Consider the following 72,089-nt stretch of genomic DNA (forward strand, 5'->3'; position numbering starts at 1 on the left):
CATAAATTACTAATTTCTATATATAGATTACACATAAAGGTTATATGACTATAGAATGCATAATTGAATATGTGAATATGTATTCATGATATATTAATATTAAAATATGTGATCATGATATAGAATGAATAATCTCACATTATTTTAAAGCATAAATTACAATGTAATTCTGTCAAATACTATGCAACTAATATAAAAAGAATAATACTTGTCATGTAGTACGTATGAATACATTATAACTCCATAAAATCATGAATGCAATCAAAATAATAAATCGATTTTGTTAAATTAGAAAAAAGAATAATAGATTCTGAGTGATAACAATAAAGAATGCAAAAAATTTATTTAAAAAAACCCCAGTACAATTTAATCAATGTCGTCTTTGCAATACCTACAATTATGACCCCTCCCTTCGCACCTACTACAACAAAATGTAGCTTCAGTAAGACGTTTGACTTTAGGAGAAAAAACTAGTGCATATTTGTAAATTATTCTAAATTGCCAATAGGACGTATCACCTTTCTATATAATAGAGCCAAATTTAAAACATGATAGAATTGGTGTATGTATATATGAATATGAAGCTTCCTTGTAGACAACACTACGCATTGGACCATAAGTTCAAGAACATGTACAGTGTAGGATATTGACAAGAAATTGTTTCGTCGTAATGATGTATTTCAATCTCATGTTGATTTATGGAATACTTTCTAAAAGGAAAAACCTAGATATATTTTTATTTTAAAAAATAAAATCTATAAATTTTCGTAGCAGAAGAAATCAAATTTATACTCTCTTTATATTTTCTAAACAAATATTTTTAAAGAACTCAATAAAATATCCTAGATTAAATCAAATGTTATAGGTTAATAAATAAATAAATCTAGGATTATCAAAACAAATTAAAATCAAATTAAAATTAACAAAATCGTAATTTCAAATTTCAAATTTGCTTCTTTAAACTAATAAAGAGATTTCTCTCAAGTTTTCAAGAAATTAATTAATGTTCATGTTTCTGACAATTTCATAATACGGTGTATAGGAAGGAATAAAATAAAGTTACGTGAAAAGCTAAATAATAAGCATGTGCTGTGCATGTAATATGCCATAAAACTAATTAGATTTCTGTCAAAAATCAAGAAGCCTGCCCAAAATTTGCCATTTCTTCCAATTCCCTTTCTTTGTATCCATCTTATTCCTTATTTTTAGAAAACATAAATTGAATTTGGATAACCAATCAAACAAACCCCAAATGTTCGATTTTGTGTCAAATAGGTAGGACAGTTTGATAAAAGTATATTAGGTCAAATATTGCTATACCAGTGGTGGTTTAATCGCTGCTTTTTGGTTTATTTTCATCACCTAACACTCGTTGCACAGTCAATAGTAATGACAAAAGAATTGGCTTAAAATGCTTCAAATTCATACATTATGTTTAACAGTTTTCATAAGCATGGTCCAAATTAGAATATACAGCAACTGAAAAATCATTGACCTTCAAGTGTAAGATAAATCAGATGGAAATTGGTGAGAAACGTAGATAAAAACCATCCTAGTAACCACAATTTTCAACAGAGTTTTGACATAAAACGGCAACCCATTGAAACCCTATCCTGTATCAATACTAGATATTGAATTTCAGTTTTGTATCTATCAACGAAGAAATAAAAGGCTAAGAGACTATCTTCGTTTCCTTGTACATGCCTGGCAGACATTCATTTAGCAAACATTAAAAGAAAGACAGCAATATTGTAGAGGAACAAAAGGCAATTTGGTCAGATTATGCATTCTATTTATTAGTACATCCGTACGAAAAGATTATTGGAGAATTACAGACTTCAACTGCACTGCAACTTCGGCTTGCTTGCATCATTTACTAATAGTACTCATTGGAAACCCAAATTTTGGGATAAATAAAATGGAGACCCTAAGATAATTTATAAAATTTGCATAAAATTAGCAGAAATAAGCATACAAGACTACGGAATGGTATAGCTTCAATGACATTCTCCAAGAAATCCGCATGGAAGGCAACCCCCCCACCAGATCAGCTTCATCAGTTGAGTCAATAGGAGCATATTCAACTTCACTCAAAAACATGTTCAACTTCCAGTTTTTCAAATTTATATTTCTCAGACAGACAGCCTTAATCATTAGTGTGTATGAGAGAGAGAGGGGAATCACTATGCAATATCTTTCTAATAAAATATACGTCCCCTTCCGATGGGAGCTTCTCTAAGCTAGCAGGATCAATAAATCAATACAAGTAATATTCCTCATCCTAGATTTCCAGGGAGATTTCTTTTTTCTTTTTCTACAAGCAGTCTATCATCAACAAACTAAAATAAGAGCAGAAGACTAGGCCATATTTATAGAACAGAATAAATCTATCTAGATATCAAACTAACGTGAGTCGTGAGGAATAAACACAACCAAGAAAAAGTATATGCTAAAACCTACACCACAGCAGACAGCACACTACATTTAAATTGTACTAGATCAGGACAGCCATATTAGGCACAAACTAGCTTGCAGTAGTCTACATAATAGTATCTAAAACCATACAATGAAATGTCTAATACACTCTCTTCCAGCCTTTCAAACGCTTCTTTGGGACCTCTAGTATTTGTGAGAAGCGCCTATCAATGGGCCACAAAACTAAAGGAACCTGTGTTTGAAGACTATGGCAAATCTTAGCAAGACAGCAATGGAGAAAAGACGGTACTGACTAATGTGTTTGAAGTCTCTTTTCTAGCTTCAAAGGGGATAGACGGTACTGACTACGCAATGATTCTACCTTGCATAAGGATGGTATCGACTACTCCCACTATAGCCTCCCCTTCCATACAAACCACCTGCTCCACCATAACTAGCACCAGGACCAGAGTCGTAACCTCCACCATAACCTGAACTTCCATAGCTCCCATATCCATCAACCCCTCGTCCATATCCTCCTAAGCCACTCGTGCCATATCCCCCACCAAACCCACCACTGTAAGGTCCAAAGCGACTAGAATAACCAAGGGATGAGTCACCTCGGTAGCCACCTAAGCTATTGCCTCCAAACCCTCCATAACCACCACCAAAATCACCACCACTACCATAACCATAGCCACTTCCAATCCTACCACCAATACCACCAGGATTCCTAAAGGGGCCAGGTCCAAAGCCTGCATCAAAGTCCCCATAAGAACCACCATATCCACCAAAGCCATCATTGAATGAACGAGCCCTAGAGTTGCTACCATAAGCAGGAGCAGGTAGTGGGTTTGAGGATTTCTTGGGTTCAGCTTTCTTGATCTCCACCTACAACAAAGTAACTTAGTCAACCTAAATCTTCTGCAATTTAACTATTTTGATAGCCCTTCCCTTAGGAAATCTATACCTGTAATAACCTCCACCTAAAATTAGTAGCAAAAAGAAGTAACTAATGGCATAATGCTTAAAAAATACATTCGCATAGAGTGAAGGTTGAAAATAGTCCGCTATTATTAAAACCGGAGAATAGAATGGTGCAAAATCTCTGGGAAACAGGATTCTGTTTACACTTTGCTCACTTGCAGTCCATTTATATATGCTCACCTGGGTACCAGACATATCTATCATATTTCCTTTGGACAAAATTTCATCTACAACTTCTTCCTCCTCAAAAACTATAAACCCAAAGCCCCGCGAGCGGTTCGTCTCATGATCACGAATAATCTGGTGTTCCACAATTTTCCCATACTTGGAAAAGAAATGTTTGAATTCATCTACAAGCAAGAAATACAATAGATAGATTAAACAGAAAACATATAAACTACAGCAATGAATAAGTTTTGAAAAGAAAGTGTAAAATCATCTAAAGGCAGGACGTGTTGTACTAAACAGATTATAACACATAACACAAAAACTAAAGCTAATGAGAAGAACATATAAACAGTGGCTGAAACATATATTGGTACCACAAACTTTTTATTAAAAATAAAAAGGCTGCGACATAAAACTCAAATAACCCTACCTTCAGTAACCGTTGATGGAATCCCACCAACAAATATTTTCTTTGTCTTAAAATCCTTTGATTGACCTTGTCCTTTAGGAATGGTCCTCTTAATTTCAACCTAATTTCATTCAAAGTAAGTCTCAGAAAAAAGAAAGCAAAACAAATAACCAAGAAAGAAGAGAGGGTATCAAAGAAAAAATATTAACCATCCAACAGAACTGAAAAGAAACTCATTAGAAACCTCATAAGACCATGAGAGACCAGAAAGTAACGCCATTGAACCAATTTAGCAGAATAAAATATTCTATTAGCCAGTAAAATCATAATAAATTGGATCACGCACTTGTTTCCCATTGATAACGTGTGTATCTTCGATAACCTTGTCAACCACAGAAGGATCAGCATAAGTGATAAACCCAAAACCTCTAGGTTGTCCTGTGTACCGATCTTTCATGATCACTGAGTCTGTAATCTCTCCGTAATTCCCAAAATGCTTGTTGAATTGAGCTGGATTTTCCAGAAACAAAATAGAAAGAATGTCAGCTGCAGTCGGATCTAAGCTAACATTGCACTTGATCAATTTACATATTTAGCAAAATCAAATATTCATTTAATTATCGATCCTCTTCCAAAGATCTAGTTGAAGTATAAACAACTAAACCACAAAATAAAAGTTCATAAACTATCTGTACAAAAAAAAATACCTATCAAGGAAAAAAAACCATTTTCTGCAGAATTAAACATAGGAACAAAAACTCACTGTAAGTTGTATCTTTCGCCAAGCCTCCAATGAAAATCTTCCTGGGAAAATAAAAGTAGCAAAAGATTGAGAACAAAAAAATCAAGATCTCAGGAAAATTGAGACAAAGAAGTCGTTAAGCAGGCCTAAAAGGGGGAAGAAGCAAATTGAGAAAGAAAAAGACACAAACCCGGGGCTAGCACCGTCACCGGTGTGAGGGTTTTCGCTCTTCGATTTGGATGCCATCAGAGATATGGGAAGTGGGTGAATTCCTGCGTTGCCGACGAAGATCGGTAAAAAGGGTAGAAACGAAGAAGAAAAATGGTTGATTTTAGGGTTTTGAGAAGATTTCCGAATCGGAACTTGCCACTGCCTGAGAGGATAACGATTTTAAATGTCTTTCAGAGAGAAATAGCCCAATTTTATATGTGGATCGGACCAATACTTGGGCTGGTCAATTTGGGCATCCTATCATTAAGCCCAAAACTTCGTAATACAATGAGAGCTTGCGAATAATCAGAACCAAACGATGAAAAGTTTAGACAGGAGACATACTTATTTCCACATTTTTAATGACTATTTTAATCTTCCCGTTAGTTATAAATAATAGTGGTCTTTTCGAAAATATTAAAAAGCGGTAAAATATATATATATAGAACAATTCTAAAAACGAAAAAAACCTAAAGGTCTATTGTGTAAAATACCAAAAATATCCCGTCAACTATGCCGTCAATAACACGCGTGTAATATATTTGCGATTGTTTAGGTTTAGTTATTGTTTGATACGCAATTGTTTAGATATGGCTACAATTTATACGCGTATAAATCAATTGTTTAGATATGACTACAATTGTTTAGATATGGTTCAATATATACGTGATCGTTTAGATATGACTATAATTTATACGCGATCGTTTAGATATGACTACAATTTATCTTTTCAATTTATCGTTTAATTTTGTTATACGGTCGTTTAGATTTGCAAACCCAAATCTAAATGATTTTTTTTTTAATTTGGTGCACGATTTTTGGTTTAGATTTATTTACACGATCATTTACATTTGGCTACTCCAATCCAAATAATTTTTTTTCAAGATTTTTTTATACACAATCTTTTATTTTCATTTGGTTACTTCAATCTAAATGATTTTTTTTAAGATTCTTTATACACAATCTTTTATTTTTTTTACACGATCGTTTACATTTAACTACTCCAAAGTAAATCATTTTTTTGTCAATGTCTTATACACAGTCATTTAGATTTGGTTACCCAAATGTAAACGCGTAAAAAAAGAAAGAAAAGAAGAAAAGCGATGGAAAGAAATTGAAGCGAAAAAAAATGAAGAGGAAAAGAAGAAAATTGATGGAGAGATTAAACGACATAGATAAAGAATTGAAAAATAAGAAACATGATGGAAAGAAATCACAAAAAAGAAAAAGAAAGACGAAATGGCAAAGAAGACGGAGAAGACGAAATAATAGGAGAAAGACGAATCGCGAGAAAGAAAAGAAATATGGAAGGGTAAACCTGAAATATTTAAAAAATGGCTAACATGATAGGTCTTGTTACACCAGGCATAATAGTTTACAGTTTTGTTAGATTTAAGTAAGTTTCCCTAAATAATATAATATTTTTGGAATGATATAATAATATATACCATAATTAATTTATAGCACATTTGCTATTAATCTTAAAACTTATTTATTATAATTATTTCATTTCATTTTTCTTATTGTATATCATTTATTAGATATGAAATTTAATTATGGTATATATTTTAGTCAAATTTGATAATAATATATTAAATATTTTCCACAAAAGTAACGTATTTGTCTTAATTGCACATTGAACAAAGGTTTTCTATCTACGATCATTTACTTCCAGTATCTTTCACCCTTTTACTGTCCACTTTTCATTGTCTTTCACCCGATTTTCGTATGATTTATATCTCATCGATCAATATTTATTTCTCCGATCATCTCCTATCCAGCATCTTTCACCATTTTTTCGTCCATTTATTCGATGAGTGCATATTTCGGTTTATTAATCCGTTCAAGTTTTTGATAAAAAAAATCTACTGTGAACTTTTCGACCATCTCCTTCAACTATTAGTTTTCTTTATTGAATTGTGAAATATAGTATATAGTATATAATGAACTTCTTTTCTCTTTCTTATTTAAATATTAGTGTGCGATTAATGATCTTTTTTTTTTTTTTAAATATAGTATATAATGAACTTCTTGTTCCTTTTTGAGTATATACAATTGCATTATTAAAATGATTTTATGTTGTTTTCATTATGTACACTTTCATATTTATAATAATACATAAGCATTGACACATACATTTCTTATATTTCTTTTATTTCTTATCATGTGTGGTCAATTTTGCAATATATTTTTATTATATACTAGTGCATATTTAAAATATTGCTATTATATGACTATTATATACTCATGCATATTTGCAATAACATGTAAACAGTGACTCATATATTTTTATTATTTTTTGTCAGGTATATCCAATATTGCAATATATTATATGATGGTTTTTCCAATGATTCTGACAACTACATTAGTTATAATGTTTTCAAAATATTAGTGAATGAACATGTCTTTTCAAGAATTGTACAATAGTCTTCTATCCAAGTTAGGTAGTTATATTGATATGGATAATGTTGATATATTCCTCCGACTAAGTCCTATCGAATGTCTTAAGAAGGACTTGCCTATTACCAATGATAATGATGTTAAATGGGTTTATCACATCATAAGATCTAATGTGGAGCAATACATTGCTCTCATTGTTCATTCTTTTGGTCGTTTTGCTATTACTTTGGGTTCTTCATCTTTAATTTCATTTCAATCAGACATCTATATAGACGAGGGTCCTTTTTTTTTAAAAAAAAATATTGATATATCTAAGACATTTTCCACTTTTGATATAAAAATCCATAACATATTTTCAATGAAGGCTTTATTGAAACAATCCCAAACCATTACCATTAGAGATAACTTTCAATACATTACAGTTAAATCAAACAAGGAAGTTTTGATTTTGTAGTGTGTATTTGAAGATTGTTTATGGTCAGTATGTGTTTCATATTGTTTCCATGGAGATAGATCTTTATGGGTTGCTACTAGGTTTGCTGGTGAATATACATGTTCTGTAGATGTTCATATAACAGATCACAGACAAGCTACTTTTTCTATTATCAATGACCTAATTAAAAAGACAATAAGTATAGTTGGTTCGGAGTTGAGCATTCCTAAAGATATAGTCCACTATATTCGTTCTGAGCACGATTTCAACATTAGTTACCAAAAAGTTTGGCGTGGACGCGAAGCGACATTAGATGAAGTTAAAGGATCTCCTGAGAATTCATATAAGATGTTACCAGCATTTGGTTACATGTTGAATGTCAACAACTTAGGTATATCTGTAATATACACCCCTATATATGAAATAATGAATACTACGTCCCGCATTTTTACATTATTCCTGGTATTAATATATCGATTTTTCATCTCCACAGGTTCTGTCTTAAATACAAAGTTGATACTGAAGGTAGATTTCTATACTTTCTTTATGGCATTATCTGGTTTAATTTCCAGTTGGCAACATTGTTGTCATGTTATTTTATATTAATGGAACAAATCTATAAAACAAGTACGATGGTACTCTTTTAACTGCTTTAACACCTGATGCTAATGATCAGATATTTCCTTTAGCTTTTTGTGTTGTTGATTCTGAGAATGATACACATGGACATGGTTTTGCAACCAATTGAAGAGAATAGTAGGTGGAAGGAATGATGCTATCATAGTATCTGACAAGCATAAAAGTATATGCAAAGTCATAAAGGTATTTTCCAATGTTTTACATTGCATGTGCATGGTTCATTTACTAAGGAACCTAAAGTTGAAGTTGTAATGTCCCAAATTAAGGTAATTTAATTTTAATTATCTTAAGTGTAATTTTGAAAAATTTGGGTGTAATTTTCTTTCAATTGTTGGAATATTTAATTTGTAGAGATTGAAATTTATTAGATATTTTGGAAAATATCTAATTGTTTAAAGTTGGAACTTTGATTAAAGTTGTTTGTTTTAAGAGATTTGTATTTGGGAGAAATTTGATTGATTATATATGATTATATAGTTAATCGAATTATAAAGATAAAATAATTATATTATGAAGATAATGTAATTATTTAAGGTTATATATTATTTTTGGAAAGAAAAAGGGTGGTTTGATTGGAGAGGGAGGGAAATTTAAGTTTAAAAGGAAAATGTTCACTAACGTTCATGTTATTTAAGTCGGGAGTGGTCTACCTTAGCTTGATGCAATAACCACAACATCAAGATATATGAACTTCATCAACGTAGAGAATACTACATCGAGGGAACATCTGTCTCCCGATGTTCTTTTCTTCGACGTTGGTTTATGCGTTGGGAGAATTCCGAATTCTTGTAGTGGATAGAGATTTATAAATTTGTTTCAATATTATACAGCAAATAAATCTCAGATTCGGTTAGGATCTAACACATTATCCAAGTTTAAAAAATACACTGTGTTCCAAAATCCAGTGGCCTTACAAATGTCTGATTCATTTTAATTTAAAATATAGTGTACGTGAAAATCATAATATACCACAGAATCAGGGGCTCAACGACAAAGTAGGAATAAAAAATGCGCACGTTAGAGAGTTTGCTACAAAACTTATTAATTCAGTTTTTTGCTATAATTTCAATCGGCTCCCCAAATTTTGCCATTGCATCCAATTACTCAAAATTCAACCCAACCCAACCTGAAATAAAAACTAACCAAATCCAACCCTTACAATTTGGATTGGATAGTTTAGGTTGTTCGGGTTGTTGGTTTATTTGATCACCTCTAATAAAGCAATGTAGGGAAAAATGAAATTCAAACTAAAATAATATGCATTTCAAATACAAACAATTATATTATAATCTATATTCTTTTAATATGGACCGCATGCACAAACTACTGTAACCCATATTAGTTTGCACCTCAAACACACACTATAATAACCATATATTGTAATAACCAAACACAACCCCTTAGTACTTAGTTTTGATTTCAATTCAGCCACTAAGTTTCAAAATGCTACAATTTTACATTTGAAATATGAAGTTTGCTTTAATTTTGTCTCTAAATTTCAAGTTTTACATAACTATCTTGGATTAGAAAAAGGAGATATAGTCATAAATAATTAAGAGGTCAAAATTAATCTACTACAAGTTACCTCAAACCACCCGTTTGAAAATCAAATAAAAAGACATAATATATAGGGCTTTTTAAAAAATATAACAAACTGGCAAAATTTTTACACGGTATAGAACAATTTTGAAAACGGAAAAAATCCCACAAGACCACAACAGAAAATACTAAAAATGCCCCAGTTAACATGTGATTAATTGGCCATACACATGTGTGTAATTCTTCTTCTAAACGATCATGATACTCGCTTGTGTAGAAAATGATACACGATCGTGTAAGTAATATCAACATGATTATGTAATTCCTTTCAACGATGGAAAAAATGCTTTAAATCTAAATGATCATGTTGACCACGCTAAATGATCGGGTTGACTATGGTACATGATCGTTTACATCCACACAATCGTGTAGTTCTTTTTAAACTATGAAAAAAAAAGCTTTTAAATCTAAATGATCGTGTTGACCATGCTAAACAGTCATGTTGACAAGGTATACGATCAAGTTGACAAGGTAAGTGGTCATTTAGATTATATCCACACGATCGTGTAGTTTTTTTAAATGATGGGAAAAAGACTTCAAATTTTGTTGACCATGCTAAACGATGGTATTAACTTGTTAAGTGGTCGTTTATATCATATCAAAGTGATATCTAAACGATCTTGACATTCTTAAAATTGAGTTGAAAGAAAGAAAAAAAAAAGACAAATAAAAATAGAAGAAAGAAAATCGGGAAGAGAGGCCGAAAAAATCTGAAAGGGAAGTCGAAAAAATATGAAAGATAGGATGAATAAATTGTAAAAAGAGAAGTGACAAATATCGGCAACATAAGAGACAAATATGAAATTTATGAAAAAATTTTATTCACTTCTTGTTTTTTTTATTTTGTTGCCGAGGCCATTAATGTTTTGGTTTTTTGGTGTTTTGTTTTATATATATATATATGTGTTAAAAGTCTCCCCTCCCCATCTTCGTCTCAAAATTTAAGTCTCACTTGGATGATATTAAAGAAAACAAATGCTTCTCGTCTGTATCCAATCAAAAGGAAATGATTTGTTCTCTATCTCTACTTCACGTATCCCCTCTTCACCACAGACCCTCTCCCACTCCAAATCCCTCGACCCATCTTCTTCACAACTTCACCTCCCCGTTTGAGCTGAAGCAAGTGCATGCCCATCTCCTCAAAACCAACTCTCCCCTATCTTCTCTCCCTCTTTCACGTGTTGCTTCTGTTTGTGCTTTCAATTCCAGTTTCTCTTACGCCAAGCTGATCTTCGAGCTTGTGGACGCATCCGAGGTCACCCACTGGAACACTTGTTTGAGGTCTTTTGCTGAGGGAGATTCCCCTGCTGATGCCATTTCACTTTTTTATCGGTTGCGTGAGTTTGATATTTGCCCAGATAATTACACTTGTTCCTTTGTTCTCAAAGCTTGTTCTAGGTTGTTGGATATTAGGAATGGTAAGATTGTTCATGGGTATGTTGAGAAACTTGGTTTGCAATCGAATATGTTTTTGCAGAACATGATTGTTCATTTGTATGCATCGTGTGGCGAAATTGGAGTTGCCCGTAAGGTGTTTGATAAAATGCCACAAAGGGATGTGATAACGTGGAATATTATGATTGCCCGATTGGTTAAAATGGGTGATGCTGAGGGGGCTTACAAGTTGTTTGCTGAAATGCCCGAAAGGAATGTAAGGTCGTGGACTTCAATGATCGGTGGGTATGCTCAATGTGGGAAATCTAAGGAGGCTATCGATCTATTTTTGGAGATGGAAGACGCTGGTTTGTTGCCCAATGAAGTAACGGTGGTGGCTGTTCTTGTAGCTTGTGCTGATATGGGTAACTTGGTTTTGGGGAGGCGAATACATGATTTCTCTAACCGAAGTGGCTATGAGAAAAATATTCGTGTTTGTAACACTCTGATTGATATGTATGTGAAATGTGGGTGCTTGGAGGATGCTTGTAGGATCTTCGACAACATGGAAGAACGTACAATTGTTTCCTGGTCGGCTATGATTGCAGGACTTGCGGCACACGGACAGGCCGGTGATGCTCTTGCACTGTTCAATAAAATGATAAACACAGGCGTGAAACCCAATGCAGTGACTTTCATTGGTATCTTGCATGCCTGCAGCCATATGGGAATGGTAGAGAAAGGTCGTAAATATTTTGCTAGCATGACTAGAGATTATGGGATAGTTCCTAGGATTGAACATTATGGATGTATGGTTGATCTTTTTAGCCGCGCAGGGCTGCTGCAAGAGGCTCATGAATTCATCATGAACATGCCTATTGCACCTAATGGTGTTGTTTGGGGAGCCCTCCTTGGTGGTTGCAAAGTTCACAAAAACATAAAATTAGCGGAAGAAGCCACCCGTCACCTCTCCAAATTGGATCCGCTAAATGATGGATACTATGTGGTTTTATCAAACATCTATGCAGAAGCAGGGAGATGGGAGGATGTAGCACGGGTGAGGAAGTTGATGAGAGATAGAGGGGTAAAAAAGACACCTGGCTGGAGTTCGATCATGGTGGAAGGAGTTGTTCACAATTTTGTTGCAGGGGATGATACCCATCCTCAAACTGAGGAAATATCCCAGACATGGGAGAAGTTGCTTCAGCGAATGAAGCTTAAAGGATATGTGCCCAACACCTCAGTTGTGTTGCTTGACATGGAAGAGGACCAAAAAGAGAAGTTTCTCTATCAGCATAGCGAGAAGTTAGCAGTAGTCTTTGGATTAATCAAAACAACACCTGGCACTGTTATTAGGATCATGAAGAATCTACGTGTCTGTGAGGATTGCCATGCTGCTTTGAAGATCATATCAGTTGTCAGTACTAGAGAGATAGTTGTTCGTGATAGAAACCGATTCCATTGTTTCAAAAATGGTTATTGTTCTTGTGGTGATTACTGGTAGTTGTAATTCATACAAATGCTTATTTGTTTATTTGAGAAACTGATAATTTTGATTCATCAGATACAATATTTGGTATGAATTATCCCCATTTAAGTTCTATCAAGCTTGAGCAAGATAGCAGGAAATTTGGAAGATAATATTGCAACTGAAAGAAAATGCCTAGACCTGTTTGAAGTTCGATTAATGAACTAATGGATCACAACATTATCACTAGATTCTACCAATGTGCTATCAACATTTTATAGTAGAAGACTATAGACAACCCCAGCTTCTATTTCAGAGAGAACCTCAATGGACGGGGCACCCTTTGACCACTATTCCGGGTGCAGTAGGACAGGTGGCCAATGGACAACGGTCTGTGCTGCTGAGTCCCCACCATTCTGGACCTATTATATTCTTTGATTGAAGGGTGAAATATATGAGAACTCCCATGAAAGCAACCCCAGCATCCAAAGCAGCTGACAAGATATAATTATGCCTTGCCCACCATCCCTTGTACTTCCTGTAGATATAGAAATTAAAGAAAATCCCTACAACACCCCACATCAGATAGTTTACTGACCTAGCTGGTGGAATGCCCAAACCAGCTCCAAATATAATGGGTACATTTATAAGTCTAATCCACTTTTGGTTGGGGAACTGCCGAGAAAGCCACCATACAGGGACTGGGGCAAGTAAGCCAACAAGGAAGAACCAGTTCATCTCTGGGTAAACACCCAACTTTCCAAACATTCTGAGTGGCCCGACAACTCCCCATATGATGGATGCATTGTAGAAAACGTCATCACCAGGGCATGTCCATGGACTTCCTTCTGGTAGCAAGGCTGGATCACAGATGTGGTCGACAGTTGTAAGAAGCCACCATGCTGTGCCAAAGTAGACACTTGAAGCTACTACTGTTCCAACTAACTGAAAAGCCAAGTTGATGGACGAAAGAACATTAGTTTAAGCCAAGTTGACTATGAATTGGAATAAATATCTTTTGAAGAAAAATAAAATAAAATAAAACTACCTGAACAAGGAACATTGATCTTGGGGGAATCTTCATATAGTGACCTAATTTGAAGTCACTAACAAACGTAAGAGCCTGTGACATACTGATATAGCCGTATGTCTTGAAGGTCACATTAGCTAGTGGCTTCCCGGGATACATGTACCCAATTATCAACTCCGTAATCACATTAAGCCCTGGTTGCTGCACATTGTTGTTAAGCAAGATCATTAAGAAGTGAAATGACTGTGATTCTTCAATCTCAGTACTGATAATATTTTCCTGAACATACCCAATTTGTTGTTGCTTGAATGATCCCAATGGGTAATGTGAAGAACAGGGCAATCCCACAAGCTAGTAAAATTCCCCACCAGGGAAGTTGGAGTTGTTTGTCAAAACCTTCACAAGCATACAAGGCCAGAGCCACCATTATAATTAGTACAGTGTAAAACCACCACTGAGGAACTTCCTTGTAATTCTTCTTCATCAGTCTAGTGTGCACATCTCCCAGCTGATCCCCAACTGCACTTGTTGTCCTTCTCCACATTTGCCAGATTGTTCTGATAACATTTTCCAAAGAAGAAGATTGAAATAATGTCCAAAAGGCTGAAAATGAGACAAGGAATGACTTTGGTAAAATACAGTTGTAGAATAAAAATGTTGGTGTTTGTGGAGCTTACTTTCCGTGGAAAAGAGCAACATGTGAGATAGTTGCGGCCAATGTGGCAAAACTCAACCCATAAGTAAAAGCAAAGAAGGCACTGAGGTAGAGTTTGCTATAACCATCATAGTTTGCTTGATCTATGTCAAATGTCTTGGCATTAAGAATTCGAGAAATATTGTAGGTTTTACCAGTGAAGTCAAAAGTGTGGGCTGAAATCATGGGAAATCGCTTAGCGTCATAAAAATTTGACCAGTAGACAATGGGGTTTATTACGTAGACGACCATGAAAAACCCAATCAAGACATTGACGATGGCAAAAGCAGGTGTAGCCAGAGGGCTTCCCAGAAAGCCAGCAACAGTTGACCAGTCAATCCCAAATGAGCCAATGCCAAGGCCGCGAAGGCCAGAACCAATCTGTTGGGCAGTAATGGAGTTTCTCCATATCAAACAAACAAATGAGATGCAGGATATTGAGGGGAAGAGGTAGCTTGGGACGAGGTAGTAAGCAAAACTTGATATGAAAACCATGAAGAAGAATTGTAGCCTTGTATGGCCTCCTCTTGGTCTCTTGTCTTTCTCATGCAATGCCCTGAACAATTTCCAGATATTTGAGATGAGGTAAGGTTCATATTGTTGACAATGTTTTCTTTCATAACTAAAACACTTGATTCAGATTTACCAATCAAAACTGTCTAAGATTCAGTTCTGGGAGAAAGTACCTGAATAGAGAGACCTGAACTAGGTTTGCAGGCCACCACATATATGGGGAGTCAACTAGGTATCTTCTGAACAACCCAGCCCATCCATATCCTAGCATCTGCTCATCAGCAATCACTCAGAAAAATATACTAGAACTGTACCAACTAAAACGTGAAAATGTTATGGGACAAACACAATCAGACTGAAGCAATCCAAAAAGAGGCTTAGTGTGAGCCGAATGAAGTAAATTAGAGGAGACCTGAGTGGTTTGGGACAACAACATGGCTGCCAGAGGATGGAGATTTCTGTGATAAAACGCCTTAACAATCGTGACTATATTCAAAGCATAGACACTATTCGATCCAGAATTGGCGAAAATGGTAATCAGGACATGTTCTTTGAGAGTAAACGGCCCTGGATTCAACGAAAACGACCATTTGGTGAGTGGAACTCGAAAAGAGGTAGATGGAATTGTTGCAGCCATCAATTTTCCCAGAGGAAGAACAAGAATCTGTGCAGAGACTGAAGAAACATAAAGCTGATTCTGGCGAAAACCAAAAAATTGGTTTACAAAAGCCAAAAGACAGCAAGATGTAAGCCCAAGAATCCATGTTCTGAATGTTAAGGCTGGCTCTGAAGGGTCATCAGTTGGTGGGACTGTGAGCCTCACTTCCTCAATTGGACTATCATTCTCCTCCTCCTCCCCTGCATTGCCAAATTTCACAAATCTTATTCTGAACAGACATCATCCTTCGTGGGAAAAGGTTGTTAACCCAGTTTCTTTTTCATCTTCAAAAGGTTGAAAATGCTGATAAAAGTTCCATTGTAGAAGAAGAAAGAAATTCTCACGAGTTTTTTGGAAGTTGGATTCAAGAGTTTCCTCTGATAGGTTGAATTGAGGGGTCCCATCCCCATCTTTAGCTTTTATCATCTTCTCCTTCCCCTTCTCCTTCTCCTTCCTGCAGTAAAAGTATATTCTATAAGAAAGAACCACAAAAGTTTATAGAAAAATGTACGTTATTTTCTGATTCTCTGGTATCTCTTCTAGTAATAATGCTTGTTTTCTCCTTTTTTTTTTCTTTAATACATATATGTATAAATAAGAAAAAGACATTCTAGGACTCACAGAAATACGATGAAAAGAGCAAAAGATGCTGTTCTTTCTTTTGCAGAAGGGGGTTTTTAATGCACCTCCTAAAGCAAGCAATTCAGAATCCTAAGAAGGCCATAAAATTTTCAAAGAAAAAGGTATTCTGAGACCCTATATTTTACAAGATCATTTATAAAAAAAACGCAACCATTTGGTGAAAGCATTAAATGAGTTTTTAGAGGCTTTTTTATTCTATAGTATTGAATGAGGACGGATTTATTAGGCACATGGGGGGGGGGGGGGGGGGGGGGGTGGCGGATTGCTTTTTACAGGCCCCAACTGCACAATCTTCTGGTTTTGATATTGTCACATTTGAAAGCACCTTAAAAAGAGGGCCTTCTGAGGCCAAACTAGAGTATAGATAAGGACAAGTATTTTGAACTCGAGAAGATGGTGATGGCCATAGTGGTTGAGCTGTAGACTTTTTAATGTTTCAAATCACTACAAATACTCACCGTTTCGGCTTCCAACCAAAGGCTGAAGTTGTGGTCCACTTGCTTTTTTCTTCTCTTGTTTAATTTGTAGATTCATTTGATTCAATTTGAAGTTTGGCCATATGTTTAGGAAAGTTATTTTTATCTTTTTTTTTTCTCAATAGTGGTAATAAGAAGGTTTGGAAGGACATGATTTATTTATTTATTTTTTATTTAATTTTTGGGAATCTGCTAGAAGGCTGCTATGTGTGGATGGTTTGAAAATTTGAAACTTTAGGAAAAAGGTAGTGCTATCGTTTAGATTTATTATTGATTTGAGCAATATCTGGAGTGGGAAATGATTTAATCAATGTGTTTGTTTGGATAAGAGAGAGGGAGAGAAGGATATTGAGAGATTTACAAGTAGAAATTAAAGCTTTAACTAAAATTTTTTAAGTCTAAACAACTTAAGTCTAATCCAGAAATAGGAAGCCTTTAGGGCTTGACTTAGTGTTAAAAGGTTGAAATTCTTTCATCCCGAACTTGTTAAACTATATGATTTTATTTTTGAAGATTCAATTGCAAATATAGTTACTAAACCTCAATTTTTTTTCAATAAATCATCAAACTATCTAATATGAATCTAATAAGTTTTTGAATTTTTAACTTGATGTCTTATCTTATAGATATTTGATTTATTTAAATAGACTCTTAACTTTCAACTTTATTTAGTTTGCACATAAATTAAAAAACATCAAGTACGTTTATAAACGTGAAAAACTTTTGTAAATGTAACAAAACACCAAACTATTTATGCTCCATATAACAAAGTCAGGTTTGTCATTCTATCTTTCTTTTAATTTTCACGATTCATCTTCCTCTTGCGATTTCGTCGTTTAATCTTTCCATCATTTTTTTTCCTCATTTTTTTTTTGCTTTTCCATCGTCTTTCTACTTTGTCTTTTTTTTTTCGCTGCGATTTTTTTATTGTCTTTCTTCTTTTCTTTTTTTATGTCGTGTACAAAAAATAACAAAATTTAAAAGATTGTGTTTAAAGAATCTGGAAAAAAATTCATTTAGATTGGAGTAGCTAAATGTAAAAAGTAAAAAAAAAAATATATAAGTAAAAGATCGTGTATAAAGAATCTTGAAAAAAATCTTTAAAAAAATCATTTAGATTGGAGTAGCCAAATGTAAACGATTTTTTTGTATAAAAAATCTTGAAAAAAAATCATTTGAATTGGAGGAGTAGCCAAATATAAACGATCTTGTAAAAAAAAGTAAACGATCGTGTAAAGAAATCTAAACGATTATGTAGCAAAAAAAAAATTAAAAAAATCGTGTACTAAAGTTAAAGAAAAAATCATTTAGATTTTGACCCCCAAATCTAAATGATCAAATCTAAACGATCGTCTAACCAAATTTAAACGTAACTATATTGAACGATCATGTAACAAAATTAAAAGATAAATTGTAGTCATATCTAAACGACCGCGTATAAATTGTAACTACATCTAAATGATCGCATATAAATTGTAGCAACATCTAAACGATCGTGTATAAATTCTAGCTACATCTAAACGGTCGCGTATCAAACAATAACCAAATCTAAACGATCACAAATATATTACGCACGAGTTGTTGATGGCGTGATTAATGAGGCATTTTTGGTATTTTACATGGTGGACCTCTAGGCTTTTTTTCGTTTTTGGAATTGTTTTAGAGTGTAAATATTTTGTAGCTTTTTTATATTTTTGAAAAGACATCGTTGTAAATTATTTGACACAGTGATAAAATTCCAAAGTAACTAAAAAGTTTGATTAGAGTAAATATTGAGCCTAAATTAAGTAAAAGTAGGTAGGTGGTAGATTATAATGTGAACACCAAGACTAGTGAAGTGATAGTTCCAAGTGGTTGTGAAAATTTGAGAATGCAAAGTCTTGTTTCCCTTGAATATAAGTTAAAACAAATGATTAATGCAGGTCAAAGGTCGAAGGATTTAAATTCCCTTTATCTTTTTCACTAATTAACATTTTCAAAATATTTTTTTATTATTTATTTTAAAATGTAGCTCAAAGGTTTTTCTGTTCTTTTGTTTTTGTAAAAAAGAAAAGAAGTAGGTGACATCACAAAAGAATTTGAAGGAAGAGAGGGGTCCAAAAAATGAATGGAGACGAAATAGATTACTGCAATTGGGAACTTTCTTTTTTTCAAACAAAGAAGCTATATGGGCACGTGACTTTAGCAGAATCCTAAAGGAATCTTTTTTATTTTATTATTATTTATCTATTGAAATATTAGGATTGCGTTAATGGAATATTATCGTACTAAACTAACTTAATAAATTTTATATTTGTTTTTACTAGGAATCTCTCTAATATCATCACATTCTTATATTGATAATAAATAAGTAAGTTAAATAAAAACATATGAGTTGACTTTCATTTAAATGGTGAGTCAAGCTTTGTACCTACTCTTTGTCTAATCATTAAATTAAAATCCTTTTCATCTTGATATTGGTAGTCTTGTTTTTTTTTTTTTTTTTTTTTTTTTTTTTTAATTTGATAAATTATTGTTTTGGTATTATTATTATTATTTGTGTATTTGATCATTGAACCGTAAAAGAAGGTTGTTGGAAGTTGAGATATCAACTTATTCCGATATCGAACGAGGTAGAGAATATTTGGTCACATGGTAAATGAGAAAAGAGCAAAGAGAGATTTCAACCTTGTTGGCTAAATGATGATAGAATTATATAACACGTCCTTGCTCTAGCTGGAATTATTTATTACTAATTGACTTTCTTCACGATGACATAGCAAATAAGAGTAAATAAATTTTGAATTGATTCAGAATGAAGGGCTACATAACTAATTAAGTTATACTAATGACTTTCTTCTAGTCTTACTACTTAAACTTAGGTAGTCTATTTTGTAAACATTTGAATATTAGTAATTGATTTTTTATACATGATATTTTAGATTCTGCTATTTTTTGTACACAATAGTTTAGATTTGGTTATCCAAATTTAAACGATGTAAAAAAGAAGAAAAAGAAAAGAAGAAAGACGATGGAAAAAAATTGCAACGAAAAAAAAAGAAGAAAAGAAGAAAAGAAGAAAGACGATGAAAAGAAATTGCAGTGAAAAAAAAGAAAGGAAAAAGAAAAAAGACAACGAAAGAAATCGTAGCGAGGAGGAGAAGAAAGATGGAAGGGCAAACCTGAAATATTTAAAAAATGGCTAATTTTATGAGTTCTGTAACATGAGCCGTAAATAGTTTGGTGTTTTGTTACCTTCATGAAAATTTTTCTTAAACAATTCCATTTGATTTGGTAAAAAGAAGAGATAATGTTTGTATCTTCCACGAACCAAAGATTTTAGATTGTATTAAATGTCTTATACTTACTAATTAGGGTAAATTAGTGGTTAAGAGTAAATTTAATTACAAATCATCACTTCTTTTACTTTTGAGCTTGAAATATGTGAAAAACTCTAACAGGTGAGAATTAATATTAATTAGGAAGGAAATACAACTTGACAAGAGAACTTCCACGGACCATCTTCTTCAAAATGATCTTAAATCACCAATTTATTATTATTATTATTCAATATTTTTTTATAATATACATATAATACTAATAAGCAAAAGGGGTCTTTTAAAAAATATAATGAAGCGGATAAAATATTTATATTGTATAAAACAATTTCAAAAACGAAAAAAAATCCACAATGAAAAATGCCAAAAGTACCCCATCAACCACGCCGTCAACAATGCGTGTAATATATTTTGTATAAAATCGTTTAAATTTGGCTATTGTTTAGTACACGATCGTTTAGATTTGGACAGCCAAATCTAAACAGTTTTTTAAAGATTATTTTATACACGATCATTTAATTTGGTTACATGATCGTATAGATTTGCTAAACAATCGTTTAGTTTTGGGCCAAATCTAAACGATTAAGATTCTTTTGATACACGATCGTTTATTTTTGTACACGATCGTTTACATTTGGCTATAATTTTTTTTTTTAAATTTGATCGTTTAGATTTAGTTATTTTTGTAAACGATTGTTTAGATTTGGGTAAACGACATTTTTTTTCAAGATATCTTATATTTAGTACATGATCTTGAACAACCAAATAACAGTTTGAAAAAAAACAGATATTTTTATATTTAATACACGATCTTGAATCAAATAACAGTTTGGAAAAAAAACAAAAAAAGGAAGAGAAGTAAGACGATAGAAAGAAAAAAAATAGGAAGAAGAGAAAAAAGACGATAAAAAGAAATGACAAACTTGAAATATTTAAAAAATGATCACTTTCATGAATATTTTTATTTTGTTACATAGATCATAAATATTTGGTTGAATTGTTATATTTATGAAAATTTTTAAGAATGAATACAACTTTAGTAATCATTTTCCTCAATTTAAGAAGTCAATTCAAATTATGATAATGATAGGAGTGATTTACAAACTAAGCAAATCAATTTAATACATAATTGAGGATTACTCTCATTGTTCAACTAAAATAATATCTTTTTAATTTAAAAAAGTTAACCCATGAAAAATTTCCCTAATTTAAGGATGACCCAACATGAATAATGAAGCCCAAAAAAAAAAAAAAATCATAACTAATCATGAAAATTTTGTGAAAATGAACACCATAGCCAATAGGAACATGGCTATAGAAAAAAATATTTTTAAAATGAAATATATAATATATAAATAAATAAAATAAAAAAATATTTAAAATATTTAATTTCTCAAATTTTCCAACAACCTCCATCAACTCCCACACTTTTAGAATTTCACCAAAGACCTTTATTTATAGACTAAGAAGCAAGAGGCAAGAAGGTGGTGGATTATATAGACACTAATGAGATGTAAGCTTAAGACATATGGACAACAAATAAAGTGATAATTCGTTGACACATGGTAATGGACACTAGGAATGTGTTTTTAAGACACATGGGGTGAGTGAAAATCATTTCTTTCTTAATTATTGTATGCATGGGCATCTAATATATAATATTAATATCAATAAAACTAATAGTCTTTTTTCTATCATGACATAGTTTATTGAAATCTAAATATTATCTTTAGGTATTTTACATTCTCACTGTTCATGTCAAGAATTTCTTCATTGGTATTTATATCCCCAATTGAGTCATTTTGATTGTTGACTATTTTTCTTTTTTGAGGACTTTTATCTTCGGAACCGGCTAGCCTACCTCGCTTTTGGTGTGTTCCAAACTCATTAATGACAACTTGCTATGTTAGAACATCAATTTTTTATGAGACATTTGCAGTTGGTATATGTGACTTAGTTACTTTTTTCGCATCTATAAATGCATATGTTAACTGATTTGCTATATTTGCAAATGAATTGTTTTTTTTTAACTTTAAGTTTACACTGATCTATATGAGAATCCAAATGAAACAATAACAATGAATTCCATTGTAATTTCTTTTTCCAACTTGTGAATTCCTTCCCCTAATGTTGAGAAATTTGTCTAATTAAAATGATAATTAGCAAATCATGCAGCAAATACATCATCTATCAGGGGTTCATGATATTTAACAATTTATGGAAAATCAAATCCAACATATATTCCTAACCTTTTTTAAAGACCCATCTTAGTATGTTGTGGTGGAGCAATTAGAACATAACTTCACATCCAAAATTTCTCAAATGGGCAATATTCGACTTATAACAATAAGCTAATTTGACAAGCCACTAATCTAATATGTAAAAGTGACTCGACATGCAAAATAACATGTCACATACAAATGTAGGAAACTTAACTCTCATAAGAAATCGTCTAACAATTAATTACAAATATTTTATAAATGATTGTGCTAAATCATTATATATTTGACCATGACTTAAGGGTGAGCATGATAGACCAAAAAATCGAGTCAACCAAACTGAAGTCGGTTGGCCGGAAAACGAGAGGGGTCGGTCGGAGTCAACTTCTAAAAGTTTCAAATAAAAAATTTCCAAAAAGTATCTCTAATTTTTAAACCGACCGACCTGTCAAAAATTGACTAAGCAACCGACCCTTACTCATCGATGTTGAGGTTAGTTTGAATATTTACTAAATCGACTATTATCGGTTCAATGGCGGTTTTGTCAAAAAACCAACTTTGATCGATCAATGATCACCCTTACATGAACTATAGGATGTTCAACACTAATCCCTATTGATATACAATAATTTTCAAATGCTTGGGATGTAAATTTACTAGCTTTATCAAGTCGAATGTTTTTAATTGTATAATTAGAAATTGTGCTTTTAACTTAATTATTTGAGTAAGTAATCTTGCAAATGCAAGGTTTTAACTTGATAATAATCATACGTGTGACCATCTACTGGATGCATGTATTAACACCATAAAGTACTTAAATAATGGTCCACTTTGTAGGTTAATGGGTCTCAAAATATCACCATGAATAGTTTGGTCTGTTTACGGAGTAATCTCCATGCAACCAACATCAATAATCTTGTGTCTTGTGTTACGGAAAAACCCACGTAACCGGTGCCCACAGTCCTTTACCATGCATGTAGATGCCCCCAAAGGGCTAAAGCACCCACATATATAGCCCAAAGCCTTAACGCATACATCAATGGATCCTCAAAAGACCTATAATCCTAAACCTCCCCAACCTTGGTCACCACCTCATGAGCATTAAGAGTTTTTAATTCGTAAATTCCAAATCCATGGCTCAGCGTACAGGTTTGAAAACATAAAGCATTCACAATAAGTTTAGGGTTTGAAGGGTTACTCACGACTCATAGCTCAACTCTTGAGCCTATAAATTCTTCTGATCTTCTCTTGCCCATAAAATAAGAGAATTTAATCTTAAATTAATTTCCTTAATAAAAAAATATGCCAACTTTGCTTAAAATTTCCAAAAATAACAAAAATAGCTAAAAAAGCAGTGTGATGGTATGCTGGCCACTGGGCATGGGCGACATGCATCATATGTCACACAGAGGTCCCCAGGCGCCTATCAAGGTGCTAACCTCATGCCCTCACTCTGCACGCCCATGGCTGCAACACCTGGGTTCCTCTTGACACCCCTCTCATGCACACGCATGGTTTTCTGCATGGCCTTAGTGTGCGCCTCATGCAGCCTTTCTGTGCGCTAACCATGCCATCCAACCAAATAACCTCTCTTACCTTCAAAATGCGCTCAACAACAATGCCTTGCATTTTGATGCTAAGCTACCCTTCAACATTAGCCCAAAACTTCTACAAGTCTTGAATGAACATTCAGTTAAAAAAATTCATATCTTTCTATCCAGCCTTCCAAATGGAACAATTCCTTCAACAAACTTTCTTAGAATTGTCCTAACTAGTTTACCTCTAAATTTGAGCTTATTAAGCTTTGTGGATTTCCAACAAGCAACCTTGCTCATATTTCCAACGAAACTGACCTCTTCTCCTTTCTTCACTGTAAAGAACACTCTTTTTGCATCCTTTCACTCTGATAGCCCTACCTAACAAACTATACTTCTTTATGGTTCTTTTAAAAAAAATTTGAGGATAAATGCACAAGTAGATTATGAGCACCGACCATTTGAAAATCACTTACTTATAGAGTCCTTTGTAAGGCTGAGGTGACACCTCCTGCTTGTTGTAAACCTACTCTCTTTGCATGCTACAGACATTTGTTGTCCACTCAATTGACTTCCTTTGTTTCACCTAACGTCCACCCAAATGCCCAGTTTCAATTTTTCTTATAAATACTCCCCATAAGACCATAGTGCCTCACTGGCTTACCTTGCACTTGCCAACAAGCTTCCAACCTTAGAGGTTCTTGGCCCATCTCACCTAACTTCACTATCTCACAAGGCCTCAACATGCTCATGCCCCCTAACCTCTCATGCTCAAGCCTTTCTCGCGTGCCACACTTGCCACCTAGAGGTTAGTCTTTCCTCGCGTGGCCTTCAAGCATTGTGCCGCCTAGCTAACCTCAAGGCCTCTTGCCTTGGCCATTTAGCTCATCACGCCTAGCACCTCCTTTGTCTTTCTATGACATCTAACTTAGCACAAAAGAGGTTTTCAACGACTAGCATGTCTTGCCCTCACCAAAACGCCTTGGAAATTTCTTTGGAGGTTCACATGACATCCTTTGGCCGCCTACTACGTCAAAACGTTTAACTTTTCAACATTTAGCTAAAATCCACATCAAACCCCTATCTTTCCTTATCTTGGCCGCCAACCTCACAAAGCCTTCAAAGCTTAAGCTAATTTTTTCAACTCTTATATTCAACCAACAAGTACAATAAAACTTAGTTATTAATCAACCTATGTGTTCAACTTAATTAAACACAAGAGTAGAGATTCTAGGGTTTACAATAGACCCTAAATGACCTAATATGTCATTATAAATAACAAATACATATGGATTCATGAACTTCAGGTTCATCGTTACCTACATTTCAATTACTTGTGTATATGCACAATACAATCCAGAAGATACAACAGACAACTTTTCCAAGATAGGCTTTTCATATGAAATAATAGATATAATATAAAGATATTATATCTCGTTTTTTCTATCAGTCTTAATATGATAATCATTATAACATATATCTTTAAAACTTAGAAGAGTTCTCTTTGATTGACTAGAGAACAATGCATTGTCAATGATAAATTTTGTTCCTCTAAGTAGAAAACATCTGTTTTTCTAAAGCCTTTAAACAAGTTTGCAGAACCTAATATTGTATTTACTTTTGCTTTTAGTATTGTCAATTTGGAAAAGTCTTTTTCACTTGTAAGTATATTGTGCGTATAGCTGTACTATCAGCCAGATATATATCTTCTTTACTCATTTTTGAATCATCCAATGTATGAAAATAATGCATGTGTCTTTATTAAAAGGAAATAATTACAATAAGTATAACATCACTTGAAATATAGAAAGATCAATATTAACAAAATAAAAAAAAAAAGATAGATAACAAAAACAATAACAACATGTAACGCCCCAAAAAATTAAGATAATTTCTTGGACGTTATTTTGAATTCATTTAATGAGAATTATTTGTCTTATGTGGGAATTGAAATTAATTAAATATTTCTTGGATGAATATTTAATTAATTAGAAGTTTTGGCATGTGGTGTTTGTTGAGTTTTTGATTAAGTAAAGTTGTGGATTTTTTAGTGTTGTTGAAGTTGAATTTAATTAAATAATTATGAACGTTATTTAATTAAATTGTTGGGTGAAAAGTTTGTTGGAGATTTGATAATTATATGTATATGTGAATATATATATATATAATTATTTGTAGAAGGATAATTACTTTGGAGAAAGATAAACAATAATTAATTATTGTGGGAGATAATTAATTATTTTGGAGAAAGATAAATAATAATTAATTATTGTGGAAGATAATTAATTATTCTGCAGAAAGATAAATATTGATTATGTAGTGGAGTTCTAAATATTCTAAAGTCAAAAGAAACACTTGTTGTTCCATTAATTGTGTCGATTTTCTCTTCACAAGTTTCAAAGAAATCTGCCACATCCAAATTAATCAGGTTGAACGGATCAAATATATCATTATTTTGATAGGCACAATTATATATCTTCCACATTTATCTTTTTTTTTTCTTCTCCAGGGAAGTTTGATATAGATAAATTTTACCCTTTTTTCTTCTTTAGCAAAACTTGATATAGATCAATTAAGTATTTCTATGTACAAAAAACATGTGACCAATGTCCAATCATACTACATCGGTATCATATATACTTCTTCATCACCTTTTAAATTCTTATTTTTTGGAGTCTTCCCTTTATGCTCATTATTTTGTGTGGTTCTTTTGAAGTTTGGATGATTAAAATGACCAGCACGAAAATAATATAATTATTTCATCCTCTTCCACGACCTTTACCTTGACCCCGACCCCGGCCCCGATCACGAATAAAATTTACAACATTCGCTTTAGGAAATGACATTGTTCCAATTGGTTGAGATTTTCATGGTTTTTTCATCAACAATTCGTTATTTTGTTCGGCAACGAAGACCTGAAATGAGATCAAATATTTTTTACAACCTTTCTCTCGACATTGTTACTGCTGGAGCATAGTCAGGATATAAAAAGTTAAAGATGTCTTCTACAACATATTCACGTCAATAATTTTTTCTCCACATAAAGAACAATTTTTATTTTATTTGAAATAATTTAGAATTATGATCATTTATTGATTTAAAATCTTGAGGCTTCAAATGCATCTAGTAGCTTTGGGAAGATGAATTAATATTAAATGAACATATCTCTTTTTCAGTTTATTCAACAACATATGAGAACTTTTATTGTTAAATATTCTCTCTTCAATCCCTCATGAATCTGAAGATGAAGAAAAATCACGACTTTCGCTTTTTCTCGACTGGTTGTTATATTTTCTTCTTAATTATGTCTTCGAGATTCATGGATGCATCTCAGCATAGAAAACCCATAACAAACAAGTTATCGTTAATGATAAGGAATGTGAATTCTAGTTTTGCAAGCATATAAGTTTAATTTTTCACCAAATTTCTAACTAAAAATAAGGTTAAAATCCATAAAATATTAGAGATAATAAAATAAAGTGGGCTTTAGAAATCAAGTCAATGTTAGAAAAAAGGGAATTTGTGGAAATAGCAAATATGAGGATAGAAAAAAGAAAAATAGCAAACTGTTATTTTTTTTTTTTTTAATTTATGGTAAAGCTAACTGCCATAAATATTTTCTCACTTTTTTTGGTCCAAAATTACCCCTCCACGGATAACAATTGTCCATATACAAATACAGTGTATTTGTTGAGATCAAAAAATCAAACAAAATATCACATATTAGTATTTGTAAACACACTCATTTATGATATTAACTAAATCAAAAAATTATTATATTTTTCAACAATCCCTAAACGTATTCAATTAGTTTCAACATCCCCTAATTATCACGGTAAAAATCAACAAATTAACAAAAAATAACTTCAAATATTCAATTTTTTATTTTTTGAATTATAGATTCAAAATTGAATCCCTCCCTAAAATCATGTAAACGATAATGCAATAATTTAATTATTAGGATAAAAATTAAAAAATTAACGAAAAAGAATTTCAAATATTCAATTTTTTTCTTTTTGTAATTATAGATTTAAAATTGAATCCCTCCTTGGAATCATGTCAAAGATAATGTAATAATTAATTATTAGGATAAACATTAATAAATTAACGAAAAAAAATTTAAAAGTTTCAATTTTTTACGCATGTAGATACCAATCTTTCCCTAAAATCATGGCAATTATAATGCAAATAATTATAATAAATCAGATAAGTTTAAATTATAAATTCAACCCCTTCCTAAAATCATGCCAAATACAATGTAATAATTAATTATTAGGATAAATATTAAGAAATTAAGGAAAAATAAATTAAAATTTTCAATTTGAAGCAATGGTGGAAAGAAATCTTAACAATCAACCGAAACAGAGGAAAGAACCGACATGGCCGCGCGAACGAAAATTTGAAAGATATTGATTTGAGGAAAGAACGGAGGAAAGAACCGATATTTGAGAAAAGAATGGAGGAAATGATATTGATTTGAGGAAAGAACGGAGGAAAGAACCAACATCATTTTTTATTTTCTAAATTATTTACCAAAAAAACATACATATTAAATTAAGTTTCTTAATTTTAACATTTTTATTTTCTAAATTATTTATGAAAAATCATTAGTTTTGCATTCCTAGCATTAGATTCCTAAGATTATGCCATATCGGTGTATTTGTTGAGATAAAAAAAAAAAAATCAAACAAAATATCACATATCACGAATACAATGTATTTGTAAACAATAATTTTTAACTAAATCAAAAAAATATTATATTGTTCCAACAATCTCTAAAGATATGTCATTAGTTTCAACATCCCCTAATTATTAGGATACAAAATACTATTAATTTTAGATTCTTAAATTGAATTCCTAGAATTATGTCAAAGATAATGTACAATCCATTAATTTTAGATGAATTTATTTTGTTGGGTTGTTAAAGTTATTTAAGTTTGGAAAGGAAAAGAAAAAAAAAAAGGATATAAATTTTATAATATTATATTATAATATAATATAATATGAATTATATTATTTATTATTATTATATCTTTTTTTAAAACCCTAAATTCATCATCATCTTCTTCATCTCAGCCGCAACCCAACCGATGTTTGTCCATGAAGCTTCGACCACAGTCGTCGCATCTCCACGAACCCAGCTGCTGCCGTCATGATCTCCCATTCGCATAGAGCTTGTTGCACCATCAATCCTTCTCCGTAGCACGCTGTCACACTAGGGCGTGCTCTCCTCGTCGTTGAAGAAGTCTCCATCCTCGAGTAGTCACGTCCTAAGTGTAGGTGCATAGTTTGTATTCGTTATAGGATATCCATGGATTCTGTTACAAATGTATTTAGAAATCACATTTGTCAATTAGGTAGAGGCATTTAAGGCATTGTTCTCCCATTTATTATTTAAAAATGTTCTATTTTGCTATTTTATCAATTTAAAAATAAAATTGTCATTTATCCAAAGTAAACCTCTAATATTGCTATTCTTCTTGTCACCCTTAGAAAAACAAAGGGGCGACAAGAAAAATAGCAAAATCTAAAGTTTACTTTGGATAAATGGCAAATTTATTTTTAAATTGTCAAAATAGCAAAACAGTTAATTTCCACATAATAAATGGAACAACTATGCCTTAAATGCCCCTACATACTTTACAATATAGACTCCTAAATACAATAGTAAGAAAAACCACAAATACCCTATAATTAATACATATTATGCACTCCCTTCAATTTTCTAATTTTTCCTCCAAAAAAAAAAATAAACCATCTTCTGTGAAGCTTTCCAGCGTATTTGTTCTTCCGTTTTTTAAAGGCTTTCCGGCGCATTTCCACCGTCGCTTTTCTACGGTAGCTTTCTCTTTCGTTTTTCTACCGTCGCTTTCTCTTTCGACACTTTTCCACCATCGATTTCTCTTCCGTCGCTTTTCCACCGTTTGTACGCCCTTCCTTTTTTAATCAGTTTGCATCACCCAAAGTATCGGTGAGTTGTTTCGTTTCACAATTATGTTCTTTCTTCAACCTTTGGATTTTTCCTCTGTTTTCTGCATGTATCGGTAAAAAATACCGACTTTTCAAAATTTTCTTCAAATTTTCTCCGGTTCTAACATTCTTCAAATTTTCAAATGGCTTTCCACCCGCATTTGTTTTCCACCCGCACCGTCGCTTTCCACCTTCTTCTTTTAGTACAAATTTTCGTTTCCCTTAATTTCGGTTGATTGTCTTTCGGTGATTCTTCTATTTTTGTTTCCCTTAATTCCGATTGGTTGGAAAAATTAAAGATAGATCATATTTTATTTGGCATGATTTTAGAGAGGGTTAGGATTTGATTCTAAACTTAAGTATTTCCATTATATTTGCCATAATTAAATCACATTTTATTTGGCATGATTTTAGGGAGGGTTGAGATTTGATTCTAAACTTAGTATTTCCATTATATTTGCCATAATTTTAGGGAATGGTTGGAATTTGAATTTGAATTTTATTTGAGATTTGAAATTTGAATCTTTTAAATGATTTTTCGTTACTTTTTTAATATTTTTGTTAATAGTTAATTATTGCATCATCTTTATCATTATTTTAAGAAGTATTCATTGCATTAAAATTATAAGACGTTAATAGTTAAAGTTTGAAAATATAATTATTGAAGGTAAAAATCGAAATAATTAGGGGATATTGAAACCAATTGAATATGTTTAGGGATCTTTGAAAGAATATAATAATTTTTTGATTTAGTTAATAATTATCATAAGTGGGTGTGTTCACAAATACACTGTAATCGAATATGTGATATTTTATTTGATTTTTCTATCTCCTTAAATATACTGCATTTGAATCTGGACAGTTCTCATCTGTTGAGTTTTATTTGATCATTGTCGGGGAATTTCGATATAAGTAACATAATCCAAGACACATCATCACCAACAATCCGAATGAGTTTCGAATTGTTGCAATCTTTCCAGTAAACGGTCAATCTAGAGACAGAAACTTCTGAATTTGGAAAAAGTCTACATTGGATACAATTTGCAAATTCTTGAAACGAGGATGAAACTGGAACATATACATCAAGGAGGCGATAGTCAATATACCAGCATGACTCAATTCATCTACCATCGAATACGGTCTTCACTCGTTGTAAAGCCATGGAAAAAATTCAAAGGGAACACGTTTATCGAATAAAGTATTCACTACTAGATTGTATATAGGAGGGATGAATATTAAATTAAATTATTGTTTCATATATTATACGGGTACCTGTTTCATTTGTAGGGATCACGTTTTAATTTGATGTAATGGTCGGATATTACGAAAATATGGTAGACAAGCGCAAAGAAATAAAATGTATATAGCATAATCTTATGAATATAATGTTGGGAAGACAATATTAGTTATTTTTCTAAAGTAGTTTAGAATATAAAAATGTTAAAATTTCAAAAATAATATGCTTTGCTCCGTTCTTCGTTGAAATTTATGTTTTAATGGCCATGAACGTTTCGGGGAAATTTCAAAAAGATTGTCTTTCGGTGAATCTTGTGTTTTGGTTTCGATTAATTTCGGTTTGTTGGCAACATTAAAGATAGATAACAATTTTAGGGATATTCCCAATTTTAGGGATAATTCCGGTTTGTGTTTTGGCATGATTTTAGGGATAGTTGGGATTTGAATCTAAACTTATGTATTCCCATTATATTTGCCATAATTTTAGGGAATTGTTGGAATTTAAATTTGAATTTTAGAGATTTGAATTTTGAATGTTTTAAATGCTTTTCCGTTAGGTTTTTTAATGTTTTTGTATATGGTTAATTATTGCATCATGTTTATCATTATTTTAGGAAGGAAGAATTCATTGCATTAAAATTTTAGAACCTATTCATTGCGTTAATAGCTATTGAAGGAAAAAATTGATAGCTAAAGTTTGAATATATAACTATTGAAGGGAAAAATGGGAATAATTAGGGGATATTGAAATCAATTGAATATGGTTAGGGATTTTTGAAATAATATAATAATTATTTGATTTGGTTAATAATTATCATAAGTGGGTGTGTTTACAAATACACTGTAATCGGCTATGTGATGTTTTGTTTGATTTCCCGAGTTCCTTAAATATACTGTATTTGATTATGGACAGTTCTCATCCGTTGAGGGGCATTTTCGGTCGAAAAAAGTTGAAAATTATTTCAGGTAGTTAGTTTTGCCATAAATAAAAATAAAACAACAATTTTCTATTTTGACAATTTCCATTCTTACGTTTGCCATTTCCACAGATTTCCCAAAAACAAAGTGTGGTTCCAAGAAGTCCAAGATAGATTTAGTAGCATGCATTTATGGGTGACTGGCCCATGGAGTCAAAAAGTAGGAGTATGAAACTCCACTCCTTATTTGGCTTAGCGAGTTGATGGGTCTCACTATTAAAAACATCAAAATTTTATCTTATCAACTTCTTACATTGTGGATAATAAAATTAGTTCACAACTCGCTAGACTTCATAACTCTTTACTCCTCACTATTTCACTCCTTGCCACAGTCACCCTTCATATGTGTCAAATGGAAAAAATCACACTCTAATTTTCCCTCATTTCTCTTCATTTTCTCTTTCTCCAATGTTTTTCTCTGTTGCAAGGGTTACTTGAAGGCCAAAACGTGGGATTTTAACGGGGATCACCAAAAGGAGTTCATCGGAATGGTGGGATTTTGCCCAAGAGATTGAGATCTGAATAGAGGAGATCAAGATATAGTGAGAGGAAATTGAGAACAATGTTAGATTTATGTAAATATAATATTATTATTAATATGACCCATGTGCATTATATGCCATTTTATCTCTTTCAAGCCTATTATTTTATTGCCCATTAGGTAAAAAGATAATGTCCTAATTGAAATAGGTGATATCTATAAATAGAACCCTAGGGATTGGTCCTCTAACTACCTCATTTAAGTAATTCACTCTTCTCCATCAAGAAACTTATTTAAGTTCTAAAGGAAGGTTAAGTGAGAGAAACACAATCCCTTAGAAGACCATTCATGGATAAAGGTATGTGATTCTCTAGCTAAGTTTAATTTGTGAAAATCATCTAGTTCAAAGATCTTGACATTTATTGTTTTCTACAATGTTAGAGTTTTATTGTACTGTAATCATGAAAATAAAACATACAACCAATACTGAGAATGATGGTTTGGTGAAGATAGAAAGAACAAGAAAACGTGAGAGATAAAGAGAGAGAGAGTGAGAGAGGAGACCCAAGATTATTAATAGTCAACGAGAGTGAGAGAGGACAATAAAAATATAGAGGATAGGGACCCCAAGACCAATATGGTGAGAGCAAGATTGTGGAAAGATAGGGGAGGATGGAGGGAGGGAGACCAAGACTGATAATGAAGATATATAGGGAGTTAAAAGACCCGAACTGCGTTTCATTTTGATAACTTCGCCTAGATATACTGAAAGCATAAGAACAAAAGTCTTAAAATTTTAAAAATGTGTTAAATCTCATTTTAGTACAAAATTTTGGGTTATCTATACGATTTTCCATAATTTTTTGTTATGAGACACTTATACAAATTTACTAACAAAAATCTAAAAACGAAACATCCTTATCTTTAGGTCTTAATAAATCAACAAACCTAAGATAAATAGGTTAAAATGTGGTTTCTATACTTTTGAGATTATTTGATCCATTTTAATTTTAGTAATTCTTTCAAATATCTAATCTTACTCGTACTTTTCAATAAATCGTTATTTAACCCCTTTGAATTAATTTCTATGGAAATTGGTCAATCGATAATAATAATTGTCATACAAAAATAAACTACCAAATCAAAATTATTACATGACCATGGGGGTTTATCCTATCAAATAAATATTTCTAGAAATAATGTTATAGGGTTATAACTCAGATGAAATTTTCCAGTTGTCAAAATTATCTTTATTCAAAATTATTTTAGCTGGAGAAAAAAATATTTTAAAACCACCAACTTTGTAGAATAACACCATAGACGAATTAAGCTTAAAGAATTGCATGGTAGGAATGAAACTAAGATCTCATTTTCTCTCTCTTTATTATGGGTTAAGAAAAATCATGGCAATAGTCCTACTTTTCCCGTCGCATTTTCTACGACCCAAAAGTTTCAAAGAGTTTATTCGAAGCATTAATTATTTCATCCTCTTTAATCATTTATATTATCGTTACATATTTAGTTGTTGGATAGAAATCATGTTTCATTTTTTTTTTTCATTACATTAATTGGATACTACTAAACTTTTATATATTCCAAAAGAGATCAATTTTTTTAATTAAAATTATGGAAGATGACAGAAATGAGGTTAGATGGAGGTTGGGTGGTGGTGTAGAACTTGAAATGATAAAGAAGGTGGGGGCCAAAAGATGCCTTCTATTCTCAACCACATTGAAAACATTCAATTATTTGTTATTTAAATCTCTTTTTCTCCAAATTTTAGAGAATTAATATAATGAACCGTTCAACAATAATCTCGATCTAGTCCCTTTTCTTTTTTCGTTCTCATTATTTTATATTTTTTAGTACCATAATTACGAAAATGGATTGAATCTTCAAACTTAAACAAAAGAGAACATATGTCAATTATTATTGTTAAGCTAAATTCACATTTGTAAATTGTCCAATAACTTCTTTAATTTGATTTTAAATTTTAACATATATATATTAATGTGTCTATAACTCAACTAACTCATGGTACAAGGAAAAATAGTTAGTATACATTGCATTTTAAATTTTAATTAAATTCAAAATACTTTTTTTGTTTGAAGATTTGAATATTCATAATGTAGTAGGGTTGGCTACTTGTTCAAAGTCTTCTTCTATTTTGAAGATAATATTTTTCCTCCCTTTACCTTATCATTTTCATTCTCGAGGGCCATGCATTTATGCAGTAAAGTTTGTTGTTTAGATTTTAGATTTTTATTTTTTAGAAAAAAGAGTAAATTGAACTAGTCTCATGAATTCAATAACCTATATATATAAAAAATCTAGATGCATACATACAAGTGAAGGTTAAAGAGGGAGATAGAGAGAAAGAAAAAGGTATAGGATAAGATAGTGGAGGAGAGAAATTGAGGATAATAAAATTAAAAATAAAAAAAGAAGATAAAAGATAAAAGTTGACTTTGACCAAATGAAGTGGGGGTGGAGATGAGTGGAGGGTGGGGGCGACAGGACAGGACAGGAGCATCCCATCTTGAAAATAAATTAATTTATTATCAAATATAAATTTATAAGTAATTGTGGGTCCCCCATTTTAAATAAGCACCACGTCAGCATGACGTTAAGCTTCCGCGTCCTGAAAATAAAGCAAAGTTATGAATTCCAAAAAATTTGTAAACTATTCTATGATGCTCTTCACGTTTCAACGCTAAATATGGGTCCATCACTTCAACTTTTATTAAATATATATTAAATTTGGATCTTCAACCTTACCCTAAAACTTCTAATTAGATTTATAAAATATTTAATTTTCATAAATACAGCAAAACAACCAAACATTTACGACACGTATAACAAAATAAAAAGTTCATGAAATCGATTATTTTTTTAAAAAATATTTTAGATTTATCTTTGTCACTTTTGAATTTCACGAACTCTGATTTTTTTTCTTTCTTTCCATTTCTTCTACGACTTTTCTTTTATATTTTTTCAAAATCGTGATTATTATTCTACAATTATTATTTTATTTTTTATTATACTTGTATTATTATTATCTTTGCTTTCAATCAATCATCAATCTTGCATTATTATTTTTTGGGATAGTTGCAAATATAGCAATTATATTCAAAATAATGCAATATATAGCAACATTTTAAAAAATTTGCAAATATAGCAAAATCTATCAAAATCTATCAATGATAGGAGTCTATCACTGATAGACCATGTAACAAATGTTGGTCTAGCACTGATAAACCTTAATAGTCTATCAATGATAGAACTCTATCACTAATAGGCTTTGCTATATTTGCAATTTTTTGAAAATATTGCTACATACTTAATAATTATTCTAAAAATTGCTACCCATTATAATTACCCTTATTTTTTTTCAAAGTGTTGTTTAGTTTAAGATCGTGTACCAAGATCTTTTATATTTGGTACACAATCTTGAATAAAAATCGTTTAGATCTTGGACACAATCATTTAGATGTACACGATTGTGTACTAAATCTAAACGATATTGGTACAAGGTCATGTACCAAATCTAAAAGATTTTGGTTCGAGATCTTGAACCAAGATCTTTTAGATTTGGTATGCCATCGTGTATAATTTCCTACACAATCTATGTGATCGCGTATCATGATCGTTTAGAAGAAGAATTACACGGAAGCGTGTAGCTGATTAATTGCGTATTGACTAGACATTTTTTGTATTTTTCATTGTAGGTCTGTGAGATTTTTTTTTTCATTTTCGAAATTGTTAAATACAGTGTAAATATTTTGTTGGTTTCTAATATTTTTGAAAAAACCCCTTTATAAATAATAATCTTATATTACAGAAATGGTATATAATTAGGTGAGTTTGAAGGTTCAGTTTGATCCAATTTTAACACTTATATATGTTTAAATGTCATTATTTAAAATTAAAAGTTGTATAATTGCAACTATCCCTACATTTTATAGGCCTTTTTTTTTTTTCATTTTTCCATAACTTTTATTAATTATTTTTTTTAATTTGGTCAAAAAGTACATTTTGGACTCTATAATTTAGAGAAAACTAAAACTTAGTTTCTATTCTAAATACTATTAATATAAATAGATGCACATTAGTGTGTTTAGTGGTCATAGCCATATGTCAACTCATTAGTCATCCAACCTACATGTCATGTGTCTATCAAATAACCAATCTTAGTGGCTATATAATCCACCTTATGCTTGCCAAATTGCTTATAAATAGTGGTTTTTGGTGGAGTTGTACGATATACCAAGATTGGAGAGAAATCCAATGAAATTGGAGAAAGTGAAGAATGTTGAGATTTTGATTTTCCTAATAAATTCCTTAATTTCTTTAATTTCTTATTTATTTATTTATGTTTATTTATTTTATATATTATATTATATTATTTTAATATTATATTTTCTCGATATCTGTGGTCCAGTTATTCCTCGTTTTCATAACACGTTATCAACATGAGCTCTGGTCGTCTTCTTCAGTCGTCCTAACGGTATATCAATTTTCCCCTACTTGTAATAATTAATAAAATAAATATTATTTTGCATGTTTGATATATATTAAATTTTTATTATTTGATTCTAATAGTAGTAATTATATATCATGAAAGTTTGATACAATGAAATGTCATTAAGAATATGATCACCAGAAAGCAATTATTTTATATTTCGGATATGCTCTTACAGTAGCAATATCGAGAGAAATATTTTGAAGAATATTCTGTACTTATCTTAATTTTTTCTCATGGTTGAATGAGATAACAAGTTATTGACTGAAAATCATAAACATTAGTAGATTAAAGAAACAACATTTCCTTGAAGTGAATGTTGTAAATTTTAATAGCGGTAGATGAAAATAATCAATCTTGACCAATTGGAACAATAACATTCCCTGAAGTGAATGTTGTGAATTTGACAATTGTTATAAGAATTAGGTATTTACTTTTCGTGGTTGGCCGTTATAATCATCAAAATCTTAAAAGAACCACATGAAATGATGATCATAAAAGAAAAGCTCCACAAGAAAAAAAGAAAAATGTGGAAGCAGATTTTGCATACCAAACTGATAATATATTTGGCCCATCCAGTATGACAAATTTAGATGCGGTAAAAGTTTTGAATCTCCTAAAGAGATTGACATATATCATAAAATAACAAGTGCTTTATTTATGGATAAATAATTAATGTTGTTTTTTTTATCTCTCATTTTTATATATATTCTAAGTTTATTTTTCTTATTGTAATTATTTTTTTTAATGAACAAGCATACATAATATTCTTATGCTGAATAAAAATGAGCAATAAAGTTATATGTCTGGCAGACAGTGCAAGTACGCACACAATACTGACAAGTAAAAAATATTTTTCTAAACTAACAATGTTGGAAGCAAAAGTCAATACAATATCAGGTTTTGCAAACCTGATTGAAGAGTTTGGAAAAGCAAATATTATTTTGCCTAGAGGAACAAAATTCACATTTGATAATGCATTATTCTCTAGTCAATCAAAGAGAAATCTATTGAGTTTTAAGGATATACGTTGCAATAGTTATCATATTGAAACTGATAAAAAGAATAGGATAGGATATCTTTATATTATATTTACTGTCTCAAATGAAAGACGTATATTAGAAAAGTCGTTTGACTTATCTTTTGGATTATATTATACTCATATACGAGTAATTGAAACATATGTAACAATGAACCTGAAGTTCATGAATCCAGACATATTTGCAATTTGGCATAATCGATTGGGTCATTCAGGATCCATAATATGATGAAAAGAATTATTGAAAATTCACATGAACATCCATTAAAGAACCAGAAGATTATTCAATTTAATGAATTATCATGTGATGCTTGCTTTCAAGGAAAATTAATAATTAGACCATCACTAGCTAAAGTTAGAATCATATAATCTTCATTTTTGGGACGAATTCATGGTGATATTTATGAACCGATAAATCCACAAAGTGGACCATTTAAGTATTTTATGGTATTAATAAACGCATCGAGTAAATAGTCGCATGTATGCTTATTATCAAGTCGAAATTTTGCATTTGCAAAATTACTTGCTCAAATAATTAAATTAAGAGCACAATTTCCTGATCATACAATTAAGAATATTTAACTTGATAATGCTGATGAATTTACATCCCAAACATTTGTTAATTATTGTATGTCTATTGGGATAAGTATTGAATATCCTGTAGCTCATGTTCATACACAAAATGGTTTATCAGAATCATTTATAAAAAATTTGCAATTACCTGCTAGACCCTTGCTTATGAGAACTAAACTCCTTAGCTCTGTATAAGGACATGTTATTTTGCATTTTACATCACTTGTGCATATTAGGCCAGTAGCTTACCACAAGTACTCATCATTACAATTAGCATATGACCATGAGTCAAATATTTCTCATTTGAGAATTTTTGGATGTGCAGTATAAGTTCCAATTGCTCCACTACAAAGTACCCGATGGGTCCTCAAAGCAGGCTAGGAATATATGTTGGATTTGATTCTATATCAATTATTACATATCTTGAACCGCTGATGGGTGATGTATTTATTGCATGATTTGTTGATTGTAATTTTAATGAGACAATTTTTCCAGCATTAGGGGGGAGGAATTAAGAAGTTGGAAAAAGAAATTACATGGAACGTATCATTATTGTTTCAGTTAGATCCTTGTACAGATCAATGTGAACTTGAAGTTCATAAAATAATTCATTTGCAAAATATAACAAATCAATTACCAGATTCATTTATAGATGCAAAGAAAGTAACTAAATCACATATAGCAGCTGCAAATGTCCCATCAAAGATTGATATCCTTACATAACATGTTGTCATTAATGAATCTGGAACATGCCAGAAGTGTGGTAGATAAGTTAGTTCCAAAGATAAAAATCCTCGAAAAAGGAATCGAGTCAATAACTCAATTAAAGATGTGGATGTTCCAAAAGAAATTCAAATTTGACTTATGACAAAAAAGTTGAAGAAGATAAAACAATCAAGGATAATATGAGATCTCAATAAACTATTGCATGACTAGAAAAAGATGGAATCGAACTAATGTAGTTGTTGATAACATTTTTGCATATAATGTTGCTCTTGATATTATATTCGAAAATGAGGATTCTGAACCAAAATCTGTTGAAGAATGTCGACATATAAAAGATTGATTTTTGTGGAAAGAAACAATTGAGACAGAATTAAATTCACTTTCCAAACATCAGGGTTTTAGACTAGTAGTCCAAACACCACAAGATGTTAAAACTATGGGATATAAATGGGTATTTATGAGAACAAGAAATGAAAATAGTGAGATCACAAGATATAAAACAAGATTAGTTGCACAAGGTTTTTCACAAATTTTTAATTATGAGGAGACATATTCTCCGGTGGTGGATGTAATCACATTAAAATTTTTAATTGGTCTGACTATATATGAAAATCTGAACATGAATCTTATGGATATAGTCATAGCATATTTATATAGATTTCTTGGTAATGATATTATATGAAAGTTCCAGAAGGATTTAAGATACTTGAAATATATAAATTAAGTTCTCGGGAACTATGTTCAATAAAATTACAAAGATCATTATATGGATTGAAACAATCAAGGCGAATTTGGTACAATCGACTTAGAACATATTTGTTGAAAGAAGGATATCAAAATAATCCAATATGTCTATGCATTTTGATAAAGAAATCACAGTAAGGATTTGCTATTATAACTGTATATGTTGATAATTTAAATATAATTGAAACTCCTGAAGAGCTTCAAAGGAAATAGAGTATTTTAAGAAAGAATTCGAGATGAAAGATCTCGAAATTTTTTTTTTCCTTGGTTTACAAATTGAGCATATGACATATGGAATATTTGTTCAATAATCAACTTATACATAAAAAGTTTTGGAAGAATTTTTATATGAATAAAGCACATCCATTGAACATTCCAATGCAAGTTCGTTCACTAGACGTGAAGAAAGATATATTTCGACCTTGAGATGATAATGAAGAACTCATTGGTCCATAAGTATCATATCTTAGTGCTATTGGTGCACTAATAATATAAGACTAGATATTTCATTTTAGTAAATTTATTAGCTAGATACATATCTTCTCCAACAAAAAAGGCATTGGAATGAAATTAAACATATATTTTGTTATCTCTAAAGAACAATTGATATGAGATTATTTTATTCAGATAAATAAAACTTTAACTTAGTTGGTTTTGCATATTCTGGATATTTATCTGATCCACACAAAGCTAGATCTCAGACAAGTTATTTATTCACATGTGGAGATACTACTATATCTTGGCGATTAGTAAAGTAGACCATAACAACCACCTCCTTAAATCATGCTGAAATTCTTGCAATTCATGAGACTAGTCGAGAATGTATATGGTTAAGATTGATGACTGAACATATTCGAAAATCATGTAGTTTGTCTTCTAGTTAGTAAACTCCTTCCAACAACATTATACGAAGACAACACGACATGTATAGCTAAAATAAAAGGAGGATATATTAAAGGTGATAGAACAAAACACATCTCACCGAAGTTTTTCTATACTCATGATCTTGAAGAAAATGACGACATCACAATACAACAAAATTGTTCAGAGGATAACCGAACAAACTTATTCACACAATCATTACCTGCAACCTTTGAAAAATTGGTGCACAATATTGGAATGCGTGACTCAAAGATCTCAAGTGATGTTTCCATGAGGGGGAGTAAATTTGATTTTTGCAAGTATATATGAAATGTGTACTCTTTTTCTTTCACTAAAATTTTTTCTTGGTAAGATTTTAATGAGATATATTTCGTATATGTAATAAACATCTAATTGGAAGTATTATAAATATTATTAATATAAATAGATGCCTATTAGTGTTCTTAGTTGGCCATAGTCACATGTCAACCCTTTAAACATCGAACATACATGTCATGTGTCTATCAAATACTCAATCTTAGTGGCCATGTAATTAAAGGAATGTAATTCCCAAAGTGGAAGCATATGAACGTCGTGCAAATGAAATTCAATTTGTAAAACCCAAAAACAATAATTCAGAGAAAAAACAAAACTAAAATCTAAGCATGCTTCTATGGAGGAAAAGGTGTAAAGAAACCAACCTTTGTAGAACCTTAAACAACTATTCTTCCAAGCTTTCAAGAACACCACGAAGCCTTCCTCGTTTTTCTCAAGGAAATAATCTAACAGAGAGGTGTGAAGTTTCTGTAATTTTGGTGAGGAAAAAGTTTGGGAGAATTTTTTTCTTTTTGGAACACAGATAACTAAGAGAGAAAAATGAGAATACGAATACCGTGTATCTCAACCAACTTAAGAGAGATGGAGGGAAGTTATCAAAATAACTCCCTCACTCTCTCTACATGTAAAATAACTTCCTTGGGAGTTATTTTATTAATTAAATATATATTAATAAAATAAAATTAATATAAATTTAATTCATATTATATCTCATTTAATATAAACTTTATATTATATCATATATAATATAAACTTTATATTATATTATATATAATATAAACAATGGTTTAAATCTCTTATATAATCTATAGTGCTAATATGAATCAAATTCATATTAATTTAACCTATAGTTTATTTATGAATCTTATTCATATTTTTATTATTATTTGAATCATATTCAAATATTAATTTCTCTTATCAAAACTTTATATTATAATGTGTCAAATACATCATAATAATTGTATCATATACAATTTATTCGCTTTAATCAATTTGAACAATTCAAATTAAACCAAAATAAATTTAATTCTCATTTATCTTTATTGAGCTAACAAGGGGACCTTATGGACCTACAGATTGAAGCTCCAATGAAATGGGATTAATTAATTAATTAAACTCTTTAATTAAATTAATCTCTATTCACTAACTATTAGTCATTCCACTAAAGACTAATAGTTACTCTTCTTACTGTAGATATATTTTTGTGTCCATTAGATATAACCAATCAACAATGCAATGGCCCTTCACAAATTGCTCGTAAATAAAGCTAGGCAAAAAATTGCTGTTTTGTCCCTATAATTACATCTAACTCCTTAAGTACCACTGATTCCTCTAATGAACAATAATTATAGTCCTAGTACAACTAAACTCCTCTCAGGCCAAGAGAGGGTGTGGCGCCATATTGTTCAAGCCCTGGAATCAGCCTTTAAGAAAACGATTTCTCTATTTACTCTATCTATAGAGAATGAGTAAATTCCTTATTGTGTAACTGTGTTCCCAGCTCCCCAATTAGATGAATCCCCAAAATGGTAGGCATATTGAGTCAGCGACATTAGTCACTCTCAACTATGCAAATCAAAGGACCGCCTTCATAGGCAGGAGTTCACAACTCACTCAGGATTTTGGTAAAGTCACCTATGGTCATCTGGTGAAATGTAATCTCAACTAGTAACGATGTTAATAAGAGAGACTATTTATTTCATGGTCCGGTCTTATACAAACTCTTTGTATAGAATACCCTCGCGCTAATGTCTTAACATGAATGATTAGGATTAAATCATTTTTAGCACTTTAGAACAATTGTAACAACTACAAAACATGTCGTATTCGTAGTGTCACCAGGATAAGGTATCAAGTCTTATCCATTTAGTACAGACCATTTAGGTTATCACTTAAACATGATCCACTTGTATGTCTCTACATACATATTTAGGTTACAAAAGATAACCTTGGATGTAAAGACCCAACCTCTTATACTAAGTTGTGGACTTTACTTTAAAAGAAAATAATTAAATTTATTTAAGGTAAATAGAAAATAAAACAAAACTGCAAATTTTCGTTAAAATTATAAATAAAATGTGCGGAAATAAATTAAAACAGAGTTCCTATCTCGGTCCATACTAGTTTTCAAGGAAAAAAACAAGGAAATAAATAGAATAAAATAAAATGAAAAGAATATCGACACTGAAATCTGACACATGATGTAAGCGGAAGCAAACGTGTCCCTATGGCTCGCCACGGTCACTTCTGGTCATTCGCCAGCTTGCCTTTGCTCTTACCTCTACCTCTACCTGTAAAAAAAGAAAAGAAATGAAAAGAGTGAGTATAAAAATATACTCAGTAAGGGACCCACTACTAGTCCCGTTAGGCGCCGTTAACTTCCTATTAGAGTCTTGAAAAGTAGTACCCTTGAATTGGCACGTTCCCGAACACGTGCAATCTGTGATCCCGTAGGAACAAGCTGGTCTTTAGTGAACTCAAAGGAACACCTAAGACGATCGGGCTGTGAGTAATCCCATCGAATCACTCAAATTATGTCTATGTAATGTCAATGTCAGACTGGTGGTCCCGTTGGACTACACAGTCATAATTGTGAGCGATCCCGTCGGATCTCTCAAATCATGTCTATGTCAATGTCAATGTCAGACTGGTGGTCTCATCGGACTACACAACAATCGAAAGAGTGGTGATCCCGAAGGACACTCATGTGGGTACGACTCTAATAGGTAAAGCTAATATACACCCTATCCAGAGCATGCACATAATATATCATCATCATAACATATCATATCATAACATGTCATACCATAACAAATCATACCATAACATATCATATCATGTCATCCTCAACCACAAAACTATGTCATTAGAACGTAGGCGATAACATTGACATACTATCAGCGCTAACCATAAAGTCAACCAGTAGAAGCAATTACAGTATCAACCTCTCTCTTAATAACCTCGAGTTATGTACTTAGCTACCATTGATATATAATCACATATTCATATATGCGGTCTCTTTAAAGTAACTTGAAGGTCTAGCAGTAGAATCTCTTACCTGGAGATTAGTTCACAGCAAAAATATCCTAATAGTCACGATCAAGCTCCCCAACAGTCAAGTCCTAAGCTTAAATGAACCCAATAACTAAAATTAATAAAAAAATTACTAATTGCCTAGGATCCAATTCCAATTATCTCAACTTACCCAAAGTCGAAGATAATTCCAAATTTATCCTTGGTTTAGGAAAATTCCTCGATTTGGCCTCCAATTGACCTATCAAGAAAATAATTCAATTAAATCTATAATTAAATTATTTAAGGCCTAAATTGATCTTTGTTGGGAAACTACCAAAATCCAAACAAAACTTATCAAAATAGGTGGAAAAGGATAAAAATGGCTAGGTGGCTGAAAAAGGCTTGGTGGTTCAGCTTCAGCAGACGCACGACGTGGCTCGGGTCCAGCAGACGCACAACGCGGTTCGGCTCAGATGAACCTTGCACACGTGGGGCTTGACGGCTGCTCCCAATCTGACGTCTGTTGACGGCAGCGAGCGACAGAAGATGTGACGGATGCACGAACGGTCGGAGAAATGACGAGAAAGGAAAGAGATGCCGGGGCTGCGCGGGGCGGTGGTTAACGATCGGAAAAGCGACGGCTGTCGGACAGAGGAGATCGGTGATTTCCGAGCGACGGGGACGACAGACGCTAATGGAGACTTTAATGGTACGGGGAAAGGTGCGGCGGAGAGGATGACTGACGCGGCTTGGGTGTAGGTTGCGGCGGCCGACGATGAGAAACGAGGTGGCGACGGCGGAGTAAGGGTTAAGGTTTGTTGATGGAGGGGAAAATTAGGGTTTTTTTGTGAGGAAGAAGATAGTGAATAATGCCTCACATTTTCCAATGACATTTTTAAAGAAAAATTAATAATAATGCAATTATTATTATTTTTCTTTTATCTATTCCCTAATTTACTCCAAATAAAACCACTCATTATCTTTCTTCATTTAAACCCATCAAATCTTCCCTTTAAATTCAAATATTCTCCCTCTCTCCAAATCATATCACCTTTACCCTTTCAAAAAGTAATTATTTTACTCTCATAACATAATTATTTTACCCTTAAACTTAAATAATTATATACCCAACAGATAATTAATCTAAAATCGACTAAAACAATCATTAATTCCAAACATTAAAACAATTACATATTTTTCAAATATCCAATAGAATCAAATCTCCATAAAGTAAAATACTTCAAAATTTAAATAACACCCAAAATTTCAAAATTACACTTAGGATAATAAAATTAAATTTCTCAAATTTTGGGGCGTTACATTGGATGTTAGTTTATTGGTTTTGTGGGTTAATGCAACTAAATGTCAAATAAAATAAAACACTTTATTTTATTAAATAAATAAAATGTTTGTATAATATATACAATGACAAACTATAAGACCACGAGATTTAGGATATCAACCCCAACAGTAATCCACTTCATACTTGCCAAATTGTCTATAAATAGTGGGTTTTGGTGGCTTGTAAGATATACCAAGATCAGAGAGAAATCAAAAGAAATTGGAGAAAGTGGGATAATTTCCTTATTTTTTTTAATTTTCTTATTTATGTTATTTATTTTATATATGATATGATATTATTTTAATATTATATTTTTTTGATATTCGTGTTTCGGTTGTACCTTATTTTCACCGTAGTTTCTATATTTTATAATTAGAATGTAATATCTACCATTTGATAAAATTTTTTAAAATAATCCTTATAACAAAAATTCTTTGTGAGATTTAATCCAACTATAGATATTAGGATTTATTGAACTATGAGTAAATAATTAAATTATGACTTCCTTTCAAACTATAGAGATGAACCTGTAATTTAATCTTATAATTAATTTCATTAATGTTACTGGCATTGGATCTAGAGTTTCTCGTTATTTTCTTTCTACTTTATTAAAAAAAATGGTTTGCTTAGGTGTGATGATCGTTTGCAAGAAGGATGTCAGAATATGATACTAAGTGGAAAATTATGGATTTTTCCTTTTATCGACACTACAAGAAAACGGAGGTTTTTCGACGCCAACAAAGACGTCGACATAAAGAACGTCGGGAATAAGTGTATTCCCAAAGCTATGAACATGGCGTTGGGAGAGGCGTCGATAATACACTTTTTCCCCACGCATCAAACACGCATAAGCCACACGACATCGGGAATAGGCCAAATTAATTTAAAAAACACCTTATTCCCGACGCCGTGCAGAGTGCGTCGGGAATGGCGTCGGGAATAAGGGGTTTTTCCGACACACCGTGGCGCGTCGGAAAAACCTTTTAATGAGCGTCGGGAATAATGGAATTTCCCGACGCCTTTTTGGGGATTGCCCGAGGCCGCGCGACTGCGTCGAAAAATCCCCTTTATAAATGATTCAGTTCTGTATTTCACAGAATTGAAACCGAAAGGGGAAATGGAGGAGAGAACAGGGCCGAGGCTTCCGTGTAATTACCCAAATTTTAGATGTTTAATATTATTTGATTTGTAATTATGTGATTTTGTTAGACATTACCTAATGGTGGTGGTGCTTGGGAGTTTTGTTAATTGGATGTATTTGAGGAAACTTGATTAATGAAATTTTTGGTTGTGTAATTAATTAAGTTTTGAGGAATATAATTATTTTGTTTGGATAATAAAAATTGGTAGAGATATTGTTTGTAGATAAAGATGATTGGTTGGTTGAGGAGGGAGGTTATGTGATTTATTTGGGAAAATTAAAAAAAAAAAAGATAAAAAGGGAGATTTGGTGAGATTTATTTTAGGAGAGAGAGGATTTGTTGTTTGAAATAAAATAAGGAAAAGGAAAGGGAAATTCTTTTATTGATTTTATTATTGGTGTTTAAATAAGAATAGGAATCCGTGCACCAAAACCCATCATATTCATCTTTGGAAAAAAAAAGGAGAAAACCCTAAAATTTTGAAAACCCTAGCTGCCACTAGACCCGCCGCCACTGTGTTCATCTGACCGTCGCCAAAAGTGGACCGCGACTGTCCGTCGAAGTCGTGAACCCAACACGCATGCCCGTGTTCCTTCCTCCGCAGTCCGCCCCGATCCGGCGTCATCTGCACCGATCCACAAAACTCCGCCCTATTCCGTCGTCAACCATCGGAGTTCATCGCCACCTGGTCAGCGCCGCGTCGTCGGAAGATCGAGCCCCACCGTCTTAGCCATCACTCGAACCCATAACTCAACCCACGCACCCGCGTTTTCTTCACCACGTGAAACTGGCCGACCCGCGTCCATTCGTCGCGACCCGAGTCGCGCTCGCACAATCTGCATCGAGCCTGCCCGCGCATACACCGTAGCTGAACCGCACACACGCCGCGCCTGCCCGAGTCGTCCTGCATGCCCGCAAGCCGCCTGTCCGAGCCGCCTTCTGCTTTCTAGCAGAGCCGCCTAGCCGTTTAACCTGTCTTTGAGCCGCTAGCGTGCTTTCGATCCTTTTCACCTAGTTTGATAACTTTGATTGGGTTTTGGAATACCCAACTAAGATTTGAATTTTTTGGATCTCAAATAATTTAATTTTGGGGTTAAATTAAATTAATTCTCTTTAGGAACATCTTGGACCAATTGATTTTTGAAGCATGGGATTTCTTCAGTTGAGGGCTCAAGCGTTGCAACCTCGACCTAGGGTAAGTTACTTCAACTGAATGTCTGGAGTCTTTGGTCGTTTGATGATTAAGTTATGAAAATTGGTGTTTCTAACCAGTAGGACTTCGCTACTGAGAAGCGTGACTTTGCGGTTATGACTCGTTGAGCAAATCTCCAGGTAAGAGATTCTACTACTACACCTACGAGTAGAATTAAGTGATTGCATACATTCTTAGTTATTTACATTGATGACTAGACTGCATAACGACATGACAATTAATGAGGATATGATATGGCATGATGATATGATTTGACATGATGATATGACATGATGATATGATTTGACATGATGATATGATGTGACATGATGATATGATGTGTAATGATGACGTGATGATGCTATGTTACGAGTATGCTATGGTTAGGGTGCATGTTAGCTTATCCTATTAGAGTCGTACCTGCATGGGTGTCCTTCGGGATCACCACCTATTTAGGACTGCATAGTCTGACGGGACCGCCAGTCTGGCATTGATATAGATATGATTCGAGCGATTCGATGGGATCGCTCGCAGTCCGATCGTCTTAGTGTTTCCTCCGGGTACGCTACAGACTAGTTTGTCCTAGGTGTTCCTTAGGGTTACCGAAGACCAGATTTTGTTCCTATGGGATCACATGTTGCACATGTTCGGGAACGTGCCAGTTCTTGGGTACCATTTTCAGAACTCTAATAGGATGTTAACAGATACCTAGCGGGACTAGTATTGGGTCCCTTACTGAGTATTTTATACTCACTCTTTCCATTTTATTTTTCAGGCAGGGGTAGAGGTAAGGGAAAGGGCAAGCTAGCGAGCGACCAGAAGTGACTGTAGCGAGCCATAGGGATCTCTTGCTTCCGCTTTATATCTGAGTTCAGACCTTAAATGTTTGCATTTTAGTTTATTCCTTATTTGTTATTTTATTTCTTTAAAATTAGATAGGGCCCGAGTTATGATTTTATTCTTTTATTTTTTTATACATATCTCAAATTACTTTTGATTAGGCTTTTAAATAAAAAATTTGAGGTTTTGTTTCATTTTATCCAAACTTTACAAATTTTATTTGTCTTTTAAAATTAGTAATGGCTTCGACTTAGTATTAGGAGTTGGATCGTTACAGTTCGTATCAGAGCCTATGTTTAGGTTCTGTAGACTGACTTACGATGTAAGTCTTTGTTTTGTTTTGTTTTATTTTACCCCTATGGCTATACGGTCCTTCGTCACTGACCAGGTATGTTTTAAGACTTTGCTAAATGTTATGGTTACAATCTCGCCTGAATAAAATGAGTGTAGTTAGTATAAGTGTTGTTTTGTGAAAAGTTTCTTCTAGTGAAACTTCAGGAAAAGATGGCGTCGCGTAGAGGTGGTCGTCGAGGGGGTGGTAATGGAGGCAGAGGAGCTGGACGTACCCAGTCGGAGGAGCAACCTGTTGTGCAGGCAACCAACCCTAACTCACCTGTCACCCAGGTGGATCTCGCCGCGATGGAGCAGTGATATCAGGACATGCTATAGGCTTCTTTAGCACCTTTTCTCGCTACCCAGCAGACCCAGGCCGCCCCTGTTCAGGTCCAGACCGTTCCTCCTCTAGCCCTTGTAGGAGCTCAGCCCGCGTCGGTTCAACTGTCAGCTAAGGCCAAACACCTGAGAGACTTTAGGAAGTAGAATCCTAAAACGTTTGACGGATCCATGGACAACCCCACTAAGGCCCAGATGTGGCTGACCTCTATAGAGAAGATCTTCAGGTACATGAAATGCCCTGAGGACCAGAAGGTTCAGTGCGCAGTTTTCTTCCTAGAGGATAGAGGCACCGCGTGGTGGGAGACTGCTGAGAGGATGCTGGGTGGAGATGTCAGCAAGATAACCTGGGAGCAGTTCAAGGAGAGCTTCTATGCTAAGTTCTTTTCTGCCAACGTAAAGTACGCAAAGCAGCAAAAGTTCCTGAACTTGGAACAAGGCGACATGACTGTGGAGCAGTACGACGCTGAGTTTGACATGCTGTCCCGTTTTGCCTCTGATGTAGTGAAGGATGAGGAGGCCAGGATCGAGAAGTTTGTCAGAGGTCTTAGACTAGACCTCCAGGGTATTGTTCGAGCCCTCAGACCAATCACTCATGCTGATGCTTTACGCCTGGTGCTAGATTTGAGCCTGCATGAGAGAGCTGATCTGTCTAAGGCTGCTGGCAGAGGGTCAGCCCTTGGACAGAAAAGGAAGATGAAGTCGCAGCCTGACTTGACACCGTAGCGGAATCTGAGGTCAGGAGGTATTTTCCAGCGGCATCGTCGGGAGCTTGCAGCAGCCGGGAGAACCTTGAGGGAATTACCTGTTTGTCTTAGCTGTGGGAGAGTTCATGGAGGTCGTTGCTTGGCCGGGAGCGAAGTTTACTTCAGGTGCAGGAAACTAGGGCATACCGCTGACGCTTGTCCTCGAAAACCCATTGAGACTACCCTTCACCAGCCTCCCACTTTCCAACAGGGAAGAGTTTTTTGCCACTACCCGTCAGAAGGCTGAGCGAGCTGGTACAGTGGTGACAGGTATGCTCCCAATCTTGGGACACTATGCTTTTGTGCTGTTTGACTCTGGGTCATCCCATTCGTTCATATCCTCTGTGTTCGTTCAGCATGTTGGTTTAGAGGTAGAACCTTTGAATGGTGTTTTGTTTGTTTTTACTCCATCTGGGGAGGTTTTGTTGTCTGAAGAAAAGATAAAGGCATGTCAAGTAGAGATAGCAAACCAGAGGTTAGATGTGACCTTACTAGTGTTAGACATGCAGGATTTCTATGTAATCCTAGGCATGGATTGGCTGTCTGCTAACCATGCAAGTATAGACTGTTTCTATAAGGAAGTCATTTTCAACCCTCCATCTGGGACTAGTTTCAAATTTAAGGGGGCAGGAATTGTATGTGTACCCAAGGTCATCTCAGCTATGAAGGCTAGCAAACTACTCAGCCAGGGTACCTAGAGCATCTTGGCAAGCGTGGTAGATACCAGAGAACCAGAAGTTTCCCTATCCTCCGAAGCAGTGGTAAGGGAGTACCCCGATGTTTTCCCCAACGAGCTTCTAGGACTTCCACCTCTCAGGAAGATAGACTTCGCCATCGAGTTAGAGCCAGACACTGCTCCTATCTCGAGGGCTCCTTACAGAATGGCTCCAGCTGAGCTAAAGGAGCTGAAGGTATAGCTGCAGGAGTTACTGGACAAGGGTTTCATCCGACCCAGTGTGTCACCTTGGGAAGCACCAGTTTTGTTTGTGAAGAAGAAGGATGGGTCGATGCGCCTTTGCATTGACTACAGAGAGCTGAACAAGGTGACAGTTAAGAACCGCTACCCCTTGCCCAGGATTGATGATTTGTTCGATCAGTTGCAAGGAGCCACCGTCTTTTCTAAGATCGACCTGCTATCAGGCTATGACCAGTTGAGGATCAGGGATAGTGATATTCCTAAGACCGCTTTCTGTTTCAGATACGGGCATTACGAGTTCATTATGATGTCTTTTGGTTTGACTAATGCTCATGCTGTATTCATGGACTTGATGAACAACGTGTTTAAGGACTTCTTAGACATGTTTGTTATAGTTTTCATTGACGACATTTTGATTTACTCCAAGACTGAGGCTGAGCATGAGGAGCATCTGCGTCAGGTTTTGGAGACCCTTCGAGCTAATAAGTTGTATGCCAAGTTCTCCAAGTGTGAGTTCTGGCTGAAGAAGGTGACTTTTCTCGGCCATGTGGTTTCTAGTGAGGGAGTTTCTGTGGACCCGACAAAGATTGAATCGGTTACCACTTGGCCTCGACCGTCTACAGTAAGCGAGGTTCGTAGTTTCCTGGGTTTAGCAGGTTACTATAGGAGGTTTGTGAAAGACTTCTCCCGTATAGCCATCCCCTTAACTTAGTTGACCAGGAAGGGGACTCCTTTTGTTTGGAGCCCACCTTGTGAGAGTAGCTTCCAGAAGCTTAAGCAGAAGCTTGTGTCTGCACCAGTCCTTACAGTGCCAGATGGGTCTGGGAGCTTTGTGATCTACAGTGATGCCTCCAAGAAAGGACTGGGTTGTGTGTTGATGCAACATTGCAGGGTAGTTGCTTATGCCTCCCGTCAGTTGAAGAGTCAGGAGCAAAACTACCCTACCCATGACCTAGAGTTGGCAGCAGTGATTTTCGCACTGAAGATATGGAGACATTACCTGTACGGTGAGAAGATACAGATTTTCACTGACCATAAGAGCCTAAAGTACTTCTTCACCCAAAAGGAGTTGAACATGAGATCGAGAAGATGACTTGAGTTGGTGAAGGATTATGACTGCGAGATTCTGTATCACCCGGGTAAGACAAATGTTGTAGCTGATGCGCTGAGTAGGAAGGTTGCACATTCAGCAGCGTTTATCACCAAGCAAGCTCCCTTACTCGAAGATTTCAAGAGAGCCAAGATTGCAGTCTTAATAGGGGAAGTTACCTCACAGTTGGCTCAGTTGTCAGTGCAGTTGACCTTGAGACAGAAGATTATCGTTGCTTAGCTAAATGATCCTTATCTGGTCGAGAAGCGTCGTTTGGTAAAGACAGGGCAAGGTGAGGATTTCTCCATATCCTCTGACAATGGCCTTACGTTTGAGGAACGTTTGTGCGTGCCGGAAGACAGTGCAGTCAAGACAGAGCTTTTGACTGAGGCTCACAGTTCTCCATTTACTATGCACCTTGGAAGTACGAAGATGTACCAAGACTTGAGGTGTGTCTATTGGTGGAGGAACATGAAGAGAGAAGTGGCAGACTTTGTCAGTAGATGTTTGGTGTGCCAGCAGGTGAAGGCACCTAGACAGAGGCCAGCAGGGTTGTTGCAACCCTTGAGTGTGCCAGGATGGAAATGGGAGAGCGTGTCGATGGACTTCATTACAGGACTGTTCAGGACTCTAAAGGGCTATACAGTCATTTAGGTTGTTGTTGACAGACTCACGAAGTCAACTCACTTTGTTCCAGAGAAATCCACTTACACTGCCAGTAAGTGAGGACTGTTATATATGACCGAGATAGTGAGACTGCATGGAGTACCGGTATCCATCGTTTCTGAAAGAGATGCTCGTTTCACATCGAAGTTCTGGAAAGGACTTCAGCTTGCCTTCGACACAAGGTTAAACTTCAGCACAGCTTTTCATCCTCAGACTGATGGTCACACAGAGAGGTTGAACCAGATTTTAGAGGACATGCTGCGAGCTTGTGTGCTAGAGTTTTCAGTGAGTTGAGACTCTCATTTACATTTGATGGAGTTCGCCTATAATAACAGTTATTAGGCCACCATTGGCATGGTGCCGTTTGAAGCTCTCTATGGTAGGTGTTGCAGATCTCCTGTTTTCTGGGGAGAGATAGGTGAACAGAGACTGCTAGGCCCTGAGTTAGTGCAGACCACCAATGCAGCCATAAAGAAGATTAGAGCTCGTATGTTGACAACACAGAGTAGACAGAAGAGTTATGCTAATGTACGGCGTAAGGATCTCGAGTTTGATGTGGGAGACATGGTTTTTCTGAAGGTAGCACCTATATGAAGGGTATTCTGAGGTTCGAGAAGAAGTGGAAGCTAAGTCCACGTTATGTAGGGCCATTTGAGATACTGGAGCGGATTGGTCCTGTAGCTTACTGTTTGGTGTTGCTCCCATCATCTTGTGCAGTACATGATGTATTCCATGTCTCCATGTTGAGGAAGTATGTCGCAGACCCGACGCATGTAGTTGACTTTGAACCATTGCAAATTAATGAGAACTTGAGCTACGAGGAGCAACCTGTTGAGATTTTGGAAAGAGAGGTCAAGAGACTCCGTAATCGAGGAATTGCACTGGTCAAGGTTCTTTGGTGAAACCACGGAGTTGAAGAGGCCACATGGGGGAGAGAAGAGGATATGAAAGCCCAGTACCCCAAGCTTTTTTAGGATTAGAACTTTCGAGGACGAAAGTTTTTCAAAGAAGGGAAGATTGTAACGCCCCAAATTTTGGATGTTTAATATTATTTGATTTGTGATTACACTACTACAAAAACAGGATTTCTTGACGGTTTTAAACTGTCAAGAGTGATTATTCTTGACGGTTTTAAAACCGTCGTTGAATCCAGTGTCAAGAAAGGCATTTTTCATGACAGTTGTAAAAAACGTCAAGAATTGTTAACGTTGACAGTTTAGAACCGTCAAGTATTCCATTTTTCATGACAGTTTAGAACCGTCAAGCATAGGTTTTAATGACAGTTTTGAACCGTCAAGAATGTGACTATGAATGACAAAAACCGTCAAGAATGCGAATATTCATGACATTTTAACATCGTCAAGAGTGCATTTTTCATGACATTTTATAACCGTCAAGAAAGTCGTCGTTTATGACATTTTGTACCTGTCAAGAGTATTCTTTTTCATGACATTTAGAAACCGTCAAGAGTGATTTTTAATGACATTTTAGAACCGTCAAGAATCTCGTTGTTCATGACATTTGCGAACCGTCAAGAATTTTTCATTTTTTTAATTGTAATTTATTTATATTATTGTTCCTGTATTATACTCTCATTGGTCCAAGAATTCAACTACATATAAACGACAAATATACATCAAATGACAAGTAAACATCATTCATTCACATCATTTCCAAAACTTTGCATCATATTCATATATCATTTACAAAACCAATACATATGAACAGTTCACCTATCAACAACTCACCTAAACTCTAAACCTCAACAAAGTCTCAAAAGTATATCAATCAATCCCCACCTCTCCCTCTCCCCCTCCATATAAACATTTCAAAAAATCACAAAAAATAAAGTTTCCTATTTCAGAGATGACAAATAAATCCTAAATCATATGTACGAACCCAAAAACTCAACCAACTCAACCCGCACCTCATCTAACTCGGCCTGTGAGTATGGTTTTCTTGTATCAATCTGTAGACATGCAAAATAAATGAATTAGTATTCATAAAAAATTATTATACCCACAATATTGGATCAAAAGTAAACTATCTAAAGAACAAAATAAACTAGATCAATCCCAATTCTTTAACTCAATCGAATACCAAACTAAAATCACATGACCAGAGTAAAAACGAAAACAAATTAAAACGCTAAAGATTAAGATAATTATAGCAAAATCTATCATTGATTGCATCAATCTCATCGTCACTATTAGAAGTCGCACAACTAAAAGACCATAGAAAATCAGAACTGAAATTAAATAAAGAATAAAATATGAACCTAAAACATCCTTTATGTCACGAAGTCTCTGGGGAACCCAAAATCTCAAAATCGTACTTAAAATAATAATATTAAATTCCTAAATTTTGGGGGGTTACACATAACCATTAAACAGAAACCATTAAAAAAAATGCAAACAGTAACCATTAAAAAAAATGCAAACATAGTGCAGAATGTGAACTAAATAGATTGTTTCTTACAATACTACGATCAAAATTAATACAACATCATATGAACTAAACAATTCCAATCAAATGCACCTTGAAATCCAACTAAAAGAGAAAATTAATTAACAAGAAATACTAGCATCCAAAGAACTTACAAACTTTGAAACAAACAACTCGTACAATCCTTCCAAATGCATAAGTTTTATTGGCACTTGGGTACCAACGCGATCTGCTTCGGATCTCCTATTAAAAGTTGTTCCCATATTTTGGATACCGATGTATGCTTTTCTGGATGAATCATGTACTGGAACAAAAGCTGGCCAAAAACTACATACATACATGAGAAATAGGGATCATTTAAGAATTTAGGAACATAGGAAACATTAGGTTATATACTGTTTGGACCCTTTCAATTTCTTTATGATTTGACTAATCTTTAGATCTTTTTTTTCTTTTTACTCGGTAGAAAAAAGTTTCTTTTCCTTTCTAAATTTGACCAAAGAAACATCTTTTAACTCTCAATGCCAGTATAGGTAAGAATGAAAGCAAAGTACTACTAATTATTGAGATAAAGTTAATTATTAGGAACAACTTATTCAAATGTGATTTAGTTTGCAGTGTTAAAAATAACAAGTAACTAGAAGTAAAAGAAGAAGAGTAGGAACAAGAATAATTCAAGTCTTAGTTAAAGATCCAACAAACAACAATAATCTTCATCTTCACATTAATTAAATCCAAAGGGTTATGTGTGGCACAAAATTAAACAAAGTTTCACCTATATCATATTAAATTTTGACAAAATATTAGAATAGATAGACTCTAAGTACTATTAAAAAAAGCCTATTAGTACTTAACAAGAATTTAACCAAGGTTAATATTTAGTATATTCTAATTCTAATATAATCATTAAGTATGCTTGCTAGATATAAAAATTTCATCTGCTACTTAAAACTCGAAAAAACAAGCAAACACATAGAATGAGATAAATTGGTGAAACTGATTTGAAGATGAGGTTAAATGACTAAAAAAAAAACAATAGAGAAAGCCTTACAGGCTGAATCATCAAATATTTTATCCAAAGTAATGTCTTGTAAGGAAACCAATGTTGTCTCAAACATGTCAAGGCCTGCTTGGTTTGCAAACATGAACACATAAATTACAAGACAGTTAAATGTTGATTACAAGAAACAACTAAAAGAATGAACAAGGATCGAAAATAGTTATACTTTTTCCTTGCAGGTTGGGCAATACTGATACTTATGCCAAAGGCAGTCCATTGAAGGATAAAGAAAGCATACACCCAACATAAATGACATCATACAACCAACGATAGCAGCTAAACTTATCTTTGACCTGGAAGATCACAAAAGCATCAAAACCAGATGAAGAGGACGCACAATTATTCAACTGTTTAAACTAACAATTATATAAAAACTTTTGCTGCCTAACCATGATAAATCATACTGATACCCTGCTACAACTAGTCTTGAGCTTATAAGCAAGACATTCTTGTCTAAGTGTATACAGTCCTACTATTTGCGTATATATTCAAAATAAAACTTTTACTAAAAACTAACATTGTACCATCATATCCTATTATTTATGCTACTTTTGTAATTATAAACGTGTGACATTGACAAATACTTGTTCATATTCATAGTTGAAGTTTTCAAAAACATCTTATCAACATTTCTAAAATCCACAAAATGAATCTATCTAAGAACATGAATTTGCAAGATTAATAAAATTAAAAAGAAAAATAACCGAAACCATTATGAATCGAAGAGAAATCACAGACCTGTACTCATAGATATCATCAAAGTACTTCTCAGAGTACTGAATCTGACCCATCGCACCGAACAAGAGACAGAAAAATCGCTAGGGCTTTGATCTGAAGAAAATGGAACAAAATTAGAGAAATGGATTCCAAAACTGGAAGAGAAATGAAGAGAGAAGAAGAAAGTGATGGAAAGTGGTTCTTTGTCTCACCAAATGACCTCTCACCATTGCTTGTAATTTCACCAATCCTTTCAAAGCACACAGAGCCTTCCTAGCCTGAAATTTCAATCACAACACACAATTGCTTCAAATCTTCAATTTGGGAATCGTCAATTTAGGGGAACATTTTGAGTTTATATATCATACAACCACCCTTAGAGGAAATAAAAAGTTTGGAGAATAAAAAGTTCGAAGGATACATCATACAACCACCCTTAGAGGAAATAGAAAAATGCAAAAAAGAGGCAGCGACTTGGGACGAACTTGTGAACGACGGCGGACAAACCTGTTGCGGCGGCGGACGAACCTATTCTGAACGACAACCTACGAACACACCAAATCTTCAGCGGTGGACAAACGCAACGTCTTCAACGGCGGCTTGTGATGAAGGGGGCTTGCGAGCGTAAGCACACCAAATCTTGCGATGAAAGAGATGTGAAGTTTTCGATCGTGAAGAGAAATATGGAGGGGGGAAAGTTAGGGTTTTTTTACAAAATTTGGGGGAAAAGAGGAAATTTGAGAAAGTAAAATTAAAAGTGGCAAAATTTTAATTGAAATAGAGGAAAGCGTAATGTGAAAAAGAAAAAAGAATTTCGCGCTTTTAGTATTTTCATTTTTCCCCATTTTTTCCTCCTATTTTTTATATTGTTTTTTTATTATTTTTTCAATTAATTCAGTAATTCTTGACGTTTCTAAAACGTCAAGAAAAATTCTCTTACTTGACGTTTTAAAAATGTCAAGAAATTTTGAAATTTCTCAGTCTCCGCCTTTTCATTAAAATTCTTGACGTTTTAAAACGTCAAGAATTTAATCGATATTTCTTGACGTTTATAAAACGTCAAGAATGTAATTGATATTTCTTGACGTTTTTAAAACGTCAAGTATAATTACATATTATTTTACATTTGAAAAACGTCAAGAATGTCGATTTTATAATAAATCTTGACGTTTTAAAAACGTCAAGAATTTAGAAGATAATCCTTGACAGTTTATAACAGTCAAGAAAAACGTTCATATTGCTTGACGGTTTAAAACCGTCAAGAATTCGGAAAATTGCCTCCCCTCCGCCTTTTCATCAAAATTCTTGACGGTTTTCCTATTAAACCACTCATTTCTTGACGGTTTTATCAAAAGCCGTCAAGAAAAGAAAAAACCAACCGTCAAGAAAGGGTCTTTTTCTAGTAGTGTTATGTGATTTTGTTAGACATTACCTAATGGTGGTGGTACTTGGGAGTTGTGTTAATTGGATGTATTTGAGGAAACTTGATTAATGAAATTTTTGGTTGTGTAATTAATTAAGTTTTGAGGAATATAATTATTTTGTTTGGATAATAAAAATTGGTAGAGATATTGTTTGTAGATAAAGATGATTGGTTGGTTGAGGAGGGAAGTTATGTGATTTATTTGGGAAAATTAAAAAAAAAGAAGTTAAAAAGGGAGATTTGGTGAGATTTATTTGAGGAGAGAGAGGATTTGTTGTTTGAAATAAAATAAGGAAAAGGAAAGGGAAATTCTTTTATTGATTTTATTATTGGTGTTTAAATAGGCATAGGAATCTGTGCACCAAAACCTATCATCTTCATGTTTGGAAAAAAAAGGAGAAAACCCTAAAATTTTGAAAACCCTAGCCGCCGCCAGACCCGCCGCCACTGTGTCCATCCGACCACCGCCGTAAGTGGACCGCGACTGTCCGTCGAAGCCGTGAGCCCGACCCGTACGCCTGCGTCCCTTCCTCCGCAGTCCGCCCCTATCCGTCGTCGTCTGCACTGATCCACCAAACGCCGCCTCATTCCGTCATCGACAATCGGAGTTTGCCGCCACATGGTCAGTGCAGCATCGTCGGAAGATCGAGCCCCACCGTCTCAGCCGTCGCTTGAACCCGAAACTCGACTCGTGCGCCCGCGTCTTCTTCACCACATGAAGCCGGCCGACCTGCGTCCCTTCCCCGCGACCTGAGCCGCGTCCGCACAATCCGTGTCGAGCTGCACCCTCGCATACGCCGTAGCTGAGCCACACGCACGTCGCGTCTGCCCGAGCCGCCCTGCACGTGCGTTAGCCGCTTGTCCGAGCCGCCTTCTGCTTTCTAGCCGAGCCGCCTAGTCGTTTCATCTGTCTTTGAGCCGCCAACCTGCTTTCAGTCCTTTTCACCTAGTTTGGTAACTTTGATTGGGTTTTGGAATACCCAACTAAGATTTGAATTTGTTGGATCTCAAATAATTTAATTTTGGGGTTAACTTAAATTATTTTTCTTAAGGAACATCTTGGACCAATTGATTTTTGAAGCGTGGGATTTCTTCAGTTATGGGCTCAAGCGTTGCAACCTCGAGCTAGGGTAAGTTACTTCAACTGAATGTCTGGAGTCTTTGGGTGTTTGGTGATTAAGTTATGAAAATTGATGTTTCTAACCAGTAGGACTTCGCTGCTGGGAAAGCATGACTTTGCGATTAGGACTCGTTGAGTAAATCTCCAAGTAAGAGATTCTACTACTAGACTTACGAGTAGAATTATGAGATCGCATACATTCTTAGTTATGCACATTGATGACTAGACTACATAACGACATGGAAATTAATAAGGATATGATATGGCATGATGATATAATTTGACATGATGATATGACATGACATGATGATATGATTTGACATGATGATATGATTTGACATGATGATATGATGTGACATGATGACGTGATGATGCTATGTTACGAGTATGCTATGGTTAGGGTGCATGTTAGCTTATCCTATTAGAGTCGTACCTGTATGGGTGTTCTTCAGAATCACCACCTATTTAAGACTGCATAGTCCAACGGGACCGCCAGTCTGGCATTGATATAGACATGATTCGAGTGATTCGACGGGATCGCTCGCAGTCCGATCGTCTTAGTGTTTCCTCCGGGTACGCTATAGACTAGTTTATCCTAGGTGTTCCTTAGGGTCACCGAAGACTAGATTTTGTTCCTACGGGATCACATGTTGCACGTGTTCGGGAACGTGCCAGTTCTTGGGTACCATTTTCAGGACTTTAATAGGAAGTTAACAGACACCTAGCGGGACTAGTATTGGGTCCCTTACTGAGTATTTTATACTCACTCTTTCCATTTCATTTTTCAGGCAGGGGTAGAGGTAAGGGCAAGGGCAAGCTGGCGAGCGACCAAAAATGACAGTGGCGAGCCATAGGGATCTCTTGCTTCCGCTTTATATCCGAGTTCAGACCTTAAATGTTTACATTTTAGTTTATTCCTTATTTGTTATTTTATTTCTTTAAAATTAGATAGGTCCCCAGTTAGGATTTTATTTTTTTATTTTTTTATACATATCTCAAATTACTTTTGATTAGGCTTTTAAATAAAAATTTTGAGGTTTTGTTTCATTTTATCCAAACTTTACCAATTTTATTGGTCTTTTAAAATTAGTAATGGCTTCGACTTAGTATAAGGAGTTGGGTCGTTACATTCCGTTTCGTCGTCATTGCCGTCACCGCCTTCCGTTCCGTCGTCGTTGCCATCCCTCGCTGTCGTTTCGCCGCCGTCTGCCACTTTAGGTAAGTTTAAATATAAAGTTTGTTTAGTTTAAATTTATGTTTTAGGGTTTTTTTTAGGAGAATTGTTTTAGGATTTTCTTTTGGAATAGATTTTTGTTTGTTAAATGTATTTTTGTATAGAATGTGTTAATTTGTGGTTTAATTTAAATTTGAAGGGTTTAGGGTTTATGATTTATACTTAATTTCAAAATTGAATTTGAGGGGGGTATAGTTAAATTGAAATTTGAATGGTTTAGGGTTTAGGGTTTATAGTTAAATCGAAAATTGAATTGAGGGGGGGGGGGGTTATAGTTAAATTGAAAATTGAATTGAGGGGGGGTTTATAGTTAAATTGAAAATGGAATTGGGGGGGGGGGGGGGTTATGGTTGCATTCAAATTTAAAGGGGGTTTATGTTTTGAATTGAAAATGTAATATGTGTTTTAAGATTTGTTTTGTCTATCTTGTAGTTATGGTAGCCTTTTTTGTTTCGAATTTGCTTCTGTTTGGGATGATTTCAAGGGGTGGTAGTAGGATAGCTTGAAGTATTTTATTGTTAATAATTAGGTTGTGTTGGCTATCCTGCAGTTATGGTAGCCTCTGTAGTTTGGAGGGGTTTGTAGGATGTGAAGATTTTGAATTATTTTGTTGTTAATAATTAGGTTGTGTTGGCTATCCTGGAGTTATGGTAGCCTCTGTAGTTTAGAGGGGTTTGTAGGATGCGAAGATTTTGAAGTATTTTGTTGTTAATAATTAGGTTGTGTTGGCTATCCTACAATTATGGTAGCATCTGTAGTTTGGAGGGGTTTGTAGGATGCAAAAATTTTGAAGTATTTTGTTGTTAATAATTAGGTTGTGTTGACTATCCTCTAGTTATGGTAGCCTCTATAGTTTGAAGTTAGTTATTAAAAAATAGTGAAAATTCAAGGGAGTAAGTTATGGATGTGAGAGAGTGAGAGAGATATGTTTCTAATCAAACCTATTTATGTTTTAGGGACTTAAACGATGGATAAGGGTTGGATGAAACTTAGAAATAAGTTCTCCCTTGAGTATAGACATGGAGTGACTCAATTTTTAGAATTTGCCAAGTTTCACGTTGATACCTACGAACGATTAAGGTGTCCATGCAAGAGATGTTTGAATTTAAATTGGAGCTCATTAGAGGGTGTCAAACGACATCTACTGACTATTGAAATATCCCCCTGCTACACAGAATAGGTGTATCATGAAGAGTCATTAAGCTCTAGAGCTACAGAAAACTTTGAGGAAGGAACTAGTAGCAATACTTTTGATGAAGGAACTAGTAGTAGGCAATTTAATGAAGAAGGTAATATGTTTGGTATGCTAAATGATTTACACGCCCCTATTGAACATGAAGAGGAAACAGAGGAATTTTGTTTGGAAGATGAAATTCCGATGAATGTTAGGGTAGATATAGATGAAGATAGAACAAATAATATATTTCAGGACTTATTGAATGAAGCACGTAATGAGTTGTACCCCGATTGTTCTGAATTTTCGACATTGAATTTTTTGGTTAAGTTGATGCATGTGAAAGTTCTAAATGGTTGGAGTAACAAGTCGTTCGACATGTTGTTAGAACTCTTAAGAGTAGCGTTTCCAATGTGTAGTACTACTATCCTAGTTCATTTTATGAAGCAAAACGAAAATTTCGTGACTTAGGCTTGGGATACGAGACTATTCACGTGTGCAAGTATAACTGTGTATTGTATTGGGAAGAGTTTGCTGATTTGCAATATTGTCCTACATGTGGCGAGGCTAGGTACAAGGTTAATCATAATAGAGGGCGGATGTTGGGAGAGAATATATTGAGGTCGTCAAGGGCGACCTCCAGGTAATTACGTGCACTACACATTTATGATTTCATTTGAAACATATCTAACTTTAACCAATCTAATGTGTTATATTTGTAATATGTAGCGATTGCTTGTGCTTGATTTCAATGATCAAGCAATGAATAGGTTTGTTGAGCATCAGATGCTCACGACCTTTAAAGAGTTTCGGGTTGACTGTCATAGACATTTCAAAAAGTACAGCGACCCGGAGGAGGCTCTTGCCAACCCACCAAACGCATTGATTGGATGTCATGAGGATTGACACTTCCTCTACGACCACTATATCAGCCGTGCATTCTAGGTATTTGTCATGATTAATTATGATAACAAGTTTTAATATGTATAAAAAATAAACAATATAATTGTTTTAATGCAGGAGCAATCACAGACAAACAAGGCTGCTAGACAAAAGCAACCTTACAATCATAGTAGCGGGTCCAAGTCGTTTCTACAACGACAATACGAGCTTGTTGAGAGAAAAGGGGAGCCGGTTGATCGTGTAGAGTTGTTTCGGGAAACACACGTTCAAGCTGGGACGTTCGTGTCGCAGGTCACCGAGGATGCGCATGTAAGTTATGCCCTTATTAATTATCCACTTTCATTAAATATTTTTGCACGTTACCTAACATAGTTTTTAAATTTGTTGGAGAATTAAATGCTGGAACTCCAATCCCTGCCTACCCCAGAGAATAGTCAGCCACTCTGAGGATGAGATATGCGATCAGGTGTTGGGTAAACGACCAGGCTACTCAAAAGGCCTTGGTTGGGGACCCAAGCCGAAGGCCCGCAGAACGACGAGTGCGAGCAGTTCGTCAACATCTTGTTCGCAGTCCACAAAAAAAGAGATTGAATTACAAGCTAAACTTAATGAAGCTTTGGAACGGATTGAAGTACAAGATAGAAATCACCAAGCGTTAGCTTCACAAGTGGAAACAATGAAAAAGATGATAGAAAAATTAACTCGTGCACAACAGGGACCACCACATGATCCTTAGCTCTACGGTACGTATATATGTGTCTATTATTCTTAAGTTTTTGCAATGATAGTATACATTGAACATATGGATATATGTACTAAACTTAGTTACTTTTATATCATTTTAGGACCGAAGGTGTAGAATGATGCATATGCACCTCGTTGGGAGACTTTTTGTTATGTTTGTGTTTTCTTGTATTATGAGAACTACATTTTTTGTATTAAACTTACTAATATTTTGTGAACTTATTCGTATTATTAATTTTAAATATTTTTTTTAATTTATGTTTGTATATTTCTTAATTTATTAATTTATATTCAATTTGTTTTAATTTAATCCAAAACGTCAGGAAAAATATTTGAGCAATATGAACGTCATTGTGAATGTTTGAGCAAAATATTTTAGGAAAAAAATAGAAATGAAATATTAAAAAAAATATAAAAAAAGAAATTTCCGACGCAATGAAACGTCGGTACTATGATGCATAAGAGACGTCGGGGAAGGTTGTCCCGATGCAAAAAAGACGTCGGGAAAAAACGTCGGAAGAGGCATTCCCGACGCCAGGAGGTGCGTTGGCATAAGGTCCATCGAGAAAGAGGCATTCCCGACGCCACCTTTGCCGACGTTTTTTTAGGCGTCGGGAATGCCTCTCTCAACGTCGTGATCTACGTCGGCATATCCTTTTCCGACGTATTTTTCATTTTCGTCGACGTTTTTTAGCGTCAAAAGTACCCCCGTCTCTTGTAGTGCAAGTGAAAAATTATGAATTAAGAAAGAAATATTACGATAATCTCGTTAGTTAGTCCCGTTGTAAATCAGTCTTACAATCCTCCACATATAGATTCAAGCTCAATTCTCTACCTTTAATTTTTCAAAATTATTTTTACTAAGTTATAAAGCTCTTTATATTATTTTTGGGATTGAGATTCAAAGTATATCTTCTTATTTGGTTGGGTTCTCATCGTCCATTTATTATTTTTAACCTAATTATTTGAAATTTGATTTAGATATATGGTTGTTTTTATTCTCTAATTTAACAAGTAATCATGAAAACATGTTAAATATTAATTTATTATCAGGTGCGTCGCAGAGCTTGTAAAGAGAATTGAATTGTATGGAAAACAAATTAGAAGCTCAAACAAAGGAACATGAAGATTAAAAAAATATATCTATTAATTATAAAAACAATAAAAAAAAATTAAATTAGATAAAAAATTATTGTAAAGCGAAACTGTTTAAAATAGTTACAATTTGCGATAAAATTTTTAAAGTTTATTTATATCTATTATTAGTATATATGAAATTTTGCTTTATTTTTAAATATTTTTGTTCATTTTGTTATATTTGAAAATGTCATTTAAATATAAATTCAATATATATAAATGATTTAATCTTTATACTCAAAATAAAATTAAGGAATAAAATCTTTTGAATCGATTAAACGTGTGATGGTTAATTTTTTTTAAATGACATGAAAATTAAAAAAAATCTAAAAAATGATTAAAAACAATAATGATCAAGATTTTTAAAATTAAAGTTAAACTAAAGTTATTAGGGTAGAAAGTTAGAGATAAAAATAAAGTTCATAATATTTTTATATGCATAAAAATTTGAAGAAAAATATATGTACATTATTATGTGTTATATAAATAAAATTTTCATTATTTTTATGCAATCCTAATTGTTTACCCAAAATATCTAGATTGTGTATGAATCTACTATAAATGTAGTCTACCTTATTAGAACGAATTATTGCATTTATTCGAGCGATCCACATTTTTCATGTCAATTTTTTTTTAAAATTCAAATGTCATTTTTTTTAGTCCTTGTTTTTTATTTTTTTGCCTTACTTTTTTTTTAATCCCTGTTTTCTTGCCGCCCTGCCATTACACAGATCAATTCAAGCACAAAGTATACAACACACCCATATGGAAACAAACCGTGAACGCTTTAATATATATACATTAACATACACTTTGTAATATCTGTACAATTGTTTGTAAAGGGTTTGTACAATGAGATAGAATAAACATACATGTTCTGGTACCAACAAACTATTTAAATAAGTACATTTCAAAAAAAATTTGCTACCAAACCTACAAAAAGGCCTATAAATCAATCAATTGTGCAAATATAACTTCACTACTCCAATGGATTCTTGCAAAACCTAGTAAGAAAACAAAATGAAATTTTAGAGTATGACTCTACATATCACGATAAGAATATAAGAAAGGTTTACATTTAGTTCATTTAACTGTAACACATACACAGATTCACTTCAACAACATAGCACATTCACATCAACAACACATAACATTCACTTCAACAACACAACACATTCACATATACACCACTAGTCAACTTAATACAAAACCTTACCAATAGAAGGGTTAATGCAAAAGTGTAAGAAAATAAAACAAAAAAATAAACACTAGTTTATATTCCTCCAACTACATATCCCTACTTATGACAGAATTCTTTAGTCTCCATTTAAATAAAAGACCAACCCTAAGCATATGTACGTATACAATCAGATCAGCTTAAAGAACTGCATTTTACTAGTCTCTAAGATAATCTTACCTCATTGATATCAGGATCTGTGATTTGTCTTCACCATTAAAATGAGCTCTTCAACCAACCAGGATTCTTCTTAACAAAATCTTCCTCTAATGATCTTTCCTAGTTTTAATATCCAGAACTGTATTTTCCATAATAGGTCCCTTTTCTTACTTTGTGAAGCTTTCATTAAAGCCTGTTCATGTAATTCCAACAGTCATAAGAAAATTTCAATATTATTGTTCTTGAAGAAACTCGAGGTAGTGTATTAGAAGCTGACCATCTTAAATTGAGATGAAAATATTAGACAAAATTTATAGCCACTGTCCTTGAGTAAAAGTATATTTCACTTCAATATATCATCACTACTTATTTGAAAAAAACTGAGCATTATATTAGACAAATAAAGTAAAAGTACATTTATTTGGAAAAATTAATTAATAGAATAAGAGAGCCAAGTTGCCGTTTAGCTTTGTGAATATCTGCATTACTTCTCGGGAGAAAAAATTTTATCGTAAATCCAACCCGAGCCGATGGGGGTAATGTCTTTGGATAATCTTGCATCATACATTCCAATTGGGTTGAAGACTTGAGAGAAGTCCTGGTAGCATTTTTATATCTGACAATTTATTTAAAATGAATCTTTCAGCTACCATAAGCATGTTAATAAATATGAAACATCGTTTAATTTTCAATATATCTATAGGATTCAAAAGCTACCAAAGTTCAAAGTAATTTGCAGATCTAAAACAACAAGATTTAACTATAAGAAAATCTCTTGCATTGATTTTATTATTTGGATTTTATCAATAAACTAATACTAACTAAACTATATAGCAAGTTACTTCCAGTACAGGATGATGCTCACATTTTTACGTGGCTAATTGAGAATACCAAAAGAAATAGAGAAATAAATTGACAAGGATAGTTAATTTATATCACTGGATAAAAATAGAGACAGTTTCGATGAACTATCTTGGGATCCTTCTCAAATAAGTAAATAAAATAATATTGTTTTTCTTTTCACAAATCTTTTATCCAATACCAACTAATTAAGAATGTATAGATATAAGGAAAATGGAAGGAAATGGATGGAAAGATGTGAGAGTGTTAATGAATAAAATTAGCTAACCACGACTAAGCATGATTCAAAATTCATAGGATTTTACATTATTAATGTTTATTCCATCGATCATTTTATTTATATATTTATCTTTTTTAGTTAAACTATATTATAAGTAGGGATTTGAAGATCAAAGTTTTATATATAGGGTATATATTTCGAAATTGGGTATCTAATGGCATATTTACTTTGTAATTTTAGTCCATTTTTATTTTAAGATCCAATATTTTGTGCTTATCCGGTAAAAATGGCATCCAAATAAATCATGGAATTTGAGATTTTCTCTCGTTTACTATCAATAAAACCCAACTTAACTTATAAATGTCAGTTCGAATACAACTTAATACCTAGCTATGTCATAAATTACCATTTCAAAATTTGATGGTTTGATTCTTGATCTTTTACTTTGAACTAAAAGATTGAATCCAAAATTTGAAGGTATTTGAAAAAAATAAAATGAAGAAAATAGATGGTAAGAAGTGAGGGAGAATTGAACAACACAACATAGATAGACTCTATAAATTATTTCATACTCATCTTCTCTTTCACTTTGCAAAAATCCAAACATGACTTCTTCAACAATTTTGTTGTCTTCTCAATTGTGGCTTACCTTATTCATCGTTTTCATTGTTTTTCGGTTGACTATGGCAGTTGATAGTGAAACTGAAGATAAAATCAATAAAATATGTTGTTCAAATGGAGGAATTTGCATTTGGTAACCAAACCTTCCATAAAAAACTGAAAGTGGTTCAACAAACTATATAAAACTAACTGAAGCAGCGAACAATCCGACAAAAATGAAAGCAACTAGTACAGTTGGGTATATTGAAGAGCTTTTGAGAAACATAAGTGATCCAACGACGGAGAACACATTAACAGTATGTGAAAATGTATATAAGCTGTGAAGGATGCATTGGGTGAAGGGACAAAGTTGTTCCCGAGAGGAATGTTGGATGCTGAGGGGATAGCATCTAAAGCACAAGCAAGTTGTAGTTCAATACTACACATCACCACCCAAACAAAATCCACTTCTTGAAATTTATAGGGAGATGGAAATTTTATTGCTATGACTATAGTATCTATATATGGTTCTAGCATTTATCATTTCTTATTTCTTACAATATCGATTTGCAACTTTCTTAAATACACATCAGTTGAATTCTTAGTCAATTTCTAAAAAGAAAAAAGTTTTTAAAAACTATATCTTTAGTTTTCAAAAACTGGCTAGGGTTTTAAACTATTGGTAAAAAGTATATAACAAAGGAAGAAATTAGGTTGGAATAAGTGCCTATAGCCTTTATTTTTAAAAACAAAAGAAAAAAACAAAATGTTTACTCAACCGGTTCTTAGACCCAAGCCTAGATAAATCTATTAGAAAAAATATTAATTTATACCATGAACTTTCATAAGTATGTCACTTTAAACATTGGAAGTTTCATAAATGTATTAAAATAAAAAAAAAAAAACAATACATGATTTAGATCGATTTAAATTAATACATTGATGAATGTGATATTTTATTTCTTTTCGGTGTTTGAGTGCCAAATAAAATTGGCGACATTTTTTGTCTTTTAATATTGTAATGCCTAGAACAATTGAATGAAAATGATTATTTTCTTAGAACCTACTATCATCTATGAATACCAAAAATGGAAGAAAATATGAAATATTTTAAAAGAAATTTCCTTTGACGTGTAAATGCCATAAATAGACCAAAGAAAAAAAGTCATTTTGTAAAAATAAAACTTATATTAAGGTATGAATAGGAGAAAAATTGGATGGAAACATTTAATTTAAAGATTTGAATGTGAAATTATAGATATCCCTACAATCATCAACTAAAGGGGCAAAATGAAAAATCAAAAAGTTTCTTCTCAATATAATTCCGTTTAAATAGTATATGTAGATGTGAATGCCATAAAAAGGGGAGAAAATGTGAGAATTTTTCTAAAAATCTTTTATAGAGTGAATATAATGAAAATCTTTTCTAAAATGGAAAATATAAAAATCAAGAGTTTCTCTTTTATACCTTTTTAGATAGAAATAGATACGTAATTAAATAAATATAATGGTGTGATAATTATTTTATTTTAATTAAAAAATAGAAAATAAAATAAAGACGAGTGTGATTGTGTTTGGAAAGTGGTAAACCTAAAACGAATAATTATAATACAATACCTTCAATATAAACTATAAAAAGGTTGAGATAAGGAAGATATTTTCTGCCAAAAACTTTCATTTTCTTAGGAACATCCTCCAAAACATATATCGTGGAAAGATTAAGAACAAGTTCGCCAGCATTTATAAACCAAACATAAAAATATAGTCAACATCAAAGCACTAACATGAATAATGTATTTATTATTATTTCAATGGATCAATCTACATTAACATAAAAACAAAATTTAAGTGTAGTATATATATATATATTATACGATTATAATTATATAATATAAATAAAAAAGGAGTTTTATAAAAAATATAATAAACCAATAAAATATTTACATCGTATAAAACAATTCTAACAATGGAAAAAAACCACACTTAGAAATATAAAAATGCCCCAATCAACACGTGATTAATTGTAATTTTCTTCTAAACGATCGTGTACTATAATCTAAATGAATAATCTATTATCGTTTAGGTCATGATACACGATCGTGTAATTATTTTTTAACGATGGAAAAAAAAGACTTCAAATTTAAAAGATCGTGTTGACCATGTTCAACGATTGTATTGATCATGAAAATGATCACGTTGATTATGGTAAGCGACCGTATAGTCCGATGTAAATGATCGCTAAAAACTTTAAATCTAACGATCATGTTGATCATGTTAAACAATCGTGTTAACTATGCTAAGCGATCGTCTATATCATGTGAACACGATAGTTTGGATCATTTTAAACGATGGAAAAATGTTTTAAATTTAAACGATTATATTGACCATGGTAAATGATCGTGTTAACAATGATAAACGATCATGTTGACAATGGTAAACAATTATCTAAATCATGTCAAAATAATATTTAGACGATCTTCATATTCTCGAATATGAGGAAGATGAAGTAACTTCAAAGAATCTTGTCAAAATGATTAAGATGAAAGAGTAGATTTAAACAAAAGAATGAATCGTTTAAAAATAGAATAAAGAAAATCTGGATGAGGAGATGAAGAAATCTGGAAGAGAAAATGAATAAATCGCAAAGAAGAAGAAAGAAGAAAAAAAAAACGAGAAGTGATGAATCGTCTGCAATATTCAATGACAAAACTGTAATTTATGAAAATATTGTACCAGCTTCATGCTTTTGCTTTTTGTTACAAGGGCCATAAATATTTTTGTGTTTTGTTACATTTATGAAAATTAACCAACGAAATATTAATACTCTTGTTAACTATTATCTTTTTAGGGGGAATTATAAAAGGAATAGTTGCAATTACAACAATTAGATTTAAAATAATTAAGTATATAGCAATATTTTAAAAAAATTACAAATATAGCAAAATCTGTTAAAATCTATCAATGACAAGAATCTATCACTCATAGACCATGTAGCAAATATTGGTGTATCATCAATAAACTGTAAGAGTTTATTAACGATAAAAGTTTAATCACTGGTAGACTTTTCTATATTTGCAATTTTTGCAATTTTTAAAAAATATTGCTACATGATAGTTAATCTAAAAATTGTTACCCGTTATAAAAAATGGTAAAGTAGACAAAATATTTATACTTCATAACAAAATCAAGTCTAATAGGTTTTTGTTTTTTAGTGTTTTTTTACCGTGAAGGTTAAATAGTTTACTTTTTTTTTATTCTTAACAAAACTCGTCATTTTTAAATTATTTTTTTCAAATTCTTTTATATAGAAAAGTCACATGCATGACTAATTTAAGCCAAAGTTAGCCGAGAAAAATTTAATTATCAATATGATGAGTTGATGGCTCGATCCCTACCTGATAATAATCATTGTCAAAAATGTTAGAAGATAAGGTCGATTAGATTTATTGCTGTGTCGTGACGAACCACTGCCCTGAAAGCAATTTCAGCTGACCGTGGTGCTAATCGTTATGCCGTTTGCTCCCCAAGGTTAACACAGCTTCCCAGTACGAACATGCACTCGTAAGTACAGGGAATAGAAACAAAGGGCTTATGTAAATGCTCAGAACACAGGGCGAAGACGAAAGGAGAGGAAGAGAGGAGGCGATTGAAGTGAATATGTTTTTTGTGTGTTTTGATGGAATGGGTTCTCTCCAATTTATAGAGGGGTGAGGGAGGTAGTGCGTGGAGGAGAGCGTTTATCGGAAAGAAGAGGACGCGAGCGATCTTCGCAAAAGTTTGGCAGAGAGAGCGTTGGACACGTTGAACGAACGTTTGAATTGCGCGAATGTGCGCCACGTACGTCGATGCCTTGACTGTCTAAAAAGGTTACACATGTCCTAGCTGCCAAAGAATAAAAATAAAAATAAAATTATATTCCTATCTTTCACGTAAGCGCGGTTGCCCGAGCCCGCCGTCCGACAGGACGGACGATGACGACGCGCGTGTGGGACAGGGTTATACTATCACCACTTACTTGGTTTGTAGTCCCCTTCAATGATA

General features: G+C 33.4%; 3 protein-coding genes across 3 annotated transcripts; 1 reads left to right on the plus strand and 2 right to left on the minus strand.

Moving 5' to 3' along the window:
* Nucleotides 1-2,368: 2,368 nt before the first annotated feature.
* On the minus strand, nucleotides 2,369-5,114 carry LOC103501266 (heterogeneous nuclear ribonucleoprotein 1). The gene is made up of 6 exons (XM_008464800.3): nucleotides 4,912-5,114; nucleotides 4,743-4,783; nucleotides 4,326-4,489; nucleotides 4,001-4,100; nucleotides 3,583-3,752; nucleotides 2,369-3,306 (listed from the first exon to the last, which is right to left on the minus strand). The coding sequence occupies exons 1-6, from the start codon at nucleotides 4,965-4,967 to the stop codon at nucleotides 2,794-2,796; spliced, it is 1,044 nt and encodes a 347-aa protein (XP_008463022.1). The 5' UTR covers nucleotides 4,968-5,114; the 3' UTR covers nucleotides 2,369-2,793.
* A 5,894-nt stretch (nucleotides 5,115-11,008) lies between these two features.
* On the plus strand, nucleotides 11,009-12,880 carry LOC103501262 (pentatricopeptide repeat-containing protein At5g66520-like). The gene has a single exon (XM_008464797.3). The coding sequence runs from the start codon at nucleotides 11,009-11,011 to the stop codon at nucleotides 12,878-12,880; it is 1,872 nt and encodes a 623-aa protein (XP_008463019.1).
* Nucleotides 12,881-12,886: 6 nt separating this feature from the next.
* On the minus strand, nucleotides 12,887-16,787 carry LOC103501265 (oligopeptide transporter 1). Its single transcript, XM_008464798.3, has 8 exons — nucleotides 16,361-16,787; nucleotides 16,084-16,193; nucleotides 15,494-15,939; nucleotides 15,255-15,352; nucleotides 14,552-15,124; nucleotides 14,164-14,431; nucleotides 13,893-14,075; nucleotides 12,887-13,789 (listed from the first exon to the last, which is right to left on the minus strand). The coding sequence occupies exons 2-8, from the start codon at nucleotides 16,163-16,165 to the stop codon at nucleotides 13,169-13,171; spliced, it is 2,271 nt and encodes a 756-aa protein (XP_008463020.1). The 5' UTR covers nucleotides 16,166-16,193; nucleotides 16,361-16,787; the 3' UTR covers nucleotides 12,887-13,168.
* Nucleotides 16,788-72,089: the final 55,302 nt, after the last annotated feature.

This window comes from Cucumis melo, chromosome 1 (genome assembly GCF_025177605.1).
Source record: "Cucumis melo cultivar AY chromosome 1, USDA_Cmelo_AY_1.0, whole genome shotgun sequence".
In the NCBI taxonomy this organism is placed as follows: Eukaryota; Viridiplantae; Streptophyta; class Magnoliopsida; order Cucurbitales; family Cucurbitaceae; genus Cucumis; species Cucumis melo.

Excerpts from the sequence above, each read along its gene's own strand:
- LOC103501262 (XM_008464797.3), top strand. The coding sequence starts at position 11,009 with ATGATTTGTTCTCTATCTCTACTTCACGTATCCCCTCTTCACCACAGA.
- LOC103501266 (XM_008464800.3), bottom strand. The coding sequence starts at position 4,967 with ATGGCATCCAAATCGAAGAGCGAAAACCCTCACACCGGTGACGGTGCT. Across the intron at positions 4,101-4,325 it reads ACGTTATCAATGGGAAACAA|GTTGAAATTAAGAGGACCAT; the intron begins GTGCGTGATCCA and ends GAATGAAATTAG. Across the intron at positions 3,307-3,582 it reads TAGATATGTCTGGTACCCAG|GTGGAGATCAAGAAAGCTGA; the intron begins GTGAGCATATAT and ends ACTTTGTTGTAG.
- LOC103501265 (XM_008464798.3), bottom strand. The coding sequence starts at position 16,165 with ATGATAAAAGCTAAAGATGGGGATGGGACCCCTCAATTCAACCTATCA. Across the intron at positions 15,940-16,083 it reads ATCCAACTTCCAAAAAACTC|GGGAGGAGGAGGAGAATGAT; the intron begins GTGAGAATTTCT and ends TTGGCAATGCAG. Across the intron at positions 14,076-14,163 it reads TTCAAGCAACAACAAATTGG|CAACCAGGGCTTAATGTGAT; the intron begins GTATGTTCAGGA and ends AACAATGTGCAG.